The 72,089-nt window shown below is 37.4% G+C and overlaps 6 protein-coding genes across 7 annotated transcripts in view; 3 read left to right on the top strand and 3 right to left on the bottom strand.

The window, feature by feature from the left end:
- LOC129720228 (probable endochitinase) overlaps positions 1-360 on the bottom strand; it is a 453-nt gene extending 93 nt beyond the window's left edge. The window contains exon 1 of the mRNA XM_055671678.1: positions 1-360. This exon is cut by the window's left edge and continues 93 nt beyond it. Within this exon, the coding sequence (XP_055527653.1) occupies positions 1-360 (360 nt within the window).
- A 74-nt stretch (positions 361-434) lies between these two features.
- On the bottom strand, positions 435-1,876 carry LOC129724244 (peritrophin-48-like). The gene is made up of 4 exons (XM_055678968.1): positions 1,759-1,876; positions 1,291-1,697; positions 900-1,234; positions 435-846 (listed from the first exon to the last, which is right to left on the bottom strand). Exons 1-4 carry the CDS (start codon positions 1,763-1,765, stop codon positions 522-524), a joined length of 1,074 nt encoding a protein of 357 aa, XP_055534943.1. The 5' UTR covers positions 1,766-1,876; the 3' UTR covers positions 435-521.
- Positions 1,877-18,606: 16,730 nt separating this feature from the next.
- LOC129724245 (protein obstructor-E-like) lies at positions 18,607-19,770 on the top strand. Its single transcript, XM_055678969.1, has 2 exons — positions 18,607-19,273; positions 19,339-19,770. Exons 1-2 carry the CDS (start codon positions 18,684-18,686, stop codon positions 19,667-19,669), a joined length of 921 nt encoding a protein of 306 aa, XP_055534944.1. The 5' UTR covers positions 18,607-18,683; the 3' UTR covers positions 19,670-19,770.
- Positions 19,771-34,304: 14,534 nt separating this feature from the next.
- On the top strand, positions 34,305-35,322 carry LOC129724247 (peritrophin-1-like). Of its 2 annotated transcripts, XM_055678973.1 has the most exons (3): positions 34,305-34,349; positions 34,405-34,887; positions 34,949-35,322. In XM_055678973.1, the coding sequence occupies exons 2-3, from the start codon at positions 34,426-34,428 to the stop codon at positions 35,120-35,122; spliced, it is 636 nt and encodes a 211-aa protein (XP_055534948.1). In that variant the 5' UTR covers positions 34,305-34,349; positions 34,405-34,425; the 3' UTR covers positions 35,123-35,322. The 2 variants fall into 2 exon arrangements, with proteins under 2 accessions (XP_055534948.1, XP_055534947.1); XM_055678972.1 differs by having other exon boundaries at positions 34,310-34,887.
- An 11,656-nt stretch (positions 35,323-46,978) lies between these two features.
- Positions 46,979-47,937, top strand: LOC129724691 (uncharacterized). Its single transcript, XM_055679796.1, has 2 exons — positions 46,979-47,104; positions 47,167-47,937. The coding sequence occupies exons 1-2, from the start codon at positions 47,086-47,088 to the stop codon at positions 47,721-47,723; spliced, it is 576 nt and encodes a 191-aa protein (XP_055535771.1). The 5' UTR covers positions 46,979-47,085; the 3' UTR covers positions 47,724-47,937.
- An 18,187-nt stretch (positions 47,938-66,124) lies between these two features.
- LOC129724769 (probable chitinase 10) lies at positions 66,125-68,449 on the bottom strand. The gene is made up of 3 exons (XM_055679920.1): positions 68,315-68,449; positions 67,674-68,251; positions 66,125-67,537 (listed from the first exon to the last, which is right to left on the bottom strand). The coding sequence occupies exons 1-3, from the start codon at positions 68,319-68,321 to the stop codon at positions 66,701-66,703; spliced, it is 1,422 nt and encodes a 473-aa protein (XP_055535895.1). The 5' UTR covers positions 68,322-68,449; the 3' UTR covers positions 66,125-66,700.
- Positions 68,450-72,089: the final 3,640 nt, after the last annotated feature.

The raw sequence follows: 72,089 nt of genomic DNA on the forward strand, positions 1-72,089 counted from the left end.
AATTCCATCGATGCACTGGTAGTAGCGATCGCATCTCTCGGGCGCATCAAGATAGCGGAAGTTTTCGACCCCGTCACACATAGGTGATTGTTCCGGGAGCGGTGGCTGCGGCAACTCGGGAGCCTCTTCTAGATCACAATCGGACTCCGCAGGCGGCACGCAGTGTTGCAATTCCATTGAGAAGTACAACCCTTCGGAACAACTCTGTGGGTAAGCCATTCCGTCGATGCAACTGTAGTACAGATAGCAAGCGTTCTGACTCCGGACGTAGCTCAAATCAGGAACCCCTATGCATATTTCACTTATTCCGTTCACCACAGTGATCGTGGCGAAAATAAATCCTAATACAACGTTCCGCATAGTTCCAAAATCCGTCGGAAACTGAAGCCCATGATTGCAGAATGTCCGTTTATATATCACAGTAAACATGGCAATAAATTAATTGAACAGGTTTGATAAATGTATTCTGCAGTTAAATTTTATGTGTCACACGTATAAGGACTAGAGATACACTTTGGTTTTTAAAGTGGGCAAACGACTAGACTACTATCGTCACACATGTTGCGATCTGCATCGAAGTGTTGCTTTGGAGGACAGAATAGTCGATATGCTACCTCATTAGCACACACGTAGTAACTGTCACAATCGTATGGCGAAGCAACAAAGGCACCGTCTTCGATTCCTATGCACACATCCGGAGTTGGTGAAGCTGAGTTTCCTCCATGTGGACAGTAGGCATCGATCGGATGAACGCATTCCTGCTGATCCTGGTCAAACCATAATCCATCAGTACAGACGGCGGAAACTCCAATCTCATTTTGACAAGTAAGATACTGGTTGCAGTATCTGAAATAGTATTATAAGTTCCTTCATCTTTTGGTTTATTCCAAAAAAATTACCTGCTATCTAGAACGCTCTGCCCATCATCGACATTTTCGCAAAGATTAGGCTCAGGTTCTGGGCTCGGAGTGGGTTCAGTTACATCGCAATCAGATTGGTCAGGACTTACACAGGTTTGCTTTTCATAGTCGAAGACCAGTTCATTCCAGCATATCATTGGGAATTCCATGCCACTCATACAAAAGAAAAATCTGTCGCAGAATGAAGGATTTTCTACCAGTCCGAAGTTGGGCTCAAAGGCACAGCGGTTAGCTGGTGTTGTGGGAGGTACCGAGGTAGTTGTGTCAAGGTCGCAATCAAATTCGTAGCGGTTTCCACAGCGCTGAGCAGTTACCTAGGTTCAGACAGTCCGTTAGTTCACCTCCTTACTAGTACAATTCAAAAACTCACATTAAACCAATAATATGCAGGACATGACAACCTGTACGCAAAGCCATCGATGCACTGATAGTATATTTGACAGCTTTCTGTTGATGGCAGATAGCTGAAGTCTGGTACATCATCACACATTGGAGATGGAGTAGGTGGAGGAGGAGTAGGTAGTTCCGGCGGTTGCTCAATATCACAATCCGAATCCTCTGGATGTACGCAAGATTGAAGCTCTGTTGAAAACCATTTTCCCTCTTCGCAACTGTATCCATAGGCGACACCGTCAATACAAGCGTAGTAATAACTGCACGAAATTAGACTTGCGACATAACTTAAATTTGGAGCTCCTAGGCAAATATTATTAACATCCCGGTTTTCAGCTCCACATTGTAATACTGAAACCAGTATGGCCACTGCTATGCCGCAACCTAGATGCAGAAGATTCAAAATAAGGACTGTTTTCACTTTATTCACCACACAAACACGTACCTTTCATCTCAACAATATCACAATAATTTTCTTATTCTCCACAAAAGGCGTTCGTACTGCGCTTTATATTGCAATTAATTCTGCGGCAACATTGAAAAGCACCGCGCGAATGATGATAACTGACCACCGCGGGCTAATCATGTCTAACAATTTATAGTTCGATTTTTTGTTTATGACTCCTAGGCGCTACGACACTGCGAGGAAGTTGTAAATGTTTATGGCTCGGTACTTATGCAACGGACGTCCGACGTGGATTAGTTATTTTCGGTAGATTGTAAAACACTCAAGTTATTGGGTCTGCTATGGATGACATCGTAAAATTTTGGCTCAGTCGGATATTTATTGTTTGTTCAAACCCCTACCGAAATTACCATTTAACACAAAAATTTAGCTTAGGAGTTATCGGCACCTATTTTCGTTATTATTCACATGATGTTTATGAATATAAAAGTTACAAAGTCAGTTAAATATAAACATTAAACAAAACGAATTTTTTTCTTTAAATCTCGTTTAAACATAGGCAGTTGTATTAAGTCTGATTCGATAAACTAGTTTCCTTGAAAAATAAAAGCAGGTTTATATGCTTTCAATAATCCTTTAAGGACTTCATAGATACGTTACGATTTCTTCTTAGGCTCACCTAGTTCACACAGTTTGTATCAAATGAGCGATCGTTAATGGCTTATCATAAGTTTTACATATAGAAAGGGGTTGAGGTGCGTTTGAAATGACTAATTCAGGCTAGTCATCCTTGTAGTTTTTTATAAATTAAAAATATTATGCATATCCACTCCAATATCAAAATTTTATTTTATGAAAGCAGCGTTGAGTCATACTATTTTATTTTTGGTGCCATTGATTTAAGAGCATTAGCATGCGTCACTGAACATCGTGTTAGCTGATCGGCACGTCCAGTGTCGTCGATTCCCACGTGACTCCAGATAATTTTGATCAGTCTAGATATTTGGGTTTTGCATGATAAGATTAAAATTGTTTTGTACGATTGGATCAGCGCTTTTCAGTGTAAATGAAACGATAGTCTCCGAAAGATCGTAACTGAGAAACACGCATAGCAGAACTAGGGTAAGATTTCCTGAAGCGGGAATTAGAACAGTTGTCATCCTGAGGAACTATGTCACTCCATGGAGAAGTTTGCTTCCAACAGCGAAGTGCTATTCCGTATTTATTGAAACAATCCAAACAGCGCTGCAAAATGTTTCATTAAGCTGAAGGATTATGTTTCATATACCCTCCCAGCTGGCCTTAGGATACAATACTGGCCTAACAAGCCGAGTGCCGATTCGAAGATACTGTTAGTGTAAGTAGAATCGTAGCGCCAGCCCTGCAATGGGACACCCGAAACAATGCTAAATTCTAAGAGATGGCGCTGTAGTGGTAGAGGTAGTAAAACCGAAATTTCTACGAGCATTTTGCCTATTGACCGGAAAAACTGCTATTAGTTACCTTGTTTTTATATTATTCTATCTTTCTAGTAGTTACTTTTACTATATGCAATCTATTTTTATCAAAAAAACTAGATTTTCTTATACAACTCCGTTGATTCAATATAGTAGTACAGCAAAATCAAGTTTTGTGATAAGAATAGATTGAATATAGTAAAAGTAAGTACTGGAAAGTTAGAATAATATAAAAACAGATTACCTAATAGCAGTTTTTCCGGTTATTAAGCAAAATGCTCGTTGAAATTTCGATTTTACTACCACTACCACTGCAGCGTCATCTCTTAGAATTGAACATTGTTTCGGGTGTCTCATCGTTCTGTATACTAAACTGTTGGCAGCAAAGTCTGTGTATGATAAAAATCCTAAATTAATCCACCTAGCGGTCAGACCCAGCCTTTCTCATTCAAACTTATTATATGTTTGAATAGATTTACATGATTTAAGAGAAAAAATACTCCTTGAAAATTTCTGCTGGTTTCAGCACAACTATACCATTGTTAAATACTATACCATTATTAAATTAAAATTAAAAACCTAAAATTCACACACATATGAGCATACATTAAAACATACATATGCAAATATAATGAAATCAATATGTTTCAAATACATCACGCAAAAATCCAGATGACTACTTCTAGTTACCGGAGCACATCCTAAAATGGCTAAATTTTGCCTAATCCGGGTATTTCGATGGCGAAGATGCCGACTTTATCCATTATGAGTATTGCGGAAGCGGTACACCCAAAGGCCAGAAATCAACTTGGGACGCCATTTTAAATTTCTAGATACTTAGTTTCCGATTTCTGGAAAACAACCTTAAAGGGACAAACATTACCAATGTTTTTCAGGAACATTATCCCGGGCTCGAAAGCCGGGAGTAAACTCTATATTTCACTTTGAAACCCGATTTTGCAGCTTTCGGTTTCTGGATAACATCTACACACGTACACACCCACACACAAACATATATGTACACCAATACATGCACACATGCACACATGCAGAAAATGCTCGTTTCGTCGAACTGAGTCGAGTAGTATATGACATTCGACCATTTGGATCACTTTTCTACCTTTTAATTAGCCAGTGATCGTTAGGAGAAAGTCAATATGTTTACTTTCATTATGTGATTACACATTTTTATGAACAACGGACAAAGTTACAATCCGAATACAATTTTCATTTGACACTAATTTTATGAAAATCAGTTCAGCCATCTCTGAGAAAAATGAGTGAGTTTAAACAACCTCAGGATAACTTTTCTTTACATAACTTTTGAACCATATGTTCAATCATAACGAAATTCAAAAGTTAAGGGTTTTGGAAACAGTCCGATCATTTGAAACCAGTTTTATTGAAATCGGTTATGTGGTTTCTGAGATATTGATGTTTCGTGATTTTTTCATTTTGATACATAACCTCTAAGCCAAAGATCCGATTACAATAAAATTCAATAGCAACCTATGGCGCAACAAGACCTTTCATTTGCAAATTAATTTTATGAAAATCGGTCCAGCCATCTCTGAGAAAAGTGAGTGAGAAAAAAAATCTGCACATACACACACACACATACAGAAAATGCTCAGCTCGTCAAACTAAGTCGATTGATATACGAAATTCGATCCTTTGGAGCACTTTTATACCTTTGGTTTTTCCAGTGATTGCTATACCTTTCTAAGAGAAAGGCAAAAACTTGTTTTTCCAATACAACTCCATTGACTCAATAAAGTTGTATAGGAAAATCAAGTTTTCTGATAAAAATAGATTGCATATAGTAAAAGTAAATACTAGAAAGTTAGAATAATATAAAAACAGGGTAACAAATAGCAGTTTTTCCGGTTATTAGGCGAAATGCTCATAAAAATTTCGGTTTCACTACCACTACAGCGCCATCTCTTAGCATTGAACATTGTTTCGGGTGTCCCATTGCGAATTTGAAACAGGTAAAACAAAGTGCGTACGGCAAGGTACAAAAAAATCTTGAACAAAAATTTCAATTTGGATTTCGGATCGAAAGTGAAGAATGAGTACCTTAGTTTCGTGCATCTGCCTTCTCGTTTCCCCCAGTTCATTCTACTGACCCGCTCTGAGGCGGAGTTTCTGGCCGGGCAAGCCAAGACAGGCAAGTGGTCCTCTTTGAGGTGGCGCTTGAGCCACTTGCTTGAAAATACGGGGAACGGAACCGCAAATTTGGGAGTGTGGCATTTCAGGCCGGCTACAAACCGGAATTTTTTTCTTGATATCTAAAAATACCTACCGCAATTCGAAAAAATCGCGATGCACAGGCAAAAATTTGCACACAATTTGAGAAATACTGCGCAAATATAAGGCGACTCTGACAATAATCTGCAGAAACTAGAGGAAAATTACACACATCTGCACTGCCGGTAACCGCAAGTCAGTCTCATCTTTAATTTTGTCAATCTTGAGCATCGGATTTTGGCCTATCATTGAGTGTATTTTCAGATGTACCGATTTAAAATAGTGGTTTGTTCAACAAAAGTGGAAATCAATACCAAGTCGAATTGTCGCATTATGAAAAGTAGCCGCAAGTCAGTCCCAGTGGACAAATAACCGAAAGTCAGTCTCAATTAAAAAATAACATGCATAATACAATAAAATGGATGAGGAGTGGAAAAGAGAAGTTTGATATGACCATTTATATAAAAATAAGTTATCTAGTAATCATTTTCGATTATTGGGATTATTTTGAAGTAGAATATTTCTCTTAGGAAGTTCGGCTACACAGGGATGTGAAATGAAAATCTAAAACCGAAAAAAGTGAAAAATATGTCCAATTTCAAATGTTAATAAATCGGTTAGTATTCGATGAATTTCCTTCGTTTTTCCGGCAATAGATTGGAAAATCTACTAAGATTCTTCCCAAATGAAGATAATTCTTATTTTATTATTCAAACTATTGTAATATTGAAAATAGTCAAGCCACAAAAGTCAAAACGAAAAATTCGACCTCTGATTGGTCGTTATATGATCGCTTCACAAGCACGGTCGACAGAATAATATACCTTGCGAGTTAAAACATGCTATTTGTCCTATATAAAAGCCTGTTTCAGCCGAAGCCTTACTACTATCGATAGGTTTTTCATCCTTATATAAGAGCCTGTTCCAGTCGAAGCTGCTCATCAGCTGCAAGATCGCGCCAAATGACCTATGGTCGAATATCGACTATTTTTGATTTGAATGAAACTTTGCACACGTATTTGGCTTAGCAAACTGAGCATTTTTCACAGGTGGAGAGATTTTTTACACCCATGAGTTACATTGTAAAAGGGCGTATGCCTTTTGGCATAGGTTTTATTCGAAGCATTGTAGCCCAGAAACCGTTGGTTGTATAGAGAAACTTTCTGTAATTGAGTTGTAGGGAATTAAAAATGCACTATAAAAAAATATACACTGAACAAAACAAAATGTTTTTTGACTAAAAATAATTAAAAATAAACATTAAATTTCAATTAAAATAAAAAAAGAGTTGAACTTTTTTTTTATTTTTTTTTTTAAGAAACTTGACGTTAATACGCAACATTTAAAAAAAAGTCCAGGATGTAGAAATGAAAAATATTTTCTTCATGGTCGATTAATTTTTTTATAAAAATTACAATTTAAACATTTTTAAAAATATTTGTATTTTGATGATTTTAAAAGATGCAGAGAGTCATTTTGAATCAAAAAGCTCTTGGTAGTAAACATTATAAAGGCATCGATTTTCGAGTTATTTTTAATTTAAGCTCAAAAAATTATTAATATTTCGGAAAATACACGTTTTTCCTAATTTGTCCATGGTTCTCCAGCAAAAACCATACGTTCGTTGGAACGCTTGATCAAAAATATACAATTCATTCTTTGACAACAAAACGATTGGATAAATGACTCAAGCGCTAAACCTTAGCCTACCTACACATTCCCCCTTGCCGAATGTTTTTAAAAAAAATATGTTTCTCGTGCAACACTACCTACTTGTTTACTAATAATAACTGTTTGTAAAGTACGCAACCAATAACTACTGGGTTACCTATAATATCTGTTTTCGTATATCAATACGATTGCACTACTCCAGATGTGTTAGTAACAGTTTGCATTTTGTGAAGATGAATCAAGTGAAAATGGAATACACCAAGCCCAAATGCTGTAAACCCTTTCCCGATCATCAGTGCTCATCAAGTTTACGCAAAATAAACGAAAACGTTATTGCAAAATAAAAATATTGAACAGTCAAGCTCATTTTAATACGTCTTTATCAATTTGTGATTCGTGCAGTTATTGGAATGATAGTCAAGCAACCATTCATCCCTTCGTTGTTACTATTCAGAATCTGGAACACTTAAGAATATCAGCTTCATCATAATATCGGAAGTACTCCATCATGATACTGTTTCGGTTCAGGTTCAGGTTCGGTTCATGGCCAAATTAATGAGTTTTTTGAAAACAACAATAGAGTTGAAAAAAGCGATATTAATGTCTGATGGAGCTGCCTCACAATATAAAAATAGAAAAAACTTTGCAAGTCTTTGCAAGTTCAAAACAAAATATAACGTCGATGCAGAGTGGCATTTTTTGCGACTTCTCATGTTAAAGGCCCATGCGATGCAATTGGTGGCGTATTAAAACGAATGGCAGCAAATGCAAGTTTAGCTAAAGAACATGAACATCCCATTACAAACGCAAAAAAATTGTATGATTGGTTTAATCAGAAAAGTAATAAAAATTATATATTCAAAAAATCTTTAATAATAGCTGCCACACAAAATTATTACTCTTTTGTTCCGATTTCAGAAAATAAGATACAAACGAAGCTGTTTTCAAAAGATGACGAATCATTTACTAATGATGTATATAAAATATATGGTGAAACTAGTTCTGTAAAGTATCAATGTCATAGAAAAGTATGTTCCTAAGACAATAAAACTCGAAAATAAATATTTGATTTTTATATATATTTATATCACTTAGAACATTTAACTCTTTTCTTGAGAACCGTTCGCCCAATCGTTTTGTTGTCAAAGAATGAATTGTATATTTTTGATCAAGCATTCCAATGAACGTATGGTTTGTGCTGGAGAACCATGGACAAATTAAGAAAAACGTGTATTTTCCTAAATAATTATAATTTTTCGAGCTTAAATTAGAAATAACTCGAAAACCAATGCCTTTAGAATGTTTACTACCAAGAGCTTTTTAATTTAAAATGACTCTCTGCATCTTTTAAAATCGTCAGAATACAAATATTTTGAAAAATGTTTGAATTAGAATTTTCATAAAAAAATTAATCTACCATAAAAAAATTATTTTTAATTTTTTCATCCTGGATTTTTCTTAAAAGTTGCGTATTAACGTCAAGTTTCTTAAAAAAAAACTAAAAAAAAATTCAAATTTTTTTTTTTTAATTGAAATTTAATGTTTAATTAAATGTTAATTGTTAAATGTTAATTTTTAATTTTTTTTGGTCAAAAAAATTTTTTTTTGTGCAGTGTATATTTTTTTATAGTGCATTTTTTATTCCATACAACTCATTCTCAAACAGATTTTTTATACAACCAACGGTTTCTGGGCTACAATGCTTCGAATAAAACCTATGCCAAAAGGCATACGCCCTTTGAGAATGTAACTCATGGGTGTAAAAAATCTCTCCACCTGTGAAAAATGCTCAGTTTGCTAAGCCAAATACGTGTGCAAAGTTTCATTCAAATCAAAAATGGTCGATTAAATTTTCGCGTATTTCCAGGCGATTTGAAATGATTTTGCTCTCATAATAGTTCTAGACAGCGACAACAGCAGTCGTCCTCCTTTAGCAGCAACCGTAGAAGTGCAGTGGATACCAGCGAAAGCGGATAGCGGCCAGAGCTATGGCATAGCAATGAATAGCGCACTAGTTGCAGCGGATCTCAGCATCGATAGCAGCTGGCCCAGCTGATGCAGGGACAGCGGATACCAATGGCAGCGTATAGCGGTCACAACTGTGGCATGGCTAATAATAGCGTAGCAGTTGCAGCGGGTATCAGCATCGATAGCAGCTGATGCAGTGAAGCACTTTAGTGAAATGCAGTCTCTGTGCGATAGCGGGCACTAGTAAATGCATTCAATGAAAAGTTGACTCAGTTTAATAACACATGAACCGTTTGGTTTTGAGTGTTAAATCTGCTTTTCACTGATTATTTTATCACAAGGAATACTTTATTTGCACTGTCAGTGATACTGCCAAGATGTGATCGGTATCTTATCCGATATTGAATTGAACAACAAATTGCCGTTTTCAGGATGAAGTAAAAACCTGATAATTGGAGAGTTAATGTTTTCTCTAGAGTTAATTTACATTCTTAAATATGTAAAGGGGCCGTTCCTAAACCACGTGGTCATATTATGATCCCTTTTTATACCCCCACCACCCCCCTGTGGTCTTTCGTGGTATTTTGGCCAAACCCCCTCCCCCCTTGCGACTTTAACCACGTGGTCTTTTCATTTGTCTAGTGCCAAAAATTCGCTTAAATTTTTTTAATTTTTATTTTTAAACATTCGGTATATTCTATATTTCTAAAATGCAAAAGCTTTTGCTCTTGGCTTGGTGGCAACAATAAATTATAAGTCAGAAAAAAAGACCACGTGGTCATTTCGTTAACCCCCCCACCCCCATGCGTGGCCTTTCGTGGTCTTTTGACAAACCCCTCCGTCCCCCTCTTTATGACCACGTGGTTTAGGAACAGTCCCAAAAATTATGAATTTTACTGTATCTCCGTGTCTCAGAACGTACTGAATTATCTTTTCCTTCAGTCATGAGCACGACATCCGAAAAATTTTCACTATCTCAAAATTTAAAAATTGTCAAGCCCCAACCACGACAAGCAACTTACTATATTATTGGGAATGGTCAATCCTTGTTGAAGCGCAAAATTCGATTGATCTGATTAGTCAACGTTTATTTACTAGAAAAAATGACTGACACGAAGCAGCCGGGTTATCTTTCTTGTAAAAGTATTCTACTTCAACTTACGGTCGTGGCTTTGCACACAACCCTCCTGTGATTTTTTAGTTGGAATTGGTGATGAATATATGTGTAGCAATTATCTGTTAACACGAATTCAAGTCCATTTTTTTCTCGGTTTGCTTATTCGTGTATCCATCTGGAAAATCTTCGGTATCGAAATTACTTCCATCAGAATCCAGGGAATCGTTTCAAGATATCTCCAAAGGTGATGCTCGAACCTCAACCAGACTTTAATCTGTACAGTCCCGGCTTCAGCTTCTTCATCCGAATCCTCACCGGATGAGCTTTGATCGGTTCCGTACACCATGAGATTTTTCACCGCCGACATTTTTTTCACGGCAACGAATAACAACACGTCAACACGCACTAAAGCATCAACATGGCAATGTGACTGACTTGCGGTTACTTTTCGCTTCGAGGTAGAATGTAACGGCAAGTCAGTCACACTAAAGGTTTTCATCCTGAAATCAATGATTTCAGTGGTTTTTACAACGTAACTAGTGCAGGCTAGTATGCAAACTCTATTTTAGCATTAATATTGTCAAAATAATTCATTTAAATTAAGTAATAACTGAGCGTGAATAAAATATCTTTCCGAACTGTTTTCTCGATTTCATATTTCTACAGGTGGGACGGACTCTGAAAATCTGCATTTTGCAAGGCACATTTGGTATCCCTTGTGGGTTAATTTCTTTCTCTACTTCACCTACCATGCGCGCTGTTTCGATTCAAATGGTGTGTTAATGTGTGTCATTCCAAGAGAATCCATGGTGAACTCATATGGATGTAGTTGTGCTATTGTACTCGGGGAAAAATAACACTGAAGCAAAGTTCCAGATTGAAATGGTCTGTTCAAATTTTCTTGCTCCAAATCGAACTTTTGATTGAATCTTATTTTTGATAGAGAAAAAACACTTTTTCTCGATTTGCGGGGGCCCAAAAAATGTGGTGGCCCGGGTCCCCCTTAAATCCGGCGCCGTATACCCTACTCGCTCCAGCATGCGATACATTACAGATTCTTCGCCCTATTCTCGGCTGTCGGTGAACGAAGCAAACCGGGTAGGTGAAGGAGGCATTTTTATTTTCGAGCACGTTTTTTCAAGCACTCCTAGTCGAATACTTTCAGTGCATTACACCTACCAGGGATCGGGTGCTACTCATTTTTTTGCGTGCAAAGCACACGCCGTTGGGAGACTGCACATAAATTTCTAAAGAGACGAGTAAGAGCAGTTCGGATTGCACTGTACATTCGTTTCCAAAGAGACAAGTAAGTGCAGGTAGCATGTCACAACACACTTTAAGGGCTATTCCCACTGCTTCCGCTCAGGGACCGGGCTCGTCCGGGACTTTTCATGCATTCACACTGCGCCGTGCTTGAACCGTGCCCGCGAGGCGCTCTGGCTGAGAAATGTTGGTGTGTATATGTGAAAGAACGTCTTTTATATTTTTTTCATACCGCAGCTCACTCCGCGCGAAATATGTCACTACAACATACACGCATCCACCCGAGTGCCTTCCGTGCACTCTCCGGCCAACACAAAGTATCGTCGGCAACGATAGTTTTTCTCTCGCACTGCAGCAGCACGACGGCAACTCAACGCTGCCCCGGTCTGGGCACGGCGCGTCGGTGTGAATGCGTTCCTAAGAACGCATGCAATCAATCTCAAACGAGCCCGGACGACACGCGGAACAGCCACGACTCGGTCCCGGCCCGGTCCCGGAACGGAAGCAGTTGGAAGAGCCCTTTATCCGTCTCTTTCCGGAGATGTCTCTTACTCAGGGATCGGGTGCTACTCATTTTTTTTTTACGAGTAGAATGCACGATGTTGGCAGACTGCACATCAATTTCCAAAGAGACGAGTAAAAGCAGTTCGGATCCCTTTCGTGTCGTTCAGGAGACCTCACGGAATTTACCCCAGTATAGTGCAGAAAGACGTACCGTGACTGCGGGTAATTCTGCGCAGCACATTTTCCCGCGCACTGAGCTTATAAAACTGTTTGCTACAGTAAATTTTACTAATACATACCTAATCTCTGTACTATTATAGCAGACTATGCTATGCACATGGTAAAGCACACAAATCAACTGTGTTTTAGTAAAATTTACTGTTGAAAAATAGTTTTTTAAGATGAGTGCGCGGAAAACGTGCTGCGCAGAACTACCCGCAGTCACGGTAGTTTCTACCTCGGAAAATTTCTTGGGTTTTGTGTGCCTCTTTGTTGAGAGAGTTTTTGATCACAGCCAGTGATGCCACATATTCAGGTTAATCTGTAGTTATACAGATTTTATTTTTCGACATTTTCACGCATAACGATTATCTGTGTTGTATGAGGATGCGGATCACACCTTTTCAAAAAAATGAAAAATGAACCGTACAACGCATATTATTGTTTTGAAAGGTATGCTTCTATGTTGACAACACTAAATGAAGGCACAGCGTAATGCTTTTAAAGTTAAATAGCACCTAAACATAAAGAGGCGTCAAAGAACATCTTGTACAGTAGACTTTAAAACTTAATTTAGTTAACAACAAAACCCATGTTTATCACATATTTAAGAGAGGAAATTGTTCATTTTCTAGGTGCTTCTTATTCTCTATAATTCGACGTTCAAAAGATATCATTGATTACGGACTTTTTCGACTTTCCAACGAAACCAACAAAATTAAGCTAGCTTTACATTTCTTGTGCAGTAGTTAAATGTATTTAAAAATGAGAGTGGCAACCCTGATTATGCCTGTGCTGTGTAAAAATTTTGCCCGTTTGCGGCTTCCTGCTGACTCGTAGGGGGAATAGGGGCATTGAAAAGTTTATCGTATAATAGTGAAAAACACAAATTAGATTCATGCTTATAAAACTAGCAATCAGTGGATGTGTGAGGCACAATGAGCTTCCCACTGGGGCATAATGAGCACTCTTATAGAACATATCTGTGTAGAAGTACAACTGATAGGCCAACGTTTGTCGCGAGATGCCATGATACTTGGCGGCTTGTTTCGTAAATGTCCCGTCGCGCCTTATGGTGGCCAATTCTGCCTGCAGTCCCTTTTTCTGACCGATTTGGCTTCAAAGATTTTCTAATATATGTTCGCACCATCACTGTAAACAAACACTGACTATGGAAACAGAACAAGTCTCACAAGTCTACTGAGATGAATTTCAGGTAAATGTATGTGACAACACACCTTGTCTTATTTCACCCCAACTATAGGTGACCATTTCGCTCCTATCGAATTAGTTAAAGTTAATATGAGATTTTAACACTAATTATAGCTTAAAATCAAAACGTCAATGATAGTGAAATTTGGGGTACGACCCATACGTCATATTGATGTGTCTACATACTTGATTGAGGCACGACGGTATAAGCTTTTTGTAGTGCGCAATAATAATAATTTTTCCAACATCCGGGAACCAAGTTGATTTTTTCAGTATATTTCCATGTTTTAAACAGACAAATCACTTTTGTTCTACATCAAGATATACTGTAGTAACTACGGAACAGTTCCACATACCACATTGTATTAAAAAATGCGTAGTTTCGCATATAAGAGGGGTGCCCATTTCACCCCGTGTGCTTATTATGCCCCTCATCCCCCTACACAGATTTTAATGCAACATTCGTAGCAAGTTTCGAACGCTTTTATTGCACATAATTGCACAGAGACATCTCCGGAAAGAGACGGATAGAGAGTGCTGTGAGATGCGAACTGCACTTACCTGTCTCTTTGGAAACGAAATGTACAGTGCAATCCGAACTGCTCTTACTCGTCTCTTTATAAATTATTGTGCAGTCTCCCAACGGCGTGTGCTTTGCACGCAAAAAAATGAGTAGCACCCGATCTCTGACCTCAAGTATAAAATCTCTCTCTCCTTCGTCTCTTACTCCTTCCAAATATTGGAGACGTGCACAAAAATCTGCGAGACGCACGAAGATTTTCTGCACAGCTCTGAGTAGTTAGACGATCCCTGCCTACTCGCGGGTAGGAACTTGTGCACCCTTTCACAGTCGTTGAGTAGAAAGACAAAAGTGTTTATGCGTGCCAGTGTGTGTGTGTGTGTGTGTTAGTATGTGTGTTAGTATGTGTGTTAGTATGTGTGTGAGTGTGTTAGTGTGTGTGTGAGTGTGTTAGTGTGTGTGTGTGTGTGTGTGTGTGTGTGTGTGTCTGTGTGTCTGTGTGTGTGTGTGTGTTTGTGTGTGTTTGTGTGTGTCTGTGTCTGTGTGTCTGTGTCTGTGTGTCTGTGTGTGTATCTGTGTGTGTGTGTGTGTGTGTGTGTGTGTAAAATACGGTCTTCGTTGTTTTTTTATACCGCGAAGGTCGGTCCCCGCATGAAAAGGCAGAATACTAACTCCCGGGAGGCTACTTCACCGAGAGAGCGCTTGGCAGTAACATTGAGATTGGCATTTCTTTCAACCCAGCAGAAACTCTGGGAATCCGTAGCCCAATGACTGGGGAACGAAAATGAGGTTATGTTGCCAGTTTTATCAGAAGTTCTGTAGAACACCGTGTCAATTTCTCTCAGATTGTACACTGGGAACGCTATTTTTGAACGCGAATTAAGAAATGTACTAAAACTTTACCCTTTGTTTCAGGTATTTGGCTACTGGCGATGCTTAAAAGTAAACTTATTCAGCTACCGTTTGCTAACATATTGATGCCAGAAGTTATGCCGACCCACTACAGTAAAATGGCTGTTATTTGCGGATGATTTCAATACGAAGTGGAATTTATCCAACTGCAGGGCCGCTATAGTTGGGAAGCACGTCGCCATAAAAAAAAAACCAGCAAAAATCTAAAATTAACGTGGGCATGGTCAATACCAACAGTAATTTCACAGATGTTGATGTTGGAAGCTATGGAAAGGAGAGTAATGGCTATATGGGCACAAAGTTCCGAAATGGAATTTGTTTCGCCCTTACCCGGAACGAACCAATATACATTGCTCGTCACCGTCGGTAATGAGGGACTTCCACTCAAAGCGTATCTCATGCGACAACTACCATCTAGAGTGAGAGGGAAGAGAATCTCTCATAACGCAGTGCAACAATTTTTTTCTATGCATAACTTTGATGAAGTTTGATGCGAAAATAAATTTCTCCGAGTTTGAACATATTTCAACCTAAGGGGCAACAATGGCGCCATTTTAAATTTCTGAGAAATCGGAAATTTTCGATGTTTTCTGACGCCATTTTGTTTTAATATCAAAATTCTAAGAGTTTGTCCACATATAACCATCTTCTTACCCATCTTTTAAGAAAAACAGATCTTAAATCGGACAAAAACTGAGCTCAAAACGGTGATTCTACGAAACCGGTTTTGGCATGGTTTAAGTATATTTCACAAACCAAAATAATATTGATTATTTCTGAGCATAATTGGTAATTCGCTAATATCTAAAAGTGGTAGTCAAATTATATCTTATATTGAATAAAAAAAGTCCCAGAAATGGATTGTTAGGTGTCTGATCTGACATTTTATGAAGATCAAAAACCAACCAATCGATTCCTGGGACTTTTTTACTCAATATAAGACATAATTTGACTACCACTCGTAGATATCAGCGCATTACCAATAATGCGCAGACATACTCGATATTATTTTGCTTTGTGAAATATACTGAAACCATGCCAAAACCGTTTTCGTAGAATCACCGTTTTGAGCTCAATTTTTGTCCGATCTGTTTTTTTTAAAGATGGGTAAGAAGCTGCTAATATGGGGACAAACTCTTAGAATTTTGATATTTGGACTTAAAACAAAATGGCGTCGAGAAAACATCGAAAATTTCCGATTTCTCAAAAATTCAAAATGGCGCCATTGTTGCCCCACAAGTTGAAATATGTTCAAACTCGGGGAAATTTGGTTTTGCATCAGAATACACAAAAAAATTATATATAGAAACCAATGGAGAAAAAAGTCAATTTTTGTTGCACTGTGTTATTACTTAGGATCAAAAGTTACGCGAGAACGTCTTAGATCTTCTACATTGTTTGTTAAGGGAGGTTATTTTCAGCTATGATTAAAATAGGTGTAGTATATGATTGAAAATAGTATCTCAGGGGTTAGGAACAATCTGCGAAGCCAACTTTTTTACCTGATGCTTCTTCTCATCTCAATGCACCCTACTGCAAAAAATAAATTTCACCGTTTACTAGGCAGATATAGTTTCGAAATTCTATCTTATTTCTACTTTTTTTCTACTTCGTGACCAGCATTCACCAATCTCAATACTCACCCTGCTCCTTTCGATGCCTGTGTTTCCGTCACCGTTCAATAGTAAACTCAAAGGTTGTTTTCAACGCCTAACAATCTTCGACTTATCTGTAATCAGGTTCTTAAGAGGGGACCCTACTTTGGAAGGTGAAAAAATAATGAATTTTCGTGATTTTTGTTTGGGTTTTAAAGTATAGTGAAGTGTTCGGGTATTTTGGCTATTCATTGAGGTATATATGAAGATGTACTTTGCATATCGTGACTGCTAATATAGTTAGTATTACGCTGTTGGCAGCTGGTAACGTGGATGCTCTCTCTAAGTTAGTACTTAATTGGTGGTAAGTTTTGCTCAGAAAATCTGAAATTTCGTTTGAGCATGTAGAAACGGATTATCTAACTTGTTACATAGCCGTTTTTGAAAATTCCAAAAATTGTAAAAATGACGGCCATTTTAGTAAAAAATAATTATTTTTTGTGGAAATTTACTATTTAAAAAACCATTAAAAAAATTGTAAAATTCAGATATCGTAAAACAGCTATGTAACAAAGTTAGATAATTCATTTTCACATGCTAAAACAAAATTTTAACCAAATCTAAAAACTTACCACCAGTTGAAGAAACATGGAGAGAAACACTGCCATCATCGTAATACATCCACGACATGCTAAATACATCTTTAAATATACCATCAATAGCCAAAATACTCAAACACTTCACCTTACTCTAAACATCCGAAAAACAAATAAAGAAAACTCATTGTTCTTCAATTTTCCAGAGTAGGGTCTCACATTAATCAGGTTTTTTATGTAATGAAAAGTTTTACTGTTATCAGATTTTTATGAAGAATAATCTAGCGTGCTGCATAGGTGCTTTTTGGTATCACCACACCACTTGAGAGGGTGTTCTCTATCGTAAACGGTATGTGGACTGATAAAAACCCACGATTGCAAGTTGAGTTGAGAGCCATGATAATTGCTAGGCAAAATTTCGATCTTCGTACAAGCTTATTTCATTTTATCATTAGCTAAGTACTTCTTTGTACAGATGCGCTAGGTTCATCAAAGTAATCAAAGCCTTAATTAAAAAAAATTAACAATCTTTCTTCCCAAATGACTCGTTTTTTGAACCCATTTGTCCCGTTTTCTTTCCAAGAAAATCGTACTATTTTACAAGAGAAAGTCTTTTGTATGACCTTCGAGCAGCATCTTTTGTTGCCATTACTCAACTATCCAAATTTTGCGCAGCTTTTTCATCATATGACCTTTTTCCAATATGTTCATAGGTTTCTATGCGTTCTCATACATGTCGACATTGGTGTCTTAAAAAATGTTTTTTCGGATAGTATTACTTCATTATTTCCGCATAACGCGAAAATCATCGTATTTTAGTTGCTGTTCATGTTGAACATGCTGTAGCTAACCAAACGCACAGGGAATAGTTTGCGCGGTTTAAAAGTAGAGATTTCGAAAAACATTCAGAGCCAAAAGATATAAGAATGAGTTAAGGCCAAGGAATATCGAAAATATTTCTGTGACAGTCAGCGATAAGATTTTGACATCATATAGTAACTAGTGACGAAAAGTAGGTCAAGCTTCGACATCCACGCCCAAAGGGGATAATGATGCGGAAAAGTCATGCTCTACGTTTAGTGGGATCCGAAAGATGTAATGTAACTGTCTGAAACTATCGCTGGGGATTTCTATCGACGTGACGTGATCACAATTTTGAGAGTAGCCGTCTTTTCTTCTACGTTAATTTACGATGATCCATCTCGTTAACTAGCAATATGTTTGAACACAAATATTGCATTCTGAAATTGTCGCTTCATTAAATTATTCAATAGGTTTTATATATTTTGTGCATCACGAATCAGATGTCATAACCTTGTCTACAAAGATTGTTGGCAATGCAAAATGTCGTCACAAATGCATTTGTCTCTTACCACGATTGGTAAACATGGTGCATTTTTTAAATTAGGCGTACATATGTTTTCAATTAATTTTGGAGCCATGTGTAAGCAGTCGCCCAGAAAAGAATTGCAGCAAAGATAAGTAGTCGAAAGCGAGTTGTTCCATTAACTAACTTACCGATAGCGCAAAGTTTTTATCGCCTCATCTGATTCGTTTGTTGTGTCAAGGATATAAGCAATTGGAGCAGGTCTCCATTGAACAGTAGATTTTAGAAACTGTGAACTGTAGGATTCAAAAGTTGTCTAACTGAACACGTTTGTTGCATAAAATAGAAGCAGTATGAGGCTGGTGGTAATTGTAACAATTTCGTTGGCAGTCAGCGCCTACGCCGCAATTCAGGCCGACCCAGAGTGTGTAGGAATCCGTAACGGAAGCTCTTTCAGGCATCCAAAAGACTGTTCCAGATATTACTCCTGTCTTAATGGAAAGTTTGAGGTCCATCAGTGCCCACGCGGGCTGTACTGGGAACATATAAGGCGAATTTGTTTGCCTATGGATCTGATTGATTGCACGAAAGGAATCATCATAGCAACTACGGTGGCAAAACCCGTTTGGACAACACCACCAACAATCCAAACTACGCCCACAGTTCCAATAGACGTCAATCCTAATGAGCCTGTTAGCGAGTACAAATGTCCAGAAACCGGTGTTTCAAGCATTCCCCATAAGTACAGCTGTACCAAGTATGTGATGTGTTTCGATGGTATTCCTGTGGTTCAAAATTGCGCGCCTGGGCTTCACTACGACTCGCAATCGCAACAGTGTACTTTCCCTATTCACGCAGAATGCGTTCTAGAATCTGGAATTTGTCCACAAACCAACGATCCCAATAAGATAATATTCATTGCTGACAAATTAGACTGTGCAAAGTATGTTTTTTCTTCTATCAGATGTTAACAATACTTACATGCTATTATTATTTCCTCTATAAAAGGTACTATTACTGCTACAATGGAGAACCACACGAAAACAGTTGCGCAACAGGACTTCACTGGGATCCGGACAACAATTGGTGCACTCCAATTGAATTGTCGCACTGCAAAAACTACACTCCGTACAAGGAAATTGATGAGCCATTCCTTACCCCGAAGACGGTCTCCTGCCAGGATAATTCCGCTCACTGGGTTGAACATCCGAGAAGTTGCCGCCACTATTACCTGTGCTACAAGGGCAAGGCTATTCTGAAGCGATGCGACGATGGACTCTTCTGGGACTTTAAGGAGGGCTCGTGCAATTACAGTGCGAACGGTGTTTGCAATAAGTAAACGCAGTTTTAGGGATAGAAGTATTGTCCTACATACTGGAATAAAAACACTTGTTTCGAAATACTTGTTTTGAATAAACATTCTTTTTGAGCGAAGCGAATGAATAAATTACTCTTGCTCTTGGTATTCCAAAAAAAAAACAAGTCTATTTCTGAGTAGGTATAAACAAACTTCTTTTATTCAAAGTTCTATTTGACCTAGTTGTCTCTGTGATGAGTTACGATTTGTAATAAATATTTCGTGATAATAGTTTACCGATATTCATTTCTGGCGAATTTGAAATGATGGATGCTTCAAATCTATACATATAAAAATGCAGCTCTGTCTGTCTGTCTGTTCCATATAGGCTTGGAAACTACTGAACCGATCGGCGTGAAATGTTGTATATAGAGGTTTTAGGAGCCGAGAAAGGTGACTAAGATAGTTCGAGACCCCTCCCTCTTCTGGAAGGAAGGGGTCCCATACAAATGAAACACGAATTCCTGCACATCTCTAAAACTAACCAAGTAAAGATAACCAAATTTGGTATGTGGATGTTTTTGGGGGTAACAAAAATATCCATAATGGTTTGACAACCCTAACTTTTCTGAAAAGGAGGGGTCCCATACAAATGAAACACAAATTCATGCATATCTCGAAAACTAACCAAGTAAATGGAACCAAATTTGGCAGGTGGATGTTTTTAGGGGTATCAAATATATCCATAACATTTTGACACCCCTTCCTCCTTTTAAAGGGAGGGGTCCCATACGAAAGAAACAAAAATTTCACACAGCTCGAGAACCAATCCAACGAATAGAACCAAATTTTGCATGTAAATGTTTTTAGAGGTAACAAATATGTCTATAATGGTTCGACACCCCTCCTTTTTATGTGAGAGAGGGGTTCCAAACAAATGAAACACAAATTTCTGCACATCTCGAGAACTAACCAAATAAATGGAACCAAATTCGGCAGGTGAATATTTTTAGGGGTAACAAAGATGTCTATAATGTTTTGAGGTTTTTGAGAGCAAGAAAAATTTTTGACTTCAGACGCTATTGTTAAATTTAAGATGGAAACTTCCAGTTTCTATCCGGAAAATGTCTCCAAATATCATTTTAAAATTCAAGATGCGACTTCCGGTTGCTCGCTCAGAGGCCAGAAATTGTCTTCAAATACTATTTTGAAATCCAAGATGGCGACTTCCGGTTTCTGAAAAACAGCGAGAAATGACCAAATACCACCCAATATTGTTTTTTTCGATTTCAATCGTGATGATGCACTGAAACCACAAATCGACATCAAACAACATTTTGAGTTGCAAAATGGCGACTTTTGGTGATTGTAAAACTGCCGAAAATGACCCTAAAACAACCAAATATGGGTGTTCCTTTAACCAGAATGACGCTCAGAGGCCAGATATTGTCTCCAAATGCCATTTTGAAATCCAACATGGCGACTTCCGGTTCCTAAACAACAGTGGCAAATGACCAAATAACACTCAATATGGATATTTCCGGGATTGTTATGATGCACTGAAGCCACAAATCGACCTCAGACAATATTATGAATTGTAAGATGACGACTTCCGGTGAATGGGAAACTGCCGAAAATTACCAAATACCACCCAATATTAGTGTTTCTTCAACCAGAATGACGCTCAGAGGCCAGAAATTGTCTCCAAATACCATTTTGAAATCCAAGATGGCGACTTCCGCTTTCTGAAAAACAGCCAAAAATGGCCGATTTCCATCCAATTAGATGCTTCGATACCAGAATGATACACAGGAGCTAGAATCGACCACAGACACTATTTTGAATTCTAAGATGGTGACTTCCGGTTTCTGGAAAACAGCCGAAACCGACTAAATAACATCAATTATGGGTGTTTCTTAAACCAGAATGACGCTCAGGGGCCAGAAATTGTCTTCAAATGTCATTTTAAAATCCAGGATGGTGACTTCCGGTTTCTGAAAAATAACCTGAAGTGACCAAATACCACCCAATATGAGTGTTTCTTTAACCAGAATGATGCATGGAGCTAAAATTGACCTCAGACACCATTTTTAATTGTAAGATGGCAACTTCTGGGAAACAGCCGAAAACTATGTAGTATTCCGAAAATTTCCGTAATCGAAATAATGTATAGAAGCCAGGCATTGACCCTGGACACCATCTTGAATTCGAAGATGACCACTTTCAGTTCCTGGAAAATAACGATAATAACTGGATACCACCCAATTTGAGTAGTTCCGGAATAGAGGTGATGTTTTAAAGGCAAAAGTCGAGGATGTTGTCATTCCGATAAAACCAATAATTTCAAACGATATAAACAAATCGCAAAAAATCAATGAATTTGGAATGTTGAAAATTATTAAATTAAACACAAAAATAGGCGGGACGAAGTTTGCCGGGTCAGCTAGTTTTATCTAAAAACTGACTGTGCATTAGTTGTAATCAAAAGTTTACAAGGAAAAAACACCATGGCTAGGACATCAAGAAGTTTAGGGCAGATCGAAGTTCAATCAAAAACCAATTTGTAAACCTGGATTTTTTATTGGTTTTATAACTTTGTGATATCAAGGTAATTTTGTTGTTTTGGAATGTACAATAACAGTAGGCTACTTACATAGAGTAAGTAAAGCCCAGGTGCTAAATTCTGTTTCGGAATTAGAACTTCTTATCATTTTACATAGGCAGCCAGGTATTAATGTATAGTATAGGGCGCCAAAGAATAAGTTTCGTCTTCTCAAATGAAGTTTCCATTCACAATTTCAGCTCAATCGGACTTCTGGAAGTCGTATCTCAGAGCGGTCACAATTTCACTTTTTGACCACTAAATGAAGCATAGGTAGTGTAGTTCATTAAATGTACGATACTAATGAGAATTACAGATTTTTGATCGGGTTACAAAAGATCCGCAAAAAAATCTATTTATTTTGGAAAAATGATTATTCTGCTAGCAAAAGGGTTTTTTTAAAAGCGTCCAATACACCGTTTCAGACAACAACAAAAAAAACGTATTTTATCACGAGGCATTGAGTTGTTTGGACATGTGATTCCCCAACCTTTCTAGGAAAAACGTATTCTTAAATAGCATCGAAATGATTTGACGTGTGATTCCCCGTGTGATTTCATTTCATGTAAGTTAAAAATATATGGGAACTGTGGATAAAATACCCAGTCGGGGCGAAACACGCCACTGCAATAGTTTACGGTTCACACACTTTTTCAAAGCTAATAGCGCTTATGTCTACATTGTTTACATCCCATGAGCATTTCATGTTACATAAATTCTTCGAGAATTGAAAAATACCTTTTAAAGCCTGTTTCTCAAATTTTATACAACTCGTTCCGTTAGACATTACGCCACCAAATAATAATACTACGTACCTGTGAACTGCTTGGGCATCCTTGTCGACACCACACATTCAACGCGTGCGGAGTCTGCCTCTAAGTCGTCGGCTTCTATTCGGGTCTATATTGAATTTTATTTTTACCGGTCGCTTATCCGCCATACGTGCTACGTGACTAGCCACTGTAACCTGCCGTGTTTCGTTAGTTTGACAATATCAGCTTGTTTGTATACTTCGTACAGTACGTGATTGAAGCGCCTGCACCATACTCCAGTTTTTTTTCGTTTACCACCGAGTATTGATGGCAAAATTCTACTCCCGAAGACCCCAAGCGCCCTTTGATCGGCTTCCTTTCACGTCCAATGTAATAAGCCCGCAATCCGTCACTTCACATCGCGGTTCACGTTGTGTTTTTGAAACTTGTTGAAAATCTGTTTCAAGGTGAATAACTGGTCTGTTGTAGGTCGTCCCGCTCGGAATTCTGCCTTGGTATTTACCAATTTTCCTTCGACGACTCTTTTAGTTTCCTCATCATTGAACACTTACAGACTTATCTGTATGACTTATCTGTAATCAGATTCCGTTCCCTGCCATTACACATGACAGAAACTGGCACGGTCAGGTCCCTAATTCCGTTATGCGGTCTATAGACGCTTCTTGTCTCGTGCCTGGTGAAGCAGCTCGCGATAGTTGATGGTTCTTGTGGTAGTGAAGCCCTTTTTCGGCAGCTCTAGCTTCTTGGAATCTCTCCCACATCTGATTTGTTACACGATTAGCTGCTCCTAATGTGTTAGCGTAGGCCTGTTTTTTTCGTCAGTCACTTCTAGACACTCAGCATCAAACCACCCACTGTGCGTGGTTATCACTACCATGCCTATCATCTCTCGCGCTGTTTCACTGCCTGTCAGGTCCACTGCAACTGGTTTATCGATTCGTACATCAACTTTGGGCGGAAACTTTGCAACAACTCTTTCCGTTGATAACCTCTGGATGTTCGGACGTATCAACCTCTTCGATCTTGATTTGAATATGTTAGACAGCCGGACGCGAAACTTGTCTTCCCCGAAATAGTGATCTAAATCGACGTTTAGCCCTCGAAAAAAACCAAACCTCGGTGACATCTGAAAAGACCGACCGTCGATCAGCATGTGGTTGATCTGGGAGCAGATCTCTTCATTGAGGTGTCTACAGGTGTGCTTCCGAATGTTCCGACGTGCAAAATAGGTCCTATAGACTGTTCCGAAAATTATAAATACATCTTCTTTCTGGAATAAAACAAAAAAAAAAGGATTTTCGGGTCATTTTATTCTGAAATATAGATAATAAGTGTTTTCTTTCCAGTTTCAATTCAAGTTGAGATTATTTTTCGTGAGATACGCGAGTTCTCTAACTTTTCACTTAACACTACTCATAAGCTTTTGCACAGTGTGTTCTCCGACCATTTTTACCACTTTAAGCCAATCTTTTTTAAATTTTTCAACATTGTCCGCTGGTTTGACATATTCCTCAGCTTTGCCTTGGTCAAAGCCCAAAAAGTTTCAACAGGGCGAATTTCAGGGCAGTTTGGAGGATTCATCTCCTTTGGAACACATGTGACATTATTTGTTTTATACCACCCTAGTGCATCCTTAGAGTAATGGCAGGAAGCAAGATCGGGCCAAAAGATTGGAGGATTGTTATGCTGCTTAACCATGGGTAACAACCTTTTCTGCGAACACTCTTTCACGTAAATTTTACCATTCATTGTGTCATTCGTAATAAATGGACGACATATTTTCCCACATTCACAAATGGCCTGCCAAACCATTACTTTCTTGCCGAATTTTTCAGTGTTAATGGCTTTCACTGGTACAGGGACATCCTTTCTCTTCGGTGATGTATAAAATTGCGGTCCTGGCAGAGTCTTATAATCCAGTTTTATGTAGGTTTCGTCATCCATGATAACACACCCCATTTTTTTGGTCAGAAGTTTGTCATAAAGCTTCCGAGCTCTTGGTTTCACAGATTCAGCTTGTTTTGGATTTCGTTTTGGCTGCTTCTGCTTCCGACGGGTCTGCAGACCCATTCTTCCCTTGGCACGCATAACGTTACTCGCCGAGGTTCCGAGCTTTCTCGCCACATCTCGTACTGATACTGAAGGATGCCGCTTGTAGTATTCCTTAACCTTTTTGTCCATTGTGGGATCAACAGGCCCGGGTTTTCTACCACGTCTTGGGGCATCAGTAAATGTGCACTCTTCACAATACTTCCGCAATGTGGTTTGAACTGCTCCGACACTTATACCTTCTTCTCTGGCTAATTTTCTTATAGAAAGACCACTCACGGTGCCTCATTTGTGCACAATTCGCTTTTTTGCTCGGGAGAAAGGCCACGCATTTTCAAAATTTCGCACTAAATGATAGAAAAAATGACAGCATCTGTTTCTTTTGGATGTAAACAACAGGACGCAGCCAACGTTTGGTTGAATACTGCACGTTATTTGAAATGACGGTTGATCGTAAGTGTATTTATAATTATCGGAACGGTCTATACGGACAGCCCTACTCCTGGCTGCAGCGAAGCATCACTAGCCTCAAGTCGTTGCACTACTGGTATGCATTGCCCAGTCGTTTACCAATCTTCTAAGATGCCTAAGATACCGAACAATTTCAAGATTTAAAGAAACCGCGCTATTCTGGATCATGTTGGTGCTGTGTTGGTACATAAAGTGACCTCTTTTGATTTAACGATCTCGATGTATTTTATTGATTTTTATGATTCAGTTCCCCTGTTGAATCAAGCGTTGTCATCGATAACACTGGCATACAAAAGCTAAACTTTTTTTTGAAGTTCAGACGTTGGTTGGGAGACTGTGGCCTAGTGATTTTTGTGACTTTGCAGTATTCTAATCTTAGACCTAGTTTAAAAAAAACTGTGATCGTTGCAGTCCTGTGATTTTATCTTCACCCTTCCACAATTTGTATTTATTTAATTTCCGTCACCAATCAGTGTATGCGTATTTCCAGCTACTTGAACATGTATTGGGTAAGTAGATGAGAAAGCACAAGGCCGAGTACAAACGACCATGGAATGACTTGACCACGGTTGTTAGACGAAAGAAGCGTAATGAAGAAAATTGTGAACAAGTGGAGCTCGAGCAGCTGTCCCGTGTCAGCGATATGTGGAAGTTCTATGAAACGGTTAACCAGTACCACAGAGGCTATGTACCGCAAACCGACATGCGCAACGACGCGTATGAGACCCTTTTCATGGATGCCAACGGGATGGCCGACAGGTGGAAGGAGCACTTAGATGGACACCTAAGTGTCGATACAGCTAGCAGAAGTGGAACAGGAACTGACTTAGAATCGCAGGCAGCAGCTGATGGAGTACCAGCTCCTCATGTTCGTTGAGTTCGTTGTGAAATTGAGAAGTTGAAGAACAACAAATCCGCCAGCAAAAACCAACATGCTCTTCAAATATAATAAAGAGGCGTTGGCTAGTGAACAAAATTTGGAAGAAGGAAAGGCTACCCGACGAGGGGATGCAGGAAGTCGTCTGCCCCAGCTACAATAAGGGCGGCATGTTGGAGTACCGCAACTACCACGGCATCTCACGGCAACTCACAGATCCTGGTAATCATCTATCACATTGTAAATGTAAAATTAATCAGGAGGTTCAGGGGTAAGTGTTAAGCGGGTTTTAGGGGAGCCCGTATAACCACGGACCAGATCTTTTCAATACGAGATATCTTAGTAAATATAACGTATCCACAACGAACAGGATTTTCACAAGATCGGTTCAGCTTCTTGGTTTTGCTGATGACTTTGACATCATAACACGTAACTTTCGACGGCGGAGGAAACCTACGGCTAACTGAAAGCAGAAGCTATAATAATCGGACTACGTATATAAGCGTTTAAAACTAAACAAATGCGGGCGAGAAGCTCCAAGAAGAAAAACATCAGCCTGTCAACTCAATTCCTCATAGACGGTGATGAGCTTGAGGTGATCGACGAGTTCTATATTTGGAGTCACTGGTGACCACCGACAATAACATAATAAAGAAATCCAGAGACGCCTGTGGGTTGGAAATTGTTCACACTTTGCACTTCGGAAGACACTTCGATTGATGGGTAGTCCTCTACGGAATCGAGACAACAACGCTTCTCGCGGAGGACTTGAATGCCCTTGGAGTTTTCGAACGAAAGGTGCTGCGAACTATCTACGATGGAGTACAGACAGATGATGGAGAAGGCAAAGGTGCATGAACCATAAGCTGCACGCGCTGCTTGGAGAGAACCAGCTCTGCAAAGGGACCTGGTGAATGTCAATAGGCTGTGGTGGGTCGGTTACGTCGTGAGGATGTCGGGCGATAGCTCTGTGTTAATCGCTAAAGGAGCGCAGAGTGCACGATGCACATAGGAGTAAATCTACTTCAAACCTGATTAAAAGTGGAAAAACTCAAAGTAGGTTAACTTTGTTTTGGGGTGTTTCATTTTGGAATGTGATGTTTGCTTGATCATTTATTGTGTTTACGACCGTGGCGTGAAGATTGAAACGACCGTATTCCAATAGTTATTTGTGAACGATATTGACGAAATGCAGCCCAGAACCGAGCAGCATGGCGACAACTTCTTGACATACGGCTCTTGTCTGATTGTTAAGGTAAGTTTGAACATGTATTGCATTTTAGTCAAACCAACTCGCATTTATACTATTTTGTTTCTATGAATGGCTATGAATGAAAGTAAATAAAATTATGATGAAATTTGAAAACTATTACCATAGGCAGGGCCGGATTTAGGTGCTGGGGTGCCCGGGGCAGATATTTTAGTGGGGCCCTATTTTTTTAAAATATTAAAATATTTAGAGGTAACGTTACGCTGGAAGGTGACGAAAAAAAAAGGTCTTCACTCTGGTTTCACGTCTGCCCCAAGACTAAGGGGGGGGGGGGGGCTCGAATCGATAGGCCCGGGGCATTCGCTTCCCCTTAAATCCGGGCCTAACCGTAGAAGACTTAGATGAAACATAAAACTTGCTTTTATAAACAAACAGGATAAAGCTGGCTATCACAAATACTCAGGCACTTTTTTTGCAACTAAAAAAGGCAGAATTCTTTAAAAAAATCGAAAAAGGAAAGTTGCCAATTTGTCTATTTTGAGGTTATCATTCGTCCTTGATATTTGAAAAGCCAATGCCTTGTTGGCAACAATTGCAGACAACAAAGTGTTGTCTTGTATTGCCTTCGAACAATGCTATAGAAGGTGTAAGCGAACGACTTAATGCATCTTAGTCATTTATGTGTCGGTGGATGGATAAAATGTGTGATAATTGTTTGATATAATGTTTAACATTGTTGCTTTACTGCTTAATTATGAAAATAGATGAAAAGTTCCAAGGTCAAGCTTTCCCATACATTTTCCTCCCTATTGCTTTGCTTCCCGAGCACGGATAAAAATAACATGGACGGAATAATTTGCACTGCCTACATATTCTGACTCAACAAAGTGTTTCGTTTCGTTTCTCTTTCTCGAGATTACGTGGCCACACCTTCAACGCAAAAATCTACGCTCAACTCGATATAAAAGACTGCGCGTAGGAAATTCAGCTTCATTCTTGTTCGTCACACGGTAGCGAGTGGAGTATGGCTGTAAGAGGTACGTGGCATTAGGAAACGAGAGCTGCCTTCGAGTCAACTTTCAGGCACTGCAGAACACCACTTACCTTTATGTTGCCTTAGACAGCAACAGGTATCATCGTATACTGCAGGATATTTTAGAGGCACAACTACCGGAGGGCAGAGCGAAGAGCAAATTTGTTATGTGCGGCCAAGCAAAATATTCGATACTACCGGTGGTGCGATCATCAGCGTTCTGTAGCACGCATTTCCATTTGAAAATTATGGAATCAGTTAATGAATCAGATCAAATAATGAATAGTTAATTGCAACAAGATATAACCCTCATTTCAAAAAATTTCACTGCTGAATTGGGTGATTTTCCGGTTCAATTGTTCCTTTGTACCCAGTTAAACACCTTTATCGGTCTAATATCGATAATGCATAAAACCAGGCCAAATCTTGCCTTAGAAAAGCACACATTTTCTTCAGGTGCTCATGATAATAATTCAGTAGTATTGAAGGTGTTTTGTTTCGTTTCTCAAGGCCCAAACACAATAGATACGTTTGCGTTGCGTTGACGTCAATTTGACAGAAAATGTATGGACTAACTGTCAAATTGCCGCAAACGCAGCTGCAACGTACCCATTGTGTTTAGGCCTTCATTCTCGAATCTGCGTCGCTCCGCCTTCATTGCAAAAATCTACGCTCAACTCGATACAGAAGACTGCGTGTAGAAAATTCAACTGCATTCTTGTTCTTTACACGATAGCAAGTGGAGCCTTGTACCCGTGTGAGATACACGGTGTATAACAGGCACAGTGAAATATGTTAAACAAGAGTTAAAATCAATATTTATATTGTCCTACGTCACCATTTCATACAACCCCTAGGGCCGTATACCTTGTAGTATTTTAATTAAAATTCAAATCATGCTTCTTTATCAAGTTGAATTCGTACAAAATAAAGGAAATATATTGTCTCAAGCTTCCTATTTTAGCAAATGCGAATTACTGGACCTTTCTCTTGACTCCTTCCATCAAGTGTTGTATAGCCTTCTTGGGCACCTTATTCGCCGCAGAATGCCAGTTGGCCTTGAATTGCGTCTCGTTGACAACTGTCTTTCGTGTCTTCCTGAGGTTCCGCTTGACAATAGCCCAAACAGAACTGAACAACTGTGTTGCTCGAGGAAAGGCAACAGACGTTCGTTAGGCACTCCAACACCTAAATTTCCGTTTCACGATGAAAATGTTGCTTTTCAAACCATACTATTAGTTGGACTGCCACACGAGACATTTCTTCGCAAACTTTGCCTTTAGAATTTTTTTCCCCCGATCCTGTCTACCTGGCAGTCGAAGAATGTTCTTTAAAGACTTCTATTACATTGGTGACGATTGATTTGGTCACATTCAACGATTTTGCCAACTTGGCGTGCGAGTAGTTCGGATTTTTGCGATACGCGAATTAAATTTTGATGCGGGCTACTCTTGTTTCGACGCCATTTTAACGAATGTAGAGCAAATGTCAAAATCAAACATAAGAAATGATACTATATACACACACATCTTTAAAATAAGGGGTGTTCAGGTTTTTTTTGATACACGATAAAAATAATACGGTAAATTGAAGTTAACCATTTTGTTACCGTAACACCCTTTAGTTTTATCGTGCAATGTTACCGTGGAACAGCGTCAATTTTTTGTAGCAATTAAAACATTGTCTTTTGCTTGAATACTTAAAATTAAAAATGTTTCATATTTTTATAAGCCATGTTTTGCTGATTAAGATCTAAAGTAGGATTCGGCTTTACATACTTAAATTTAATTGCCGAGAGCTAAACAGCGAAATTAAGCGAAATATTGACAATTGAAATTTCAATACTTGCTGGTAGATCGATATATTTGCTAAATGTTCGTCGAAATGTGTTGCTGACTTTTGCAACAAGAAACACCGAGATCGATCAGCTGTTGGAAAGTTTACCGTGATAAATTAAGTGTGTGGTATCCTATTTGCATTGCGTTCTCCTTTTAGATATCAATTTCATTCCAACAGCAAAATTTCAAATTGATTGAGAAAGTGGATTGCCACAAACTTTTAAGCCTAGGCTCATAAAAGCGAACATTAGTTGGCCTAGTCGATCTTTACGCTTTTTATTCATTTTCACTGCTAATAATGTTAAGTAACATGTCACAAAATTGTTTTAGATTGTAGCCATCCGAAAACATACAGAGAATCGCAATCCATTGAGTGGTGAAACGATTAATACCAGTTGAAATCTGATGTAACATCTAAGTCGGTTTCATTTTTACCTTCGCAGAATGTACTTTGATATAGAAAGCAGACGAATTCCTTCTTCATGAACTGGAATTATTGTTCAAAAGGTTTCAAATATATGTTAAGAAGGGTTTCTATTTCCGCTAAGAATCTCTAACAGGTGAACAAAAATGATTTTACATAAAGTTCTCAAGTTGAAATATAGGAACAGTGTAGGAAGAAACAAAGTGAGACCTTAAGTCCACGCTGATTAGTGTGGTGTATTGTTACATCTCACCTCGGTTGGTGGTGAACAAATTACGTTTCGCTGCTTCCTTGTTGCAGAAGTGGTCTGTAGGTTGCTGGCCGGTATGGAAACTCGACTTCGACTAAGGAAACACTCTTAAATTATCCAGTTGATATTTATGTAGTTGGGAATTGATGTAGCAGGCGTATTTACAATATCCAAATGCTACTTTAAATATCAAAAATACCAGTTTTTCTCCTATTTATTAAATCACATTCGGTATTTGAAACCAGTTTTCAGTTCCACAAAATGTTCAGTCATTTCATGGCCCATGTGAAACGTTATTATACTGCAATGTTGTACATGGTGCACCTGTATTACGAGGGGTATTGCTTTTTTTAAGTACATACATACTGTTATATAATATTTTCAAAAATCTATTTTTTTCATGTTGCTTGTTGTAAACGTACTTGTCGAATCAATTGTTTGTAATAGATTAGGTCTAATAGTAGGAGGTTGTATCAAGACACGACCGCATAAATGACGTAGAACTACGTAAAATATACACAAATGCATTGAGTGTGTCATTACCCTAGTAATACAACTGGTTTTATCAAAGTTTTATAGTGCTTTTTTGGCTGTATTGAGCGTTATAAAACTTTGTTAAAACCAATATTTTTACTTGGGTAATGAATTATAATGTCTACTTATGAAGGTTTGTGAACTTCTTGAACCGGATTCAGCAGTTACCAGAACGTGCCGAGTTAAAAACCATACACAGCACACACGCACAAATCATACCATATCATAGACACACACATCATACCATATCATACAGACACACACACACACATCATACCACACCATATCATATAGACACACACACACACACACACACACACACACACATCATACCATATCATCATACCATATCATCATACCATATCATCAAACCATACACACATCATACCATATCATACACACATCATACCATATCATACACACAGCATACCATATCATACACACAGCATACCATATCATACACACAGCAAGCAAGCGACCAATCAGAGCCAGCAAGCGACCAATCAGAGGACGTCATTTTTATTTCAACAAGGCTTGCCAATTTTCAATAGTGCAATAGTTCGTAGATTCAAACAACATTGCTGCGAGAATGGAGAAAATCGGTTGAAAACCAACCGACCTATAAGCATTTGAAAAGGAACAAATTTCGTCCCAGTTTTTCAGTTTGCATCCCTGTGTGGTAGGCTAGAGTAAAACGTAGTTCTACGTCAAAAAAACGAATTGTATCGAACAATTAAAACTGGTTTTGACCTCACGTTGTATAATTGTTTCCAACAGGATACAAAACCTTTATTTAGAACAAAAAAATGTAAGTAACGTAAGTTTACTACCATAAAGTGCAGTTTGCGCTTATCACAAAACAGAACTGCAGATATATGTCAGCTATCTTAGAAATACCCGTAGCGGCGCCTTTGCCATTATGCAACCAATGTCAGTTACTATCACCAGAAAACCGATAATAGATCAACATAGAAACTCTGAATAAGAACCGAAAGTAATGCATTTGGAAAATTTCCGCGACGGTCAGTAGCCAGTACCCTAGTTAGGTCTTGACATAGACAGGTGATTGATTATGTCTTTTAAATTAATCTTACTTAAGGTATCTGTTGGGGATTGTTGATGTGAAATGCATTATGATCGATTATTTAACTTCTGCAACTTCAAACAGGGTATACTGAACAAAGACAACGAAAGAAACTTTCCACATCAAATTTAAACCAAATTGTGATTTGTGGAATTTTAGAAATAATTTTTACAATTTATCAAGAATTTTATTCTGTAGTATTGATCATACTTATTGCAATCAAAACCCGTGTAACAACTGTGACATGCACATGGATGCAAGAATGACGAAGAGCGTACAAAGCGGCAATTTCAATTAATTTTCAATTTTATTCAAAAAACAGAACATATGTTGGTCAAGAAGGTCGTAGCATTAAGCCGTAAAGCGACACTTTACGATTGCTTTTCGTTTTACTGCTGAAGAACAAGTGCGAAGTCAAAACTGATATCAATTTTTGCATCTTCTAACTTATTCGTTGTTATGACGCCTAAATGTACACCTTTTTCTCTCACGCCATCTATTGGAATCTATCGCAGGCGCCATACCTTTGGTTTGCAAGTTCTACTGCCAATGTTGACACTGAACACGACGACAATAATTATTCTGTCGTACTTACCTCGTGATAAGGTCGTATGTCCGAACGTAAACAAAACGAGTGAGAGATGATCTGTGCTTGTGAAGTACATACAAAGGATATAACTTTCACTCGTTTTGTTCACGTTTAGACATACGACTTTATCACATAGTACTCCAGAATTCATAAATCACTGAGTTTATGAGAACTTTACACGAAAAAACGCGTCACAAATTTTCAACTAATCATCGTTTCTTAATCATAATACCAGCGTGAAGAAAAGCTCGATTCAATAGTAATATATTTGTAGTTCACAAAAATTCTCAGTTTGTTGATTAGGTGGTATGTTAGCTACTTAGCAACTCAAATCACTCAGCAAATAGATAACGGATACTTCGTCTTTGTCAAAAGTATAACAATTTTCCTTATTTTGTTTTTTTTTTATATTTGTTTTACACAATAATTAAAAAAGTTTAAAAACATTGTAGAACATTTCTACAAGTGATTTTTGTTCCTTTTTCCAATTGAAGCTAATACCAAATTGATAAATCAGTTGTTCAGGTAGATGTTATAGAAAAGATAATGGTAATCGACAATACGCTTTTTGAAACGAAACTTGTCAGTTATAACTGCACATTGGACCTTATTCAGTATTTCGATTTTCGCAGTGATTGCTATGCGTACCTCGCTAGGAGAAAGGCAAGCAGATAAACTGTATATTCACTGTGAAATAAGACAGTTTAATGCAATCGCTCATTCCTTGATAAGCAGAAAAACAACGCTTTTCCTGTGCCCTTCGTAGATAACCTATATAATGTGTGTGAGTCAAACCTTGTGAAAACGGGAAATACCTTGAACCAGCAGAATACCACTAAAAGTCATAAGATAGGAACAACCAAAACATAGCTAACATTTCCGATAACCAACCAAGAAAAAGTACATTTATATCGGCTTTTACGAGTATGCACTACCAGTTCATATCGTTCTCTTTTCCAGGACAGTTTAAAATGGCGCCATTTAAAAGGTACACTTACGTAACTATTTTCATTACAACCTTAGTAACAAGCGTAATTGGTCAGAACTTTGACCCCACGGTATGCATGACCCTGGAGGATGGGACGCTTGTCCCCAGTCCGTTTGATTGTACCAAATTCTTTGTCTGCGAAAGTGGAATGCTTAGCGAAGAAGCCTCTTGCCCACCAAATTTGTGGTTTAATCCAGAAACAAGTGATTGTGATTTTCCGGAAAATGTTGATTGCGGTGATGCTCCGATACCAGAGACGGAAGAGACAGAAGCGCCGGAAGAGACGGAAGCACCAGAAGAGACAGAAGATGAAACAACTGTTACGGTGAGTTCGACGGAATCAACCAGTTCTTCAGCGCCATCCGAAGACTGTCCAGAGGAGGATCCAGAAAGTCCGGTTTTCCTACCTGTGGTCAACGAATGCAACGCTTATGTGTTATGCTTCCATGGGAAGAAAATCATGATGAAATGTGCAGAAAATCTGTACTGGAACAGTAAAATTAATAGCTGTGACGTATTGTCCAATGTTCAATGTTATGTAAGTAAAATGTTACCTAATTGAATTGTTAAATTCAAAAACAAATTTAAACCTATTTTAGGAAGAAGATCCCTACGGCTGCCCTCGGGAAGGAATCGAAATCCTTCCTCATTCCTCCGATTGCAGCAAGTATGTATACTGCCATGACGGGGTTTCACGTGTGCAGAGCTGTGCCTTTTTCCATGTGTTTGACAAGGAACAAAAACTGTGCATCATTGGTAACACCTGTTCCTAGATGGTTGTGATTTTCTCCAATGAACTTATCGTGTACCGACTATTGCTTTTTTCCCGTGCTACCAAACAAAGATTATTTGTTTATTTCGAAAAAGTGTTTTTCAATTAAGCAGAACAGTATTACATCAACTTAGTTTATTGCAAGGGTTCACATTTAATCTAAGCAATTAGTTAACTTACTAATAAAACCACGAAACTCAACATTTTTCGCAATTATATTGAAACGAATCAAATAAGATTTATATATATAAATCAAATGCTATAAGTAAGTATAGTAAGTAGAGAAAACCGCCTTTCCGAGCGTATTTGTAAAAATATTATTATTTATAGTCTAGAATAGTTAGGTAAAGCGGGCAATGTAGGTATGTAGTTGTACGAGGTTGCGAAAAATGAACGAGAACAGAAGGTGTGAGTTATACGCGAAACAAATTTTTCTTATCCAGACGAGACTTGAACTCTCAATCGTAGACGGTTATAACGGGTGAGTCATAAGTTGCTAAACTAAACGAAAACATGTTTGGTAAATAGGGTTTTCCTTCAAATTCAATTGTTTATTGCATTTTCAGAAGTCCATACAATGTGTGTTTGAGTTTGAATAGTTAAGCTGTGATGGCTTCCCGACCATTTTCGTACACCAACTGGGACAGTTGTGTTTATTACGGGAGTCACTTCACGGTTAACTTTATTTCACTCTCACGCTCACTCCACTTTTTCAGACCTATTCCCGATTCCACCTCGAGTAAGGTGACAAAAATTAAAGTGAAATGGGACACCCGAAACAATGTTCAATGCTAAGAGATGGCGCTGTAGTGGTAGTTGTAGTAAATTCAAAATTTCCCTGAGCATTTTGCTTAATGACCGGAAAAACTGCCATTAGTTACTCTGTTTTTATATTATTCTAACTTTCTAGTACTTACTTTTACTATATGCGATCTATTCTTATCCAAAAACTTGATTTTCCTATACAACTCCGTTGACTCAATGTAGTTGTGAAGGGAAATCAAGTTTTTTGGATAAAAATAGATTGCATATAGTAAAAGTAAGTACTAGAAAGTTAGAATGATATAAAAACAGGGTAACTTATAGCAGTTTTTCCAGTCATTAAGCAAAATGCTCGTGAAAATTTCGATTTTACTACCATTACCACTACAGCGCCATCTCTTAGCATTGAACATTTCTTCGGGTGGGTGTCTCATTGACAGTGAAGTGAAATTGAGAAGGTTTCCCAGCTCAAAAATTTCTAAGTCCCAGAAAGTAGAATTTTTTAAATAACACCAGATCTTGACGTTTTCTGCATTTCTAAAACATATGGCATCAAAAAACTTTTATTTGTCGGTATCGAAAAATTTCATAAACTAGCATGCATTTTTTTCAACGGTAAAAATTGAAACTTTGACCGCTTTGAGACAAGGACCATTAGATCACAAATCAATCAATTTTCCTGATTTATCCCTTCTTCGTAGAATCATTTCACCGTTCAAAATGGTCGCGAAACGTCTTTCATTTTGTTTTGACTTCAGTGATATGACACTCTTAATAACCCAGATTTCACGGCAGATGTCACTTTGCGACGTTTTTCTCCCTTAAGTGAGTCCGATAATAGGGCTTCATTCACTTCACTCTGATTTCACAGTGAAGTGAAGTATTTATTACGAGATACCTTTACCACAGAACGGAAGGTTAACTTCAGGTATATGATCAAACAGAAAGTGCACACAAAGAGGACTGAAAAATCACGAATGAATTTTCTTTGCCCTCAGCAATTTATATTTGTCGTGTACGTTTATGCCACTGCGACAGTGGTATAAAGTGGCATAATTTATTCGTTGTTTTGAATTGACGGTTATTTCAACAGTTTAACCTGTTTAATACGAACTTTTACGTGCAATGCAAAAACGTTGTGCGAAAACGGCAAAGTTTCACATTTGTGCAATTTTTTATATTCGAAAATCTATAATGTGGCATAGTGGAAGTAAGTAAAAGTATCAACACAAGCTATCTGATGTCCCGTACATGTTGGTTTGGAACACGAACCACAATCAATGCTATTTAAAACCGGGTGTTCGAAACTGTTAATGATGCAATTATTGCGAAGGTCTTCCGCTCACGATTGTATCCTGTGTTAGCGACAGTTATTTATAAAAATTAGTTTGTAACTTTATCGTTGTCATAAATCAAATATGAAGTGTTTTTTTTTTGTTTTTGTTTAAAGGAAGTGCTACTTCGTGTTGTAAGAAGATGTTGTACAGATAAATTTTGTTCGGCAAATATCTTGATATTTTATAAATTTTTTTTTGTTTACACAACATTTATTTGAAACGGGAAAAAAACAAATTAATGTTTTACGGAGCCAATTAAGTCTAATGCCTTATGGGCTTAAATATCTTATAAGCTAAAGGCAAATTTTTTATGCTCGCTGCCGACTACGAGCTGAAATTATATAATATTGAATCAATACCTTAGTCGACCATGAAATTTCTAAACAGGTTTCATCCTGTTATTTCATTATATCACATGCTTATCGATCACCCGAGATCCAAACTCTGAAGGTATATCGGTTTTGGACTCATTGATGCTAGATGCATCCGATGGAATAAAAATAAGGAGGATGAGATTAGATAAACTTGGATAAGCTTCTGGAGCAACGGATAATGTGGTTGTAGCATATTAATTTTGCGAACGATATTTCGATATTAACTATTCACGGATTTCTGGTGTTTATATATCAGCTAAAAGAGTGTAATTTTCTGAACAAACGTGATTTTATATCATTATCCTTCAATTTTTTAATGAAGAATTAAAACCGCTTAAATGACAGTTGGTACATGGGCGAACTGTTATTGTAGCGATTTCGAACTGTTTTAAATCGGAATTTTAAAACCGAAGGATAACGATAGAAAATTAATAAAAATTATGATTTTATTTGATAGAATAATTTTAAAAATCATGATTTTATTTGAATGTGTGAATGAACCGGTTCTTAGAAAAGAGCGAAAGAATGAACGGCTCACGAAAAAGAGCCACCACGGTTTTTTGAGCGCACCAGAACTGATGGATTCGCGCGAACCCGAAGTTTACCGAGAAAATACGAACTGTCAACGCTCGTGAATTATTGTGAACCATGAGCGGTTCATATGAGTCTGTTCGGAACGGTGAGTGAGCGGTTCAGAGCCGCTTTTGCAAAAGAGCCGTTTCGCACACCCCTATGTGAAGTCTTGCTCTTCGGCCTAAATAACACAGTTATACATACATTTTACCAAAGCCAGTCGACATGTTGAGCAGGAGTGCGAATGAAATAGCTTGTCCCCGGGTCGTTTCACACCTCCTGATTTACTGGTCTTATTTCAAAAAATGCACACGAAAAAGCAGGTCTTCTTCACACAGAGTTCTATTTCACAAAATCAATATGCGTCGAAGCGAAACTAATTTAGAACACTTTTATATTAAATTGAAATAAGTCTTAGAATAATCTTTCACATTATGAGGATGTAACCAATATCTTCTTTTCAATGGTAGTACAAAGGATTTAGCGAATAGCATATGCAATCTCTCTGGTGCAGCGATACTATGTAAATCGCAGATTCTAAAGCACAGCAAAGCCTTGCTACTACATTCTAAATCGGAACTCGACATTTTGTTATACACCGACTTCGCATCCAACTGTTTGAGTGTACAGGACAATTGCGGGGCTAGCACTACGATCCTACTGACAGTGTCAGTCTGACACTAACAGTCTCTTCTGAGCCGAAACTCGAACCTACGACAATTGGCTTGGTAGGCTAGCATCGTACCTCGAGACCATCTGGGACGGTTCGAGATCGCAGATTCAATGAGCATTCGAATCCTAATCACTTTTCGTGACAGACGCAATTTAAATATTGCTTTCATCCCCGTACCTTTCAGTAGTAAAAATTTGCAAATTTCCAGATCGATTATATTATTCGTACTCATACGTCGAAAGTGTACTATAAAACGTCTTTCAAATGCTTGTGATAACCATTATTGCTGGGAAACTTGAGAGAATTTAAAAGTAATAATATAGAATAAACACATAACCGCATTAAAAAGTGCACCTGTAGTGTTTTCGCTTGGCAGATTTATACCAGTGTCTATTTATTTTCCGTGTAAAATGCGTTCTTTCCACCACAAGGGAGCGCTGCAAAATTCACTTAGCACTCTGCAGTTTTCAAATCACAGATGACCTTCCGTTCTGTGCCTTTACGTTAATTTCGGAATGCTGCCATCGATTTGTATTGTTATGGGGAAGGCTCGAAACATACAAACATAAAAATACATTTAAGTACAATTTGTAGCTAACGTATAGGTTTCCATGCATACTTTTTTATTATTTATCATTTATTATAGCGAAACCGAACCCGAGTAGCAAGCTGATTTTAAACCCATTCATTTGGGGTAGGGGAACAGCTCCATTATTCATCTCAGCCCATAAATTCATCTCATACAACATGAAAACACAATTGGAAACAGAAAAAAACGCATATTTTCTAACTAAATCGATCTGCTAATCCATGGAATGGATTCTTCTTAGTTCAATCAATTCAAGTATTTATTTCAATCACCTACCTCAGAAAACAAAATCCGCGTATTGTTATCTTCGGCTACAACGGGACTCGTTCAGCAGCCAACCAAAGTTTTTCTCATCACTAGCGGACCATTGTTTACTTAATCACTAAACAAAATCACTCACTACACTAAGAATACTTAACCCTCTAGTGCCCAAGTTAATTTCTAAACGGGCTTCGGTAAAATCACTATGAATCATTATAAACACTTTTTAAGTACATATTGAAGCTTCTCAAAACTTCGACTGAAGCCCGCCAAATGGCGGTATTGGGCACTAGGGGGTTAAATTTTTGAAACGTTCAGCTCAAATTTACAAAAACCAGCTTGAAATATCAGAAATATATGAGATGAATTTCTACAATTCCTAAATTTCAACTGTATGTATTTTCATCTGTTTTCATTGCGTTGAAGAAAATCAAAAGTTCCCAAATCGGTTTCTGTTGATACGAACAAATCATACTGAAAATGTTGAATTATTCCGACATAATTGACATAAATGAACAGCACTGCCGAGGTTACCTAGGTTACCATATTTGCACGTAAACAACTACGCGGATATCTAGGTAACCTACTACGACGGGCTGCGGCTACGTTTATTCATGATAAGGGAACATCCATAAATGACGTAGCTTTTTTAGGTTTTTTTGACTCCCCCCTCCCCCATCGTAGCATTTCGTCACAAAGTCAAATTTGCGGTTTTCTGTCTGTTACACATGATGAAAAATCTTAACTACTTCAATCACATAATTATAGCGCACCAAAAGGTGCTATTATATTTCACAACAGTAACAACACTGGCAAGTTTGTTCAATTATCACTATTTCGGATAACCATTTGCCGATGGTTCTAGTTCTCCCGTTTTCTCTAGTAGAATTGCCTGCCATTTCCAATAATTCTGCAGCTACCTTCTTTCTTCGTCACGATCAGCAACCAACGTCCGTGTGGTAACGGTACAGTTATATGGAATGAATTATACATAAATCACAAAGCGCGCATTCCTAGTCAACGAGGTATATTCAGTCGACCTTGTTTGGGAAAGAAGCATTGAGCGACCAATCAGAAGTCGAAATTTGCGTTTCGTCAAGGCTTGACAATTTTCAACAGTACAGGAGTTCGAACAATCAGATAACAACTTTTTTTGGTTTTTGAAATTGGATCTCTGTATTCAAATTGGTCTCCTGTATATGTTGCCGTAAGACGTAATTCTACGTCAAAAAAGGTTAACCTCAAAAATCACTTTTCCACTTATCAACTATCCTCGGCGCTACTTCCATGTTTTTATTTCACGGAATTCGTCCGAACATGGAACCAAATGTCTCTTCGGCAATGAATTGACGTTCAATCTAGGACCGTTTTCATTTATTTATTGTCTATTTACGGAATTCCATTTTTATATAGTAGATTAGATTTAATTAGTGATGAAACTAGTACCGTAAACTGTGGTGACCTTGATCAGATGGGTGACTTTGATCCCTCTACCCCTTTTTTTAATATTTAGGATAAAAAAGTGCTCCTAAAGCTTGGGAATTTGACACAATTTTCACTGATTGTGCTTAGATATGTGTACATTGATACTATTCATGCATTTCCTGATATTTAAAAAATGTGTTTCATTTTGAGCGATTTTTATTGCCTACAAACAATCGGTGCAAGCAGATACGAAACAACAAGGTGCGATAAGTAAAGTTTTCTAATTTTGTTCCGAGATTAGTTTTCAAAACAAAAAAATATTATTACAGCGATTTTCATGATTGTTCTGGCAAATTTTTCTTCACAGGTAATGTTGAGTCTTAATAATCTAAACAGTGTATTACATGCTTTCTTCTTAACAACAACCCAAGACGAAAAGTAACATGCAAATTTGGACAATTTCATTAGCCACATTCCACGTGGACTAGTTTTTGATCATTTTAGATCCCCTCCCCTACCCGTGGACAATCGTTCACACATATTCTAAAAATTTTGTATGAGCTTAAACTCTAAGGCAGCCGACCGAATTTCCAACTCGAAAAGACCTAAGACAAGACGTGACAGCTGGTCACCGTTACATTTAACCAATTTGAACCGGCTGCTGATTGGCTGAATTCGATAACGCAATCGTCACGTAGAAAATACAACGAGGTTACTTTTCACTGTAGAGCAGTGATGCTGGAGAGTCATAATTTAGCTATTATAATTGTTCATAAATAATGATGCAAAAGTATGCAAGGTACACGATATTACCGAGTAATGTTTATTACTATTTCGGTTGAAGTCCAAGAAACTTAGAAAGAAAAAATTTGGGTACCAAGAAACTTAGGAAGAAAAAATTTGATAATAGAAGTATGCTTTATTGAACATAAAATAATAAATAAGAATTGAGTATTATTCGCCTATATATTGCAATTATAATTTGTTTTATTTTCATTGACCTGCAGAAGTTGTTAAAAATAATCATTCTGGCATCAACGGTATGGAACGTTCAAAAAAATATCGACGGGGATGACGGCCGTTACGAAAAGAAAAATAAGAAGCCAGCTGTCGCGTCTTGTCTTAGGAAAAGACAGGTGACTGTACCGGTAATCGAACTCTTGCTCTTTCTGACGAAGTTATAAAACCCCTACTGTCAAAACATATGAGTACCGTAAACTGGGGTGACTTTGATCACTGTACCTCTTTCTTGAAAATGTGGTCAAATATATTAAATACCAATATAGTTCACTTACGTGAAATTATGAAGACAAATTGAAAATGACAGAAGCGTTAGTCACCTTTTCGACCGCTAGGTGCGCCACTTCTGATTTTGTTCTTCACGACATGCGAAATAGAGCAACTTTTGACAATAATATTACCCTAATGGGTACACTGAAAAAAATTCACATTTAATTGTGAAGTGGACTCGGCCGAATATTTTATAATAATAAAGTTCGCCTATGCATAAGGCAATCCATGGGTGGTGTTCCACGGTTTGTACGTTCGTCGACCTCCGAAAATATTTTGAGTTGTAAAATGGCGACTTCCGGTGACTGAGAAACTGCCGAAAATGACCAAATACCACCTAATATGGTTTTTTTTTAACTAGAATGACGCTCAGAGGCCAGAAATTGTCTCGAAATGCCAGTTTGAAATCCAAGATGGCGACTTCCGGTTTTTGAAAAATCAGACAAAATTTTGAATTGTAAGATGGCGACTTCCAGTGATTGGAAAAAAGAGGAAAATGACCAAATACCACCAATATGGATGTTTCTTTAACTAGAATGACGCTCAGAGGCCAGAAATTGTCTCTGAATACCATTTTGAAATCCAAGATGGCGACTGCCGGTTTCTGAGAAACAGCGAGATATGACCAAATACCAGCCAATATGGGTATTTCCGAAATCGTGATGATGCACTGAAACCACAAATCGACCTCAGACAACATTTTGAGTAGTAAAATGGCGACTTTTGGTGACTGGAAAACTGCCGAAAATGACCCAAAAACAACCAAATATGGGTGTTTCTTTAACCAGAATGATGCTCAGAGGCCAGAAATTGTCTCCGAATGCCATTTTGAAATCCAATATGGCGACTCCGGTTCCTAAACAACAGTGGCAAAAGACCAAATAACACTCATTATGGGTATTTCCGGGATTGTTATGATGCACTGAAGCTACAAATCGACCTCAGATAACATTATGAATTGTAAAATGACGTCTTCCGGTAAATGGGAAACTGCTGAAAATAACCAAATATCACCCAATATGGGAATTTCTTCAACCGGCTGATTTCCATCCAATATGAGATGTTTCGATACCAGAATGATACACAGGAGCTAGAATCGACCACAGACAACATTTTGAATTCTAAGATGGTGACTTCCGGTTTCTGTAGAACAGCCGAAAATGACTAAATAACACCTATTATTGGTGTTTCTTAAACCAGAATGACGCTCAGGGGCCAGAAATTGTCTCCAAAAAAATAGCCTAAAGGGACCAAATACCACCCAATATGAGTGTTTCTTTAACCAGAATGATGCATGGAGCTAAAAATTGACCTCAGACACCATTTTGAATTGTAAGATGGCAACTTCTGGGAAACAGCCGAATACTACTGCATATGAATATTTCCGTAATCGAAATAATGTATAGAAGCCAGCATTGACCCTGGACACCATCTTGAATTCGAAGATGACCACTTTCAGTTTCTGGAAAACAACGAAAATAACTGAATACCACCTAACATGAGTGTTTTCGGAATAGAGGTGATGTACTAAAGGCAAAAGTCGAGGATGTTGTCATTCCGATAAAACCAATAATTTCGAACGATATAAACAAATCGCAAGAAATCAATGAATTTAGAATGTTGAAAATTATTGAATTAAACACAAAAACAGGCGGGACGAAGTTTGCCGAGTCAGCTAGTAAATACATAAATATGCTGGTTGAAGCAAAGCTGCAAGTGATGAATACGAAGATTAGAACTCGAGAGCAAAAAATTCGGAGGGATAAAAATAAACAAAAAATACTTTCGAAACGAAGAAAACTAAACATTAAATAATAGTTTTTGCATAACAGTTGTTATCACTAATTATGTTTGTTTTGCTGAATATCTTTTATATATAATATAAAAAAGCTTTTAAACCAATTACAACATGATATGTATCCATACTTAAATTGTTAAATTGATAGAACATTCAAGTGTTATCTAAGCTAAAAGTTGCACAACAACCATATACGACTATTAACAACCATTGTGCGGTTTCTCCTTTTATCTTTTTCACGAGGTAATTGAAATATTCATTTAATTGTACACTTCGTGACCTGATTATTGAGCTTGAGCTTGACGGCAGCACATTTCGTAGTTGCTTCCCGTGATGGATCTGAGCTAGTGAAGTTACACAGGGAACCACGTATATAGCAACTTGGGATTTGTTCACCATTTACACGTCGTGGCCTGATTATTTGAATATTTCTTCTTCGTGCCTCGATAAGCTACATCTATGATATTATCAATATTTAACTCCCGGAATGGCGTTAGTTTTACATACAAACAATATACGCACGAAATCTGCAACATATTTTTTTCTGTGAAAGTATGAAATTGAGTCAACTAAATCTAAAATTGAGTAAATTCAGTTTCGTGTGTGAGAATGTCACACGCTCACAGAAATTCAACAACAATGCACAGTGATACAGTAAGGCAATATAGGCGGACACGAGTTTTTCGATGCGATTTTGTGGTTTTAGAGTAAAATTTTTTTCTAAGAACTTGTTTCTTATATTTAGTCTATCTTTTATGTGCAAATGAAAATTAGGGTGGTCCTGAAGTCGACTAAATGAAAAAACTAACTTTTTATTCGCATAAATAAATGTATACATTCATCGGCACAGTTGTAGATCAACTAATTTTAAGCAACTTTCGGAATTTCTTTACAATACTTATACAATATTTGTTCTGTCAGATGATACCAAAAAATATTATTTATGTTTGCCCTAAACGGAGACATCAATATATCAAAAGGGCCTATTTTTAAAATAGAAATAGTGAAAACTCTTCATCTGTATAATATACCGACAATGTTTTTCGTCAAAATTGGCGTATTTTTGATTAAAGTTACCGAAGAAAACTTTGTTTTTAAATTTGAATTGAAAAAATAGAGCGAAAAGACTGTTTTTGGAAACCAAATTTCATGTCTACAAAAAAGTTTTTTTACAAAGTTACCTAGAATTAGTTGGTCTACAAGTTTGCCGAAGAATGTTTTATTTCGTTGATTTTAGGACCACCCTAATTTTCATTCACACATGAATAGAGGACTATGTATAAGAAACAACTTTTTACAAAAACTATGGCTTTAAACCGCAAACCAAAATCGCAACGAAAAGCCTATGTCCGCCTAAATTGCCTTACTGTACCACTGTGCAATGAGTTTAGTTACCTTTTTCACCACAAGAGGGGGTGTTCCCTGTCTGTCTTCACGGGAATATATGGGAAATTCGAGAGTGAACTATATTGTTATTTTAAGATATTTGATGTGGTAAAAAAGCGCTCGTAGTGCTTGGGACTTGTCGTAATCTTCACTGAATGCGTGGATATATGTTCGCATTGCTACTACTCATGCATTTCCTGCTATTTAAAGAGTGTTTTTCATGCTAAAATATTAATTGAAAATAAAGTGTATTTTTGGCGATTTTTGTTGCATACAAACAATCGGTTCAAGTAGATTCAAAACAACAAGTTGCAATACGTAAAGTTTTTTTATTTTGTTCCCAGATTAGTTCTTAAGATGAACAAATATTATAACAATACATTTTATTGTTATTGTTGTAGTTTTCCCTCGAAGGCAATGTTGAGTCCCAATATTCTCCACAGCGTATTACATATTTCTTCTTAACAAAAACCCAAGACGTGAGGTAACATGCAAATTTGGCCAATTTCATAAGTCATATTCCTCGTGGACTAGTTTTTGATGATTTTAGACCACCTTCTCTATCAGTGGATAACAATTCATATATATTCTAAAAATTTTGTATGAATCTCGTACATTCGCCATTATAAACTGTTCACGTAGAATGTGAATGGCCCCCAAATTGCTTTCCATATTTATAAACTCGTTTAAGCCGTTCAAGGCTGTTCAATTTAGTGAAAGTAGCAAAGTGTTACACCAAATTCAGCAAAACAATGAAGTGATCAAAGTCACCCCGGAATGATGATTGGTGTAAAATTTTTAGAGCATATTCAAAAACAGCAAAAATGTTGCTAAACTTTTGAAGTAGTGACTGAATCTTTTTCAATGCATGCCAGTACTTATTTTAAAAATATCGAATAATATTGTTTTCGGTATATTCTGAAAATATTTGAGATACAATCAGAAAAGTGATCAAAGTCACCCCAGTTTACGGTACTCAAAATTCATATGAGTATTCAAAATTCATGGTACTCTTTTCGGCAAACGAAACTTTTAATCACTACTTCGAAGCCGCCCCAACATCATAACATATCGTCTGACTCTTTAAAAAAGCCTGAGAAGGTTTTTCTTAATATTTTTTTTTTCGAGGTAACAAATTGACACTTCTTAAAGTAGATCGAATTGACAACCTCAAATCAGGAGGCACATTTTTTTTCATTCTACGTTTTAACTAGTACCTAATGACGAATGCATACTAAGCTATGTGGATGGTTTCCTAGGAATCCTACTAGTATTATTTATATCGTTGGACCATCATTGCAAAAAAAAATGTAATCAATCTTCAACCAATGCGTCTGTTTGTCAAGAGATATGTCAGATAAAATTCCTTGAAACAGGAAACGTACATGTAGAGAAACCAGTTTATAAAACGATTGGGCAATTCAAGCGGAATGTCATTTGTACAGAGATAGCTGACTAAGTGTGCTTGATTATTATAAACAATTCCGTTCACAATTATGGCTCATTACAAATATGGTAGAACATAAACTCAGGCAAACCAATATCGTGTTCATAGAAAAGTTCTATTTCATTTCCAGCTATTTTTCTACTGCTTTTATTAAGTAACGACTATGGCGTTTTGGTAACTGCATTTTCCAGTTACATTTCTGCATACGTGGTGTGTCCGGAAGGTGAATTTGTGTTTCTGCCTGCTGAAAATTGCAACCAATTTTATTTCTGCGCGGATGGTGTACCAACTAAACTGTATTGTGCTGAAGAACAAAATTTCAATCCAGAAAGTGGAATGTGCGAGGACGATTATGAGTGCGAGACTGCTGAGGAAACACCCAACCCTGATACAACCGAAGTCACTGGAACTACTTCGATAAGTTCATCAGTTTCTACCAGTTCTAATCCGATTACAACACCCGATGGTTTTCTGCCGGTTTTATTGCCGGATGCCCCGTGCCCATCAGATGGATATGCTTTTAGAATCCATGCAACGTATTGTAACCTTTTCTACTTTTGTAGGGAAGGAGAGGAATCATTACAGCAGTGTGCCTTTCTTCATCGGTTTGACATGTACCAGGGACGGTGTCTGTATCGTGAGAAGGCAACCTGCTTTGCAGGCACCGAAATGATTTATGAACATTAATTTTAAATTAATATTGAAAAGAAGAAGAATTCATTTAGTGCAGTTTCATAAAGTATTCAAATCTTACAACTGCAATCTATCATGTCTTCTTGTATTCATTGTCCATATTTGCCCGTTTTTTAGAAAAGTATAGAAATCACTGCGAAAAACATTGTCTCCCGGTTTTTCAAATTCTTCAATAATAAATTTCATAGTGATTAAACAGGTGGTTCAAAAAATATGGAAAGAAACGTGATCCAAAGACTGTTTCAAATGACATTTTCCAGTATACAAAATGTTAGGGAGCTCACTTAAGATCCTGTAAGGGGTGATAGAGGACCTTATTTGATGAAAAAAAAAAACTAACGCATACGGCCAAAATTTACTACTGCAGAGTTATTCACTATTTTCAGTTTTTAGTTATGTTTGCCTTTAACGAGTTCTAGTACAAGAAGTGTGACAGCTATTTCAAATCTGTTGGTTTTGTTGGAGAGCTGAGAAAATCTCGTAATCAATAGTTTCTTAAAAACGTCGAATTGAAGAGAATAAAACGCACTTAAAAGGGAACAAATGTGAAATCAAGTGTTTTTTGAAAACATAACTGCAATTTTTTCTCTGAAATGTGGGTTAAAGATGGGTTTTGTTGTTAACTGAATTAAGCATTGAAGTCTACTCTATAAGTTGTTCTTTGACATCAAGAATCTAATTCTTTTAGTTTACCTGGTATTTCACTCCAAAAGCAATAAGCTGCGCCTTCATTTAGAATTGTCAGTTTCACAATTTTCTGTAATAATGTATTTTCGGTATAATGTATAATGTATAATGTAAAATGTATAAAGTATAAAGTATCATGTATCATGTATAATGTATAATGTATAATGTATAATGTATAATGTATAATGTATAATGTATAATGTATAATGTATAATGTATAATGTATAATGTATAATGTATAATGTATAATGTATAATGTATAATGTATAATGTATAATGTATAATGTATAATGTATAATGTATAATGTATAATGTATAATGTATAATGTATAATGTATAATGTATAATGTATAATGTATTATGTATAAAAAATATTACTGTAGACTGTAGCTTTGTCGTTTCAGCAAAATGTACACCGGTAGATAAAAACAAATTTCAAAAAAGGAAACAAAGATATTATCGTGAATATATGACTGAATATACAACTTTATAATGTTGGCTCAGACGTTACAAATGTTACAAATAACGAAGAACGAATCGGTGTGATCGGAAAGTGAAAGTCGTCGAGTTGTAATCGACGGCAGGTTCTTCTCCGGGGCCATCAACGTTCGCACCTACTCGCTGTGTAATACCCGCCGAAATCGAACGCCGCGACCAAACATTAAGGGGGGAAGTCGAAAGTTTCGGATGTTTAGGGTAAGGTGGGGTGTTCAGGTAATTTGGCTATTGATTAAGGTATATTTGAAGATTTATTTTGCATGTCGTGGATGCAAATATACTACATGTGCATCCACGACATGCAAAATACATCTTCAAATACACCTTAATCAATAGCTAAAATACCCGAATATTTTACTATACTCTCAACATCTGAAAAACTAAAAGATGAATATTCATCACTTTACAACCTTCCAGAGCAGGGTCCCCCTTTTAGCAACTGTGGAACGCTAGACTGGAGATAGCGCTACCCACGGAAGTGAAGCTTGGCACAGCTACTCTTGAAAATGGCTGGAAGGGCATTCGACCCGCTGCCAGGTGCAGTTCCTGATCATAGAAACGAATGGTTTGACGGCAATTGCAAACAGTTAGTCGAAGAGAAGATCGCAACACGGGCGAGAATGTTGCGACGAGTACGAAACAATCAAAACTTAGTTCTCCGAAGGAAGAAGCGCCAGCAAGAGGACCGATATCGCGCAGCGATGGAGGATTTTTACTTACCCAGTAAACAATTTTGTTGATTTACAGCTTAAGCGGATTTAGGCTAACTATAGCTTCATAAGCATTATTCAATAACATTGTTTGTTGGAAAGTTACGACGTTTGGAAGGTTTACGAGAAGCGATAAAGCTCCCGTAAAGGTTACGTGCCACAAAGCGAACTGTACAGGAGCTCAAATGGTAACCTACTAATAGACGAGTGTGGGGTAATCGAAAGGTGAAAGTCGTCGCACCATGAGCATCTGAACGGCGATGCAGTAGAGTGCGTATGGTATGGCAATTAATCTTGGTGCACGAGCAGAAGTCAACGGGATTTCAGTCCCTGATCTTGTGAAGGCGGAGAATGAGTTTGGCCGGACAACAAAGCTGCTGAAAAAGACCAAACTTTCAGCGAACTGTTAAAATTCACTAGAGAAATACAGGCTAGAGCCGTGTACTGGTTCATTGTCAAGATTCTGGAGAAAGAATGCGATGGAAGTTATTGTGTGTCCCATCTACAAAAAGGGCGACGAACTGGAGTGCTGCAATTACCAGGCTATCACTCTGCTTAACGCTGCCTGCAAGGTACTCTCCAAGAGCAGAGTTAACACGAATAGTATTATTCCAAAAGTCGGTTCAACTTCATGTCGGTATCTAAGACTGAAGGTCGAAGCCAAACAGATTGGACTGGTGATTAATGCATCGAAGACGATATACATGAATGAAAGAGGCGCGAGAGAAGACCACCTCGAGTTCAAGTTGCTGGTGGTGGAAATCGAGATGATCAAAAAATTCGTTTACCTAGGCTCGATGGTATCCACCGACAACGGTACTAGCAGAGAAATTGATTGGCGCTTTATAGCGGAATATCCCGCATACATTGGTTTTCGGATAGTTGACTATCTACAGAATACTGATTTCACCGATAGTCCTCTACGGCCATGAGACATGGACTATTCCTGTGGAGAACCAACGCGCTCTTGCTATCTTCGAGCGGAAAATATTACGTACTATCTTCGGTGGACTGCAGAACGGAACGTGCAAAAGGCGAATGACCCACTAACTGAAGAAGCTGCTTGGGGAACCATCTATTATCCACAACACTGAGATTAGTCGATTACGGCGGGCTGAGCATGCCGTTAGGCTATCGGACGACAGGTAAAAACGATTCTTGAAATCAGGCAAAGATGGTTCATGAAATCAATCCTTCAGGGACAATATAAAGAGGTGCACAGTGAGCAAAGAGGTCCGATCAGGTGGAGGATGACCTACGGACCCTACGCAGGCTGCAAAACTGGAGTATTGCAGCCATGGACCAAGTGGAGCGGGGACGATTCTTGCGTACAGCGAAGTCCAGATAAGTGAGGCATTCGGGAGCAATTCCGGTTCTGGCATGGCATTCGGTAATTTTGGTTGTTTTCCAGAAGCCGGAAGTCACCATCTTGAAATATAAAATTGCGTCTGGGATCTCAGGCTTCTGTGCATCATCCTGATTCGAAAATATTCACATTGGGTATTTGGCCATTTAAGGCTGTTTTTGGTGCATAAAATTTGTCCAATTTCAAATACTTATACCTATACTGCCCTTCTACGCATAGTTGTCCCAGATTCTATAGAGTTTCCTATAAACATGAGATAGCTATCGGTAGAATGGCAGTATAACTCGGAAAGTATTTAACGGATTTCCTTCATTCTTGTAGCAATCGGTTGAAAAATTAGTAACGCTATAGTAACGCTGTAGTTTTGGGATGCTAACTAATGATTGGAAAAGGTCGAGACTAGTTTTGAACACAGATTTCAACTAATGAGAGCTGAAAACAAAATCATATACCATCCAATGGTGGGTATTTTCTGAACCGGGATGATATCCAGAGGTCGAAAATCGACCCCAGATGCAATCTTGTATTTCAAAATGAAGTATGTAGTTGATTTCTAGACCCTAGTTCCAATAAATGGTCCTTGGAATAAGTCCATTACACAACAGTAGATGATATTCGGTCATTTAGGTTGACTTCCGGAAACGGGAGTCGCTATCTTCTATAGGGGACGAAGGCATAGTTTTACGTATTTGTATACAAATCTTATAATTTGACAACCACCTAGAACAGCGCAGATATTGAAAAAATAAAGAAAAATTTGCCGTATGACTAGGACTAGTTTGTACAACTTATAATCTACGTTCTAAAGAAGGAGAGATCGAAGTATACCACGAACGCGAACGGACGTGATTTGTCTCCTGCGTCACAGTTTTCTCCCTGGATATATTTCCTTTATTGTTTTTGGTAAAGGTGTTTGAGGGTTACAATGCAGGTCGGTTCATGAAAGAGACGTACAAATTTTCGCTCGTTGGTATATCCGAAGAAAAATGGTTTAATTTAGTTGTGCTTGTTCGTTATAGATGTTATCGCGAAGTGAGTTAATTTTTCAAATTTACAAGTCTTTTTTGGAAAAGTTCGCAGATGGTTGTGTTTTTTGTTGTGAAACATCCACCAATTGCGTGTAGTAATGCCGTAAACATCGATGGCTGCAATACAGAGAGAGAGTGGTACTACGCCACCGTCGTTTGCAGCTGTTTTCTTGTATAGTTAATCGCCCTGCAAATGGCTGTTATAAAAGCGCAGTGTTGTGTTGGTTACATTTATTAAACGCGTTCGTGTGCATGCAGAGAGTGTATCGTGTATTAAGTTCATCGTAGTGAAACCTCTTCTCCAGTGTTACGCTGTACATATATACTTGTCGCCGTTAGCAAGTTCTGCTGAGAAAGGCAAAAACCGTGAGAGCGGTAACTCTGAAGACGGTTTGTTTGTGCTCGATCTGGTGCGAGCGTGGCGGCATGCTAGGCTTACTGAATGCGGCTTCGGCGTCTAAGATAAGTGCATACATTTATAGACATGTTTTGAACTTAAAATTTGTCTAATTACTTGGTTTCGATATGCATAGGAAGGTAGTAGTTTTCACTGACAAGAATTATTTTTTTTATTTTTTATTTCTTATTGTAGTGTGTGTAGAACAGTATGATTATTTTTGCGATGAATTTGTGCGCCATTTGATGGCAAATTCATCTTCCATGTGAAGCTACTACAGCGTAGCACTTTCGCACTGTTCTAGAACCTCATTTTTGCACCGCTTGAAAAGGTGTACCACACGATTGCTGTTTATCTATTTTGCGATATTTCCTAGTATTAAAAATGTCTTGAAATTGCGACAGAAATATATCTGATGACTCTGTTTTGATATGCATTGTTATTCCTTGTTTGTTAACTATGCTAAATTTTCATAGACGCAGATCCGAAACGGTAAAAAGAATAAGAATTGTTTTGGCATTTTGTAGAGTTTAGGAATACTATATTGTTGTGTCGAGTACGTTCCTGCGGCCGTGCTACACTGTCCCGGACTACATTTTATAGCTCGGAAACGAACACGCAGGCGAAGCTACACGTAGCTGTTTTTTTTTTCGTACGGCATTTGAGAGTATTTGTTTTTGTTGTTGGTGTTTTCGTGTTTTCGGCCTGCAACCTGTCTCTTCCGGGTTTTGTCCGGGATAAAGGGGGTGTAGTCGGATACAGAAAAAGTGTAGTCCGGAAAGTGAAAAAAAAGTACAGGACGAAAGTGTAGTCCGGGTGTGAATGCGCCGAGAAAGCAAGTTCGACATGACTCATGATTCTACGCATGTCGCAGTTCGCAGTGTTTAACAAAACGGTACTCATCACTCAACTTAGTAATGAGCCAACATAACGCGTAACATTACTTGAACTCGTCGTGGTACGAATGTGCGCGGTCATGCTCTAAGCAGAGTTTTATTAGAAAGAAATATTTTTACCCAGATAGTACTGGTGTGGTTTGTGTAATTTGGAGTATATGGTGCATTGATGCTAGTAGAAGTCGAAATCTTATGATTAAATTTTTTCGATTTCTTAGCTTTTTGTATACTTTAGAGGTTTTTGTATACTATGTCCCAGTTTTGACTAGTTCGGCATTTTGGTAACAAACTTGAGATATATATTTTGGTCAATATGCATATCTGCATTTATAAAACTATTGGGGCTTTGTATGCATGAAACTTTGCCAATTTTTCTATTTGATAGGTAACACTTACATCGACAACTAATAGAGAATCGGCGTGAAATATCATGTTCCTTAACCTCTGCGTCGGTAGGCGTGAATTGAGCGGTCTTGCATAATGCTTCGGTGTAAACGCGTTTTCGGCCCGGGAGAGTTTTACTCACATAAATGTTTTCGAAATGTGACCCAACTCTATGATATGTTAGTTCAAATCGTCCACATAGTGTAGTATAACATTTTGCGTTTCACTAGGATATACCACACATACCTGTGCGTAACCCTAAAAACACTTATTTATTTCTGCTTTAAATCGGTCGTAAATCAGGAAACCGCTTTTTAAGAACAGAAAACAGTATACAAAAAACGTCGTTAGTCGATCTGTTAAGCTCAAAGCCAGATATCCGGGTGACCGAATATCTAGATACTTTGCGTCGATACCCTTCATAAGGTCGTATTTTCTACAGATTGTTTATAACCGTGTTTTAATTTTCGGTATAAAGAGGGTCACTTCACAAAGAAGTGATCCGAGTGGCGAGGCGTTAACGTGGACTCAACTCTCGTAGCTTTCGTAACATTGTGTAGTCAGCTAAGATAAATTATTGGGAGATACGTTTCGGTAGTTGCATAATGACTTCATAAACAGATGACCGAATATTTCTGGAGTCTGGTGGTGTTATATCATCAAACAGAATGAGTTTGAATCGCGTTATGATTTCGTAGAAGATATAATGAACTAGTACGCGCGATATTTGTTATTATGAACCCGGTTCTTGAACTTAGCGCATCGTTTACCAAAACGAAACCTGCTGCAAACCTTACCCTTTTCTCCAACATCCTAGTGATTTCTCGTGGAAGTGCAGAGGTGTTCTCGGCTTCCAATAAAGCGAGTATCACGTCAACATATTCCTATACACATTCCTTCTTTGGCCTGCATTCGGATGCGGCCGGCGCTGGTATTGCCTAATATAAAGATTAAGGTCACCAGTTTTTACACATTGAGGATGGATGTTAGTCCCAAACATCATCCGTTGGTTCTCTGTGTAATTACAGCTGATCTGGCTATAACGGAGTAGCAACCGTGGGCGGTCAATCATGCTCATGCTCATGCTCTTATAATCTACGTTCTAAAGAAGCACAGACTATGAGAGTCAGTATGGCAATTTCAAATGTTACTCAATTTGTTCCTTTCAAGTTTGGACGTAGGACTACGGCTTCGTTATCTATAGTAAGGTATATTCTGTGCAGGCTAAACTGGAATCGATACAGATGATACATCAAATTTCCGACGGCAATAACTGTTTAACCACATAATGGATTGCTGTCGCCTATATGTCGTTGGTTCGATAGTATGTAAAACAATTCTTCGATAGGTTAACTATCGATACTGCTGCATCGCTTTATTCTAAAAATGAATGAAAAATTCTTCGTGCGAACCCAAAAGAATATCTTCATCTCAACAGATAAACCAATGTTTGCTTTCAAAACCTATACCAACATGATGCTCTGCAGGTGGAGCTTGTTTGAAAACTTTTAAAAATGCCCGACAAAATGTCTCAAATCAAGATTTTTTAACCATCGAAAAAAAATATTCAGAGATAATTTACTAACTTACCTACAATCATGCAAGATAGTTGATTTTTATTATTGATAGTTTTATCATTTTCTTTTCATTATTGAACATATGACGCGCGTGAGCACTGTAGCTGTAAGGTATGATGAATTTGAATTTCAATTTTCCTCCAGCAGAAGAATCTGTAATCATAGCATTATAACTTAACCCTTTAGTTCCCAAACCCGCCGTTCGACGGGTTTCAGCAAAATGACTATAAATCTTTGGCTTTTTTAAAGGCTTTTTTTAATTTTTCCAATTCATGCCTCGTTAGCATAGTCTCAACTATCTATTGATTGATTTGACCGATAAATTGGTTGCTAAAAACAAAACAAAAAATCTCAAAAAGCAGAAAAAAAAAGATGTTGCTGTGTACAATGAAATAGTAAGCACTGGTATCCTCTTAATTATTAGTAAATACAAACGATAAAATCATTAGTTGGTAGATGGAACATTGTAGATTTTGCTATAAAAGTTATTTTATTGCAGAAGTTTAAGAAACTAATAAATATTTACCGAATAACAAAACCCGTCGAATATCGGGTAACCAAAAAAACACGATATTTTTACTGTAAGCTTGTAAACGATTGTTGTCATTACCATGTTTTAACAACGTTTTTTGTTGTTGAATCTACCACCGACAATAATTTTACGATGAAAAACATTGTCAGTGACTTCTAACTGTATGGGAAAAATGCCTGAAAAAATGCTGCTAAGATACATAACGATCCCCCTTTATCATGGTAAAAATGGCAAAAACGATGTTTTTATTGTTCTGGACAATGATATTTAATGTAAAATTGATGTATCTACAATGAAAAACATAGTAAAATTATGGTATAGTTATGTACAATTACAGCAATTTTTAAGGTTTTTTTAATGTTTTTGCAATGTTATTTTTTTTCGGGTAGTAACGCAAATAGTTGGAATCTTGCAGATAATTTTGCCGACATTTATTTTGCTATTGTTGACACTGTTAATCTAGACATGCATGTGATGTAGGTACGAAGGAAATACAGCGTCGTGCTTTGAAAACCGAAGGTTTCAAAAACGTCATGTGACCCAAAGATAAAAACAAAATTGCTGAATTAAATCCTGTCTTTGAAACCTGCATTGGGATCTTTGCAGAACTTAGCAAACCATGAAAATGACTTAAAGTTAATCTACTTCAATATATCTACAATACTTGAACGTTCATTTCTTTCACCGTCTGACATTAGGCCACAACAGTGGCGGAACTAGACCGACGGAAAATAAGCGAGAATAAAAAAAAAAAATTAGGTACGATAGAACACATTTTATGGAACACTAGCTGACCCGGCAAACTTCGTCCCGCCCATTTTTGTGTTTAATTGAATAATTTTATACACTCCAAATTCATTAATTCCTTGCGATTTGTTCATAGTCTGCAAATACACACGAATCAGCCATAGAATATGATCAAAGTCAAAAGACAAATCGTTTGAAATGATTTGTTTTATCGGGATGACAACATCCTCTACTATTGGCTTCTGTACATCACCTCTATTCTGAAAATATCCACATTGAGTGGTATTCGATCATTTTCAGCTGTTTTTATGGCATCAATCTGACATTTAGTTATTTTGGTTGTTTTCCAGAAACTGCAAGTGGTCATATTTGAGTTCAAATGGTGTCTAGGCTCAATGCTTGGTATCTATGCATCATCTCGATTACAGAAATATCCATATTGAGTATTATTATTCAGTTATTTTAGGCTGTTTCTCAGAAGTTGCCATCTTACAATTCAAAATGGTGTCTGATGTCAATTTTTGGCTTATTGCATCATTTTGGTTCCGGAGATACTCATATTGAATAATATTTGGTTATTTTAGGTTGTGTTTCACAAGCCGGAAGTCGCCATCTTGGACTTCAAAATGGCATGTGAAATCAATTTCTTTGTGCGTAAGAACTTTCAATAGATGTTTGCTAATATCACGCACCGAATGATGAATTCAAAATCATATTGAAAAACTATACTATACAAAAGCTGAACGGCATATCAAGCTTTTAGGTTTCGGCCAATTTTGTCTTGTAAGTGTTAACGTGTTCAAAAGTTTACGGTGCCCTACAGATTTTTCACAAAAAGCTGCAGATTTTTATACTGAAAATCTGTGAAACCACCATGCATTTTTTTTTGCTCTCAAAAACCTCAACATATCAAATTTGGTTCGAATTTTCGATTATTTCTCAAGATGCGCAGATATTTGTGTTTCATGTGTACGACCCTTCCAGAAAAGGGATGAGTGTCAAACTATTATGGACATGTTTGTTACCCCTACCCCTACATACAAATTTTCACGTTGATCGATTCAGTAGTTTTCAAGTCTATATGGATCAGACAGACAGACAGACAGACAGACAGACATACAAGACAGACAGCTCGGACTGTACTTTTATATGGTGATAGATTGATAGATAGATGAAGATGATAGGAACGAATAAGGCGCATGGGGCACTCGCATTAAGTGTAATGTCTACCTTTGTTTGCCAGCTCGTTAGGACTTTTTTTACGAATTTTTGCCTTTCTCCTAAAAAGGTATAACAATCAGTGCAAAAACTAAAGCGTAGCGTAAGCACGGTTTATTTCGTAGATTGCAAACTGATGACTAACGCTTCCACTCGGATTGCATCTTAAAAAGTCTTAAAGAGTCTTAAAAATCTTAAAGTCTTAAAGATAAAATGATACTTATCATGCTCCGAACGATCCACCGATTTTTTCCTTCACTATGGCGGGTAGCAGGAGAACTTAAACTTTGGGATTCCACTAATTGTACTATTATTACATTCAAGAAAACTGTCTTTATGACTTAAAACTTACGTAGAGGCAGAACGCACACAGCACTTGGTTGGCCTTGTTGCCAGCCTCCGTATAGCAATCACTGCAAAAACTAAAGGTATAAAAGTGCTCAAAAGGGCCGAATGTCGTATATCACTCGACTCAGTTCGACGAGCTGAGCTTTTTCTGTATGTGTGTGTGAGTATGTGTGTGTGTAACGCTCTCCCAATCTTACTCGATTTTCTCAGAGATGGCTGGACCGATTTCAATGAAATTAATTGCAAATGAAAGGTCTAGTTGCCCCATAAGACCCTATTTAATTTTGTTAAAATCGGATTTCTAGTTTAGAGGTTATGTATCAAAATGTAAAAATCACGAAACATCAATATCTCAGAAACCGCACAACCGATTTGAACAAAATTAATTTCAAATGGACGGGCTACCTAAAAAACCCTTAACTTTTGAAATTTATGAAGATTTGATGTGTGGTTCAGAAGTTATGGAAAGAAACGTGTTCTTGAGACTATTTAATCTCACTCATGTTTCTCAGGGATGGTTGAACCGATTTCCACAAAATTAGTGTCAAATGAAAGGTCTAGCTGCCTCATAACACCCTATTGAGTTTTACTGTAATCGAACTGTCACTTCGTCTGTAATGTATCGAAATATGAAAATCACGAAACTTCATTATCTCAGAAAATACACAACTGATTTGAACAAAAGTGATATCAGATGAACGGGCTAGTTAAGGCTTAACTGATGAATTATGACTGAACACGTGGTTTCAAAGTTTGAGCAACCGTTATATATTAAATTGTTAACACAACGAAAGTCTATCATCTCAAGTATTACACGACTTATTTGAACATAACTAGTGTCATACGAACGAGTCATCTCTCAAACTTACAAATAACAAACTTCATAACAATTCGATATGTGGTTCAAAAGCTTTGGAAAGAAAATAAATTCAAAGACTATTTAAGAGCCAGTTCGCGAGAGGCGCAACCGCATGTTGTTTTGATGTTCTCCGATTGGGTTGAAATTTTCAGCGTTTGTTTGTCTATTCAAGGTAGGAAGTTTTGCAAAATTTCTTTTTTTTTTCATTGAGGTTAAGTGGGGTAAAACGGCCCTTGAAAATGATATGTCCAAAAACGCCCAAATACTAAAAAGTGCAATAACTCCTGCTGGACTTGATGGATATTTCTAAAAATTTGTGGTATGATTCTACACTAAGAGTACTTCAAAACGCATGGTCACAATATAGGGTAAAGAGGTAAATTGACGAAAAAAACGCTTTTTTCTTTGAAAAATTGAGAATTTTCAGGATCCTTCTACTCTTTTCAACATCGCTAGAAAAAATATCTGAATATGGTGTTTTGTAGAGCAACTCAAGAGCTTTAATGTCATGTATAAGCCAAGTGTGCCAAATAGGGTAAAACGGCCCTAGAAGGTTTTTTTTTTTTCAAAAAATCGTCAAAATCACTAAAATCACTATAGTTCATAAATATTTGCAGGGAATCGTGCAAATAACGATTTTATTTGCTCCACGGATAAGTAGGAACTCGGTTGAAATTATTTATTTTCGCGACATGATTATGTCGATAATATCTTTTACCTTGTTTGAAGCTTTTCGTGAAATCAAAGAAAACTTTAGTCCGTTTTAGTCAGTTTCCAAATGATGTATCTGGATTTTATATCAAATTAAAACTCTTTGGTTGTTTTATAAAATGCTAACTTCGGGTCCTGGAATGTTTTCTGTTGAGAAAACCCCGAAAATCACCAAGTATTTTCAAAGAAAAATACTTTTTTTCGTCATGTAAATCTGTTGTCACTTTTGTCATCTTGCCCTTAAGTTCGTATCTAACTAGAGTGATAATCTAAATTTTCTCAAGCTCATACATCAGTTGTTTAATTGGTCAAAACACCATGCCGGAGACAGGGAGTTTGCGGGTTCAAGTCCCGTCGGGATGCGGTATATTTTTCCAAATCTGTATCATATTTCCAGTTCGCTTATTTTTCGTTCTTTCTCTACTTCACATACTGTCTGCTTAATGAACTTGCGTGTTAACGGGAAAAAGCCGTTGTTAAAAATAGAAATTCAGTTCGTAAAATTCAGCCGTACGGAACACCTTCCGTAGCAGCCTAGGAAAAAAATCACCTCTAGCGATTAATGAATAGACATAAAACAAGCCTAAGATGCGTTGAAATCGTCGTCAGTATGCGAAAAACAAAGTATCGGTGCTTTGATGTTCAAATTGGCCGCCAAGGCGAAATTCGTATTTTGGCCAAATCTCTTGATGGCCATAAACATCTTTTACAGTATTTGACTGAAAAGATGTATAAATTTTATTCTTTTGATGCCAAAAACGAGAGACCGTTTAAGGCTGTTTTGAAAGGTCTCTCAAATGACCAAACTATTAAGGAAATTAAAGAATGTTTGTCAGAATCACCTGGTTTTGCTCCCAACCAAGTAATTTTGATGAAACGAAAGGCAAATGCCAAAATTAATCAAACTGGAATACACCAGGAAAATTACTTAGTACATTTTGATCGTACCAAAGTAAATAATTTGAAATGTTTGGAAAAAGCACGTGTTTTATTTAACGTACGAATAAAGTGGGAAAATTTCAAGAGACATGGAGAAATCCATAGTCTTTTTCAATGTCGGAATTGTCAAGCCTATGGTCATGGAACTCGAAACTGCCATATGGCGGCAAAATGTATGATTTGTGGTGATACTGGTCACACGAAAGATATCTGCCCCGTGAAAGAGACCACTAATAGTTTCAAATGTGTAAATTGTGGGGGAAATCACAAATCTAATTTCTTTAATTGTCCTGTAAGGTCAAAAATTATTGCTTCCAGACAACGTAGGAATTCTAAGCAACCTGTTGTCAATGTGGGTATACAAAAGACTTTCAATACTGTTCAGGCATCACCAGCACTTTCACTAGCAGGTTTGTCTGTAGGTAATAATTTAAATTCAGATAACAAATTTCAGACAACAAATCCTGTTCAGGGAACACCAGGCTGTTCATATGCCAGTGTCCTTACAGGTAATATTTCAAATTCAAACAGTAACAAACCATTCGTGTTTGGTGATGAAAAGTCAGCCAGTATTGATTTAGGTAGTCCAACTCCAGAAAAGATTGAATACCTACAACGATCCATGCTGCAGCTAATGTCCGTTTTGTTGAACTGTAACTCGATGTATGAGAATGTTCAAGAAGGTATAAAATTTACAACTAATATTGTTATGAAATTGAAATTCAGCAATGATTTTAAATAATGCTGTAAATTTTCTAAATTGGAATGCTCGCTCTTTAAAAGCGAAAAAAGATGAATTTTTCAATTTTTTAACAGTCCACGATGTGCATGTTGCAGTTGTGACTGTAACGCTTTTAAAGCCAAATATTAAACTAAAAATGAACCCAAATTACATGGTTCATTGGTTTGATAGAATTGATGTTGCCGGTGGTAGAGTTGCAATAGTAATCCACCGTCGGATAAAACACCGTGTCTCACCCCATCTTGAAACCAAAGTTATCGAGAGTTTGGGAATTGAAACTGAAACAAGTTTTGGCATTTCATTTATAGCCGCAGTGTATTTGCCTTTTCAATGCACTGGTGAGCGAAAAAATTATTTCAAGGGAGATTTGCAAAAACTCACAAGAAATAAATCTAAATTTTTAATCATCGGTGATTTTAATGCGACACATCGATCTTGGAATAATGCTCAAAGCAATCCCAATGGAAAAATATTGTTTAATGATTGCTCGGCTGGATTTTATTCAGTTTTATTTCCAAATGGTCCTACATGTTATTCTTCTATTAGGAATCCATCTACAATTGATTTGGTACTAACAAATCAAAGTCATTCATGCAGTGATTTATTAACTCATACTGACTTTGATTCTGATCATCTTCCCATAACATTTTCTATTTCCCATGAAACTATTTTAAATCCTACTAGATCTGTGTTAAATTATCACAAGACTAATTGGGATAGATATCGTTCTACGATCGAAGAAAATTTGAATGATGATATTATTTTACAAAATAGTGCTGACATTGACAGAGCATTAGATAATTTCAGCAGCTTAATACTCAATGCCCGGAATTTATCAGTTCCTAAGGCTCGAGTGAAATTTAATGCACCAATTATTGACAGTGAACTTCAACTTCTTATACAATTGAAGAACATACGGGGACGTCAATACCAAAGATCTCGTGGTCCTGCTTTGAAAACTATTTTTCAAGAATTACAAAGGGAAATTAAACATAGATTCACTCTCTTGCGAAATGAGAATTTCATGAGAGAAGTTGAACAACTAAAACCTTATTCAAAACCTTTCTGGAAGTTTTCGAAGGTTCTTAAGAAACCCTCGAAGCCAATTCCAGTCCTTAAAGATGGTGATTGCATTTTTCTGACGAATGAACATAAATCTCAAAAACTTGCTCAGCAGTTTGAGAGTGTTCATAACTCCAATTTGAACGTAGTAAGTTCTATTGAAAATGAAGTAAACCAAAAGTATGATCAGATCACCACCCAAGGATTTTTTTCTCTGAAGAGGTATTGGAAACAAACTTGAATGAGGTGCGAACTATTCTCAAAAAATTCAAAAACATGAAAGCACCAGGAGATGATGGGATTTTCTATATCCTCATCAAAAGACTTCCCTAAAACTCTTTAAATTTCTTGGTAAAAATTTTTCACAGATGCTTTGCACTAGCACATTTTCCTACGAAATGGAAAAATGCCAAAGCCACTCCAATTTTAAAACCCGAAAAGAATCCAGCTAAGGCATCAAGTTATCGACCAATTAGTTTACTTTCCTCTATTAGCAAACTTTTTGAAAGAATAATTCTCAATAGAATGATAACACATATTAATGAGAACTCACTTTTTGCAAATGAGCAGTTTGGTTTTCGCCATGGGCATTCCACTACTCATCAGTTACTTAGAGTAACAAATATGATTCGAACTAATAAATCTGAAGGCTATTCGACTGGAGCAGCTCTACTAGATATAGAAAAGGCGTTCGACAGTGTTTGGCATAAAGGCCTAATAGCTAAAATGTCAAATTTCAGTTTTCCGCTTTACCTTACAAAAATGATACAAAGTTATTTAACTGACCGCACTCTTCAGGTTAACTATCTAAATGGTAAATCTAATAGATTGCCTGTTAGAGCTGGTGTGCCTCAGGGGTATCTTGAGCCCAATCTTATATGACATTTTTACTCCGATCTTCCTGATTTACCACCAGGTTGTGAGAAATCTCTGTTTTGTGACGATACAAGCATTTCCGCAAAAGGAAAAAGCCTTCGTGTTATATGCAGTCGGCTACAAAAAAGTTTAGATATATTTTCTTCATACTTGCAGAAATGGAAGATTTTCCCTAATGCTTCTAAAACACATGTAATTATTTTTTCTCATAAGCCAAGAGTTTCATTTCACAAACCCACCCATAACCACGTTGTAAGGATGAACGGTGTGGTCTTAAATCGGTCTGATCAAGTTAAATACTTAGGGCTAATTTATGATAAGAATCTTACTTTCAAGGAGCACATTCAAAATATCCAGTCCAAGTGCAATAAGTATATCAAATGTTGATATCCTCTTATCAACAGCCCAAGCAGCACGCATTGTTGCAATGAAGCAAATGCAACTCTCAATGCAGCATTCAAAGATTGTAATAAATCGCATCCGTTACTTTTATTCAACTTGTAAATAACCGAAAAAGCGCAGGAGGTGGAGCCTATATGCAACTAACAGTGCTATGTGAACCATCATTTGCATCGATAGCCGCTGCAGTATAGGAAGAAAAGAGAGGAGAAATAAAGTTAAGTTTGTTTACCTTTACTGTCATTACTCTTCGGTGATGGTGTCGCGAAGTTCAATATAACTACATACATTATAAAAAACCTCAAATATATCGAACTTTTTCTCTACTTACGCTTTTGATAGGTATGTTATTCTACCTGCGATTCAAAATTTACCGTGCAAAAAATGTTTTTACTTCGTAATTATTCACGCGCCTTTTATAAAGTGTTGTAAAAGAAATTTTATGATTCAAACTCGCCAAATTATGAACAATATTTTGGGAAACGATAGTTCAGAAAACCTTGCTCTGTGGATTTGCAGTGTTAATCATGCGGAATATGGAATAACAAAACCTTATTTCCAACAATAATCATTTATCATTCGTTTATATTAGAAATGGCTGTTTACTGTGTGATAATTTTAGCAAATATATGGTTCAACAAGATGTTGCTATACATTTTCATCACTAGTTTGCTTTCCTTAAAAGAAAACGTTTGTGAAACAACAATATGCAACATCATGTGACATTATCGTTATTTAAAAGCATCATGAAATATGCAGTTGGAAATAGATTGCAGAAAACTATTGAGCAATTTCTAGTTTTCAGTTACGAGAATGATACACGTAAATAGCAAAATGTTGCTGAATTCTTTTAAATTTCTTCAAAATAAATTATATGCATCGGTCTCAGGTAACTCCTCTGTTGCATACCAGAGTCTGTCGCTTGAGAATGGTGTTATATATATATATATATATATATATATATATATATATATATATATATATATATATATATATATATATATATATATATATATATATATATATATATATATATATATATATATATATATATATATATATATATATATATATATATATATATATATATATATATATATATATATATATATATATATATATATATATATATATATATATATATATATATATGTATATAATAGTGTTGAAATGTCACCATTTGTGGCAGAACACACAATATTAATTCTGAATAGATATTAGTACATAAATAAATCATTACAAACATTCCCCCCCCTATTTAAAAAAAAAAAACGAAAAAAAAACTTTACGATATATTTCTATTCACTAGTGTACACCACAACACGTGGTTCTCAATGTGCACAACTCGGTATATGAAGTTTTTCGTCTCTGTTACACAGAGGGATCAGAACTTGTTATATCCTCATTCATTTGACTCATGAATATGATTTTTTGTCAGAAAAAGAAAGAAAATGACAGTGTATGCCCTCCTACTCTCGCTTGATCTCAACCGCTGTCGAAGTAGTCCCTTCCCCCACACATTCCCTCTCACCGCACCACACCTCTGCTGCTGTTCAGGCGACATGATATTCTCCTGTTGCTATTCTTACTTCCCCTAATTACCGGCCTATGGAGAGACAAACGCAACGATCGAATCGCTTCTCAGAGCTGATGTAGTCTAGTCATGTGTTTGTTTTCTTCCAGAAACCTATGCACCATATCATCATTTCATTATGGGTTGAGAGGATTCAAGTTTAGTCGCGGCCTGTACACTTCGTGAAGTGCACAAGTGATGAATAAACGACGATTGCATCATATTCGTTTCGTTTCCATCACTGTTCCGTAGTTGTGTCGCACTTGCAAGCACGACGCAGACTGACTTTGGTCTCGATCACACAGGTCTATAAGAGTTATCAGCATCAGCTGACTCTTCTGTGTGTGATGAGACATTCCTTTCAGTCTATAAATAACGCCTGCACAGCAGTGTGTGTAGTTAGGGATGAGCAATAGAATAAGTCGGCAGTGGAATGTGATACGATATCGATTGTGGAACAGTACCACCGTCCCCCGTAGCTTATTTGGTCAAAACACCATGCCGGAGACAGGGAAATTGCGGGTTCAAGTCCCGTCGGGAAGCGGTATATTTTTCCAAATATGTATCATATTTCCAGTACGCTTATTTTTCGTTCTTTCTCCACTTCACATACTGTCTGCTTAATAAACAACATCAATATTTTAGAACCCAAAGACTGAATATACCTTTATTGGATTAAGGCATTCTTGTGAATCTATTTTTACAAATAATAAGTTTGAATGAGAAAGGCTGAGTCTGACCGCTAGATGGATTAATTTAGGTTTTTTTTAAGAATCTTAGTAAACTTATTTCTCGAAAAATTATAGAAGAAGTTAGCAATTAACAAATACATTTAAAATCAAACACTCAAGAGATCTGGTTTTGCCCACCTGCCAAACCCCGTCTTTTGGCGGGTTTCACATTTTCACAAATAACCAAACTATTTCCGAACTCTTTGAATTGCTTTATTTTTGGTGACTGTGGTGATACAGGAACAAACTTCCTCTATTTACGCTATTGAAAAACCCTTTCCTTTTTACATCAAACTCTCCTATTCATAAGAAGAATATAACTGAAAATCATCATTTAATTGTCATTTGTAAGATCACTCTCTGGGTTTTTGGACAGTTTCACGGTTACCCAATACCAAATGACATCAAAGTGGAACCTTCGTCGCCAAAAGCCGAACGAACCAGAATTACCATTTTCAGTTGAAAGGAAGCCAGCGAATGAATCATAGGTATGCTTTCGTTTTAATATTTGTAACAAGAAACAATTTATTCCTAAACATGTGTTGATGTGAACAACAAATTGGCTTGCTGATCTCGGTCTGCTAGTACTAATCAATGACATACAAAATAGTTAACTTAAAATACGGGAATTAAAATTCAAACTGGGATTAGGTGTTTGCGTGGGATGTAAGTTTACAGGCAGTTTTAAATTTTATTGTAACATTCGCGAATAACAGTTTACATTCCAAACGTGGTCGCAGTATTCTTGATTTTGGTTCCAGTATTGGTTAATGGGGCACGTTTGGACAAATAATCTACCATAGACGCATCGATAGAATTTACTGCAATCTCGGTGAGGATGGAAGAATAACTGTGCTGGAGGACAGTACGGTGCTGACGGATCATTGAACACAGGAGCGGATGTTACGACGGGAATAGATGGTGCCGGTGTTGGGGCAGGTTGAATGGGTGCCCAAGTTGGGACAGGTGTAGGAGCTGTCGGAATATTTACAACAGGAGCAGCGGTCGAAATCGTAGGCGCTGTTGTTGCTGGTGCCTTAGTTGTTGGTGCCTTAGTTGTTGGAACTGTCGTTGGAACTGTCGTTGGAACTGCTGTTGGTGCTACTGTGGACTTTGAAGAGCAAGTTGCTTGCGATTCCTTTTGACATTTGTTTGTGACAGTATCAAAATGTTCATTTGCATGGCAGGATAAATCGTACATATTTGTACCCATGCACATTATATACTTATTACAATCGCTCGGATGGGGTTTGTACTTCAATCCGACGTTGCCTGCACATGGCTCAGCCCTGGGAATTGCAGCTCGTGCGCAGATTGATATTTCTGGGGCTGCACATTTGGAAGTTTTCGTGTCAAATACCTTTCCATTACCACAGGGTACTTCAAACTGTTCTTCATTCATGCACACATAATATTTAGAGCAATCTGTTGAATCAGGGATATTCATGATGCCCTTATTACCGGCACACTTTTCGTTGGATTTGGATGACTTGCTGGAGACAAGGGAAAGGAGAGTTGTCGTGGAACGCTTGTAAATGAGAGTAAAGGATAGGATTAACAGAGGTACTTAAAATATTACTGTGACTAACCATACATGGTGATGAGATATTTTACAGCAATGAAATGTCGTTTATATTACTTTAATAATGTTCGTAAAATTTTACCAATGACGCTGGGCACACCACATTCGCTGGTTTATCGCAGGTATTTGTATTTGGGTTAAAATTAGTACCCGACGGACAGTCCTGTCTAACTGGTTGTCCACTCACGCAGATGAAATATGCGGAGCAAATTGAAGGATGGCGCACGAATGTAGGATTCGCTGGGTCATCCACTGCCGGACAAGACACCTCGGTGCACTCAGGAGCATTAGCAATCAGATTACATTGTTCCTTGGTGCGATCGAATATAAGTCCAGGAGGACACTCTCCTTCACTTTTAACGCCGTTAATACAAAGTATAAATCGCGTACACGAGTATTGAACTGGGAACCTAGAAATTCCCTCTGCAGGACAGTTAACACAATACGCCGGATCACCGCTGTCACATATTCCGTTGTTGAAAATTGGAAACTGTGCAGGGCATTGCAGCAAATGTGCCACTCCGTTCACACATGAATAGTATTTTGTGCAATCATCTTCATGTGGCTTGAAACCTGACATAACTCCTTCACACGGATTGGTGGCAGCTTCCGCAAAGCCCATCATCAGCCATCCTGCGAGGGAAATCGCTAAGAATTGTTCTATGGAACAAAATAAAAGGCGTTACAACACACTGAGATCTATGTATACTGAATATCACTCACTGAACATATTTTCGACTTTATGAGGCACAGAGAAACAATTTGAGCACGATCTAATATCCCTTTTGTTTTGCACTGCTCAAACTGCGCTTCCAGAATGACTGAGTCAGGCTCAAAGAGCAACAAATTTATACAAGATACGGTTTGCGAGTGACTTTAAATTCGGGTCTTACGAGTTGATGTAAAAACATGCAGATAAAGTCTATTCTTTTCTAATTATCAGACGTAATACGTGCCTTCCCGGGTGCTACTTTTATCGATATCAAGTTTTATCAGTCTATGCACCCGTCTTCCGCCGTCGTATGATCCTGTTCTTCCCGTCTTCAGATACTAACAGCAGCCCGATAAGATACTTCATTTGTATTACAAGATATTCCACGAACACATATTTGACATACCACGAGGCGTCGAGAATAGTGTAGAACTAAATGCTTCGATTCTGCAGACACGTTTGACGTAAATAATGAGGCCCTCAATCATCGTATCAATATCTCTACTTCAGCTACATAGATCTTTGGAAAAATGAACTTTGAGCCTCGAAACAGATGTTGTGGACGAAACGATACCGAACTGAAGAGAATTTACTCAAGACCCAGCTCAAAAACCAACTATTTGTTTTACTGAAAAAAAGTATTTTGATTTTGATTGCCTTCGATCAGTTTTAAACCGAGTATAAATTTCATCAGCTTTTAAACAATCTGATCTGTTTGAGTCATCCGAAATTTGCTTTGCATAAACACCATTCTCAAGCGACAGACTCTGGTATGCAACAGAGGAGTTACCTGAGACCGATGCATATAATTTATTTGAGTTACATTTCAAATTATCATTTTACTTTGGACCGTTGCCCAGCAATGAATAATTAAATTTATTTTTGTCCATAAATTTCAAGCAGTCACTTGGTATGATCCGACGATTTAGGCATACGCGCAAAATTGGGTGGATTGATTTGTACGTTACATCAATTAGAGCTTTCCAAAATTTGCTCCAATTGTTTCCATCTGGCCTGTCCGTGTTATATTCGTGAGATACGTAACATACAACATCTCGTGCTTCATTACATCACGGTGTCAAAGATCAAAATGTTCATCATCCAAACAGTTGAGCATTCTTTCCTGACGCTGTTGTTTCTACACTGAACAAATAATGTACAGTGGTGGGCACCATTCCGCTAATTCGCTAATTCGCTAATTAGCGACGCTAAAATTCAGTTAGCGATTTAGCGATTTCGCTAATTTTTGAGCTGGTTAGCGAAACTGTTAGCGTCGCTAAAATTTTGGTCTTCGAAACGCTAATCGCTAATTCGCTAAATTTTGTGGAGAAGCAGCAATATAAATATTTAGAAAAAGTGTGAATTGCTGATGGCGTACGTAAATTGCTTCGAAAGATGAACATACTTTACTGCGAAAGTTACTCTTGTCAGTTTTTTTACCCTACAATGGAGTTCCAGTTATCGTACAAGCCACAGGAGCATTTTGAAAAACAAGCACAAGGTCTAGATTGAATTTTTGGCACACCAAGAACTTTGATGAATTGCAATGCGCTTGAAATTATGACAACTTTGGTTCTATTTTTTTCGATTCAGATAATAATTGAATTTTCATGAAAACATTCCTAAGAGTATTTGTTTTCAATGCAAGCTAAATAACTTTTGTTATTCTTGTTTTTACAAAATCAAATATGAATACCGTTTCGTGAACCTCTTACTGTAAATAGCTTTAAAAAGTAATTGTTTTCGTTTATTTAACCAAAACAGATCAAAGTGGTCCAAATCTTACAAAACATGAGCAATAAATATAGCGATATGACTATTTACATATTAAAAAGTTAGCGATTAGCGATTAGCGAAAGTTCCGCTAATGTGGGTTTAGCGTTTAGCGTTTAGCGATTATCGAGCTAAATTTTCCGGTTAGCAACTTAGCGATCAGCGTCGCTAAATTCTCGGTTAGCGGTGCCCACCACTGATAATGTAGAATTCATTATTTTGAAGCCATTTATACAGAGGCAGCTATCTAATCTATTTCACGGTTAATTCATTTTTTTTATCACATCCGGTGTTATTCAAGGGGTAAGAAATCTTAATTAATGCATCCGCTGGGTTGACAGATGAGGCGGTCGAAACCAATTAAACTGTGCCATATTGGAAACAGGTGTGTGCCACACACTATCATATGGTGTGTATAAAATAAGCATGGATTTACCCATTGTGTTGATAGAATGTTCTGGGTCTTAATGGTGCTGAGAAAATACGACAAATATTATTATATGAACATGTTACATAGATAGAATAGCTAAGATGAAGAGGCTCTTTTCTCAAAATAGTGTAGCACGGTACACTTTTCCCAGCGATTTTCAATGGAAAGAAGCAGTATTTGTTTGATCGAATTCTGAAAGGAAGCTGCCAACATCTGGTCGAGTTATTAGGGTAGCACTACCTTGGATGGACCACTTCCTTCAGTGGACCACCCTGACGACAAACTTTAATTCTATTGATATAAATTGGAATTTGCAGATGTTTCGCGTGATTCTGATGCAGATTAGCTGAACAAAATGTTTTCCGATGAAAGTTTCCTAGAAATCCCTCGAGTTGTTTCATGAAACGAGTTATTCAGACCTGTGGTCCACTGAAGGACGTGATCCATTCGAAATAGTTTTTCCCTACATTTAAGATTCATCATTACGAGATCAGTAAATAGCAGTGGTGGTCACCGCTAACCGAGAATTTAGCGACGCTGATCGCTAAGTCGCTAACAGGAAAATTTAGCTCGATAATCGCTAAACGCTAAACGCTAAACCCACATTAGCGGAACTTTCGCTAGTCGCTAATCGCTAACTTTTAAATATGTAAATAGTCATGTCGCTATATTTATTGCTCATGTTTTGTGAGATTTGGACCACTTTGATCTGTTTTGGTTAAATAAACGAAAACAATTACTTTTTAAGCTATTTACAGTAAGAGGTTCACGAAACGGTATTCATATTTGATTTTGTAAAAACAAGAATAACAAAAGTTATTAAGCTTGCATTGAAAATAAATACTCTTAGGAATGTTTTCATGAAAATTCAATTATTATCTGAATCGAAAAAAATAGAACCAAAGTTGTCATAATTTCAAGCGCATTGCAATTCATCAAAGTTCTTGGTGTGCCAAAAATTCAATCTAGACCTTGTGCTTGTTTTTCAAAATGCTCCTGTGGCTTGTACGATAACTGGAACTCCATTGTAGGGTAAAAAAACTGACAAGAGTAACTTTCGCAGTAAAGTATGTTCATCTTTCGAAGCAATTTACGTACGCCATCAGCAATTCACACTTTTTCTAAATATTTATATTGCTGCTTCTCCACAAAATTTAGCGAATTAGCGATTAGCGTTTCGAAGACCAAAATTTTAGCGACGCTAACAGTTTCGCTAACCAGCTCAAAAATTAGCGAAATCGCTAAATCGCTAACTGAATTTTAGCGTCGCTAATTAGCGAATTAGCGAATTAGCGGAATGGTGCCCACCACTGGTAAATAGGGTTAATTACTCTATAGTGAACCTCTTTCCTATTGTGGACGAGTTTTTGCAGAAATTGAGCTAAACTGTCGAGTGCTCCAGTATAGAAAAGGGATCCATAGGGTAAAACTACCTTCCATGGATCCTGTCCTCTAGTGGACCACCGGTAAGATTGACCCAATTTATGAGAAAACTCGAGGAATTTCCGCAAAACTTTCATCGGGGAACATCTTATCCAGTCAATCTTAGTCAGAGTCACAAGAAATATTTAAAAATTCCAATT

This window comes from Wyeomyia smithii, chromosome 2 (assembly GCF_029784165.1).
Source record: "Wyeomyia smithii strain HCP4-BCI-WySm-NY-G18 chromosome 2, ASM2978416v1, whole genome shotgun sequence".
Lineage (NCBI taxonomy): Eukaryota > Metazoa > Arthropoda > Insecta > Diptera > Culicidae > Wyeomyia > Wyeomyia smithii.

Excerpts from the sequence above, each read along its gene's own strand:
- LOC129724244 (XM_055678968.1), bottom strand. Across the intron at positions 1,235-1,290 it reads CTGCATATTATTGGTTTAAT|GTAACTGCTCAGCGCTGTGG; the intron begins GTGAGTTTTTGA and ends GTCTGAACCTAG. Across the intron at positions 847-899 it reads CAGAGCGTTCTAGATAGCAG|ATACTGCAACCAGTATCTTA; the intron begins GTAATTTTTTTG and ends ATACTATTTCAG.
- LOC129724245 (XM_055678969.1), top strand. The coding sequence starts at position 18,684 with ATGAGGCTGGTGGTAATTGTAACAATTTCGTTGGCAGTCAGCGCCTAC. Across the intron at positions 19,274-19,338 it reads GACAAATTAGACTGTGCAAA|GTACTATTACTGCTACAATG; the intron begins GTATGTTTTTTC and ends CCTCTATAAAAG.
- LOC129724769 (XM_055679920.1), bottom strand. Across the intron at positions 67,538-67,673 it reads TGGTGTGCCCAGCGTCATTG|CGTTCCACGACAACTCTCCT; the intron begins GTAAAATTTTAC and ends CTCATTTACAAG.
- LOC129724247 (XM_055678972.1), top strand. The coding sequence starts at position 34,333 with ATGGCGCCATTTAAAAGGTACACTTACGTAACTATTTTCATTACAACC. Across the intron at positions 34,888-34,948 it reads TGTCCAATGTTCAATGTTAT|GAAGAAGATCCCTACGGCTG; the intron begins GTAAGTAAAATG and ends AACCTATTTTAG.